The 70,022-nt window shown below is 42.5% G+C and overlaps 3 protein-coding genes across 5 annotated transcripts in view; 2 read left to right on the forward strand and 1 right to left on the reverse strand.

Annotated features, from left to right (window-relative positions):
* The window catches only part of fam171a2b (family with sequence similarity 171 member A2b), a 22,083-nt gene extending 12,297 nt beyond the window's left edge, over positions 1-9,786 (forward strand). Inside the window, exons 7-8 of the mRNA XM_014158691.3 lie at positions 2,531-2,660; positions 2,867-9,786. Of these exons, the coding sequence (XP_014014166.1) occupies positions 2,531-2,660; positions 2,867-4,340 (1,604 nt within the window). The 3' untranslated portion in view covers positions 4,341-9,786. The remainder of the gene's footprint in view (positions 1-2,530; positions 2,661-2,866) is intronic.
* An 8,831-nt stretch (positions 9,787-18,617) lies between these two features.
* Positions 18,618-29,043, forward strand: zdhhc6 (zDHHC palmitoyltransferase 6). 3 transcript variants are annotated; one of them, XM_014158485.3, is made up of 11 exons: positions 18,618-18,692; positions 19,620-20,175; positions 21,013-21,104; positions 21,934-22,093; positions 22,452-22,610; positions 23,213-23,266; positions 23,877-24,044; positions 24,806-24,847; positions 26,710-26,855; positions 27,471-27,517; positions 27,821-29,043. In XM_014158485.3, exons 2-11 carry the CDS (start codon positions 19,909-19,911, stop codon positions 27,937-27,939), a joined length of 1,254 nt encoding a protein of 417 aa, XP_014013960.1. In that variant the 5' UTR covers positions 18,618-18,692; positions 19,620-19,908; the 3' UTR covers positions 27,940-29,043. The 3 variants fall into 3 exon arrangements, with proteins under 3 accessions (XP_014013960.1, XP_014013958.1, NP_001133327.1); XM_014158483.3 differs by having other exon boundaries at positions 26,707-26,855; positions 27,821-28,526; NM_001139855.1 differs by lacking the exon at positions 18,618-18,692 and having other exon boundaries at positions 19,626-20,175.
* A 1,005-nt stretch (positions 29,044-30,048) lies between these two features.
* acsl5 (acyl-CoA synthetase long chain family member 5) lies at positions 30,049-60,477 on the reverse strand. The gene is made up of 21 exons (XM_014158690.3): positions 60,231-60,477; positions 56,925-57,088; positions 56,600-56,708; positions 56,357-56,421; positions 51,666-51,767; positions 51,359-51,458; positions 49,050-49,228; positions 46,731-46,763; positions 46,532-46,583; positions 46,375-46,448; positions 43,157-43,234; positions 42,709-42,843; positions 41,636-41,770; positions 41,313-41,408; positions 40,382-40,454; positions 40,007-40,095; positions 39,073-39,189; positions 32,272-32,415; positions 31,880-31,981; positions 31,355-31,426; positions 30,049-30,366 (listed from the first exon to the last, which is right to left on the reverse strand). Exons 2-21 carry the CDS (start codon positions 57,078-57,080, stop codon positions 30,229-30,231), a joined length of 2,049 nt encoding a protein of 682 aa, XP_014014165.2. The 5' UTR covers positions 57,081-57,088; positions 60,231-60,477; the 3' UTR covers positions 30,049-30,228.
* Between the last annotated feature and the right edge of the window lie 9,545 nt (positions 60,478-70,022).

Here is a 70,022-nt window from a genome sequence, read left to right on the forward strand (position 1 = left end):
AGACTCGAAATTGAGCTCAGGTGCATCCTGTTTCCATTGATCATCCTTGAATTGTTTCTACAACTTGATTGGAGTCCACCTGTGGAAAATTCAATTGATTGGTCATGATTTGGAAAGGCACACACCCATCTATATGAGGTCCCACAGTTGATAGTGCATGTCAGAGCAACAACCAAGCCATGAGGTCGAAGGAATTGTCCGTAGAGCACAGAGACAGGATTGTGTCAAGGCACAGATCTGGGGAAGGGTACAAAAAAAATTCTGCAGCATTGAAGGACCCCAAGAACACAGTGGCCTCCATCATTCTTAAATGGAAGAAGTTTGGAACGACCAATAATCTTCCTAGAGCTGGCCACCCGGCCAAACTGAGCAATCGGGGGAGAAGGGCCTTGGGCAGGGAGGTGACCAAGAACCTGATGATCACTCTGACAGAGCTCCAGAGTTCCTCTGGGGAGATGGGAGAACCTTCAAGAAGGACAACCATCTCTCCAGCACTCCACCAATCAGGTCTTTATGACAAAGTGGCCAGACAGTAACTCCTCATTTAAAACGCAGCCATCTTGGAGTTTGCCAAAAGGCACCTAAAGGACTCTCAGACCATGAGAAACAAGATTCTCTGGTCTGATGAAACCAAGATTGAACTCTTGGGTCTGAATGCTAAGCATCACATCTGGAGGAAACCTGGCACCATCCCTGCGGTGAAGCATGGTGGTGGCAGCATTATGCTGTGGGGATGTTTTTCAGCGGCAGGGACTGGAAGACTAGTCAGGATCGAGGGAAAGGTCAACAGAGCAAAGTACAGAAAGATTCTTGATGAAAACCTGCTCCAGAGCACCCAGGACCTCAGACTGGGGCAGAGGTTCACCTTCCGACAGGACAACGACCCTAAGCACACAGCCAAGACAACGCAGGAGTAGTTTTGGGACAGGTCTCTGAATGTCCTTGAGTGGCCCAGCCAGAGCCCGGACTTGAACCCAATCGAACATCTCTGGAGAGACTTGAAAAAAGCTGAGCAGCGAAGCTCCCCCATCCAAACTGACAGAGCTTGAGAGGATCTGCAGAGAAGATTGAGAGAAACTCCCCAAATACAGGTGTACCAAGAAGACTCGAGTCTGTAATTGCTGATAAAGGTACTTCAACAAAGTACTGAGCAAAGGGTCTGAATACTTACACTACCATTCAAAAGTTTGGGTTCACTTAGAAATTTCCTTGTTTTTGAAAGAAAAGCACATTTTTTTGTCCATTAAAATAACATCAAAATGATCAGAAATACAGTGTAGACATTGTTAATGTTGTAAATTACTATTGAGCTGGAAATGGCAGATTTTTTAAAATGGAATATCTACATAGGTGCACAGATGCCCATTATCAGCAACCATCCCTCCTGTGTTCCAATGGCACATTGTGTTAGCAAATCCAAGTTTATCATTTTAAAAGGCTAACTGATCATTAGAAAACCCTTTTGCAATTATGTTAGCACAGCTGAAAACTGATTAAAGAAGCAATAAAACTGGCCTTCATTAGACTAGTTGAGTGTCTGGGGCATCAGCATTTGTGGGTTTGATTACAGGCTCAAAATGGCCAGAAACAAAGTATTTTCTTCTGAAACTTGTCAATCTATTCTTGTTCTGAGAAATGAAGGCTATTCCATGCGAGAAATTGCCAAGGAACTGAAGAACTCGTACAACGCTGTGTACTACTCGCTTCACAGAACAGCACAAACTGTCTCTAACCAGAATAGAGAGTGGGAGGCCCCAGTGCACAACTGAGCTAGAGGACAAGTACATTATAATGTCTAGTTTGAGAAACAGACGCCTCACAAGTCCTCAACTGGCAGTTTCATTAAATAGTACCCGAAAAACACCAGTCTCAACGTCAACAGTGAAGAGGTGACTCCGGGATGCTGGCCTTTTCTTTAAAAAACAATAACATTTCTAAGTGACCCAAACTTTTGAACGGTAGTGTATGTAAATGTGATATTTCAGTTAAAAAAAATATATAAATGTGCAAACATTTCTAAAACCTGGTTTTGCTTTGTCATTATGGGGTTTTGTGTGTAGATTGATGACAGAAAAAAAACAATTTAATCAATGTTAGTATAAGGCTGTAACGTAACAGAGGGTGGAAAAAGTCAAGGGGTCTGAATACTTTCCGAATGCACTGTAATCCCTTTTGTTGTAAGTAGGCTTCTGCTTCAATCATGGTTCAAATACATTATGTAAAATACTATAGTATTACTGGTGTGCTTGATTAAGCTCGGAAATGGCACTTTTGGGACTACTCCGCTGTTTCCATTGTACCAGGCAAACTAAATCAAGAGCCGTTCCAGTATTTTAAAGTATTTGACCCAGGTCTGCTCCGCTTTATCTTCCACTCAGGCGTAGTCCTGGGTTTCAGGTGCCCTTGATTTAGCATGGAGTTTGCACTTTTGGGACTACTCTATTGGTTAAATTTGATCAGGCAAACTAAATCAAGCGCAGCTCCAGTATCTGACCCAGGTCTGCTCCTATGGGCTTTGTCTTTCATGCAGGCGTGGGTCTGGGGGGTCACTCGGGCCTGAGGGACATCACCACCTACCACACCTTGTTCCTGCTCTCCATCCTGGGCTCGCTGGCTCTGCTGGTGCTCATCCTGCTCTGTGTGCTGCTCTACTACTGCAGGTGTGGAGCACGTAGACATAGGTCTCACTTCTAATGGGCTTCTACATTATGAACATGCGTTAGAAACAAACAACAAAATAATACATTTTTTCATTTGTTTTGTCCACGTCTTTGTCCAAGTTTTTGGTTTCTTTTGACTCGGGTTTTGTTTGTTTTGTCTGAGTTTTTTAGTTTTGTCTGACTTTTTTGTTTTGCTCTTTTTCCAGACGGAAGTGTCTAAAACCACGGCGACAACAGGGCAAGCCACACATGGCTCTGAACAGCTCCAAGCGCGACCAGGGCACATCCACTTCCCGCCTCAACCTCATCTGTGGTGGCCATGTTGAATCCGGTCCATCCAATGACGCCAGCAAATCTGACCCTTCCCCCTCACGAGACTACCAGAGCTCGCGGGAGGAGTTCGCCAAGCACGTCCCCGCGCACAAGCTGCGGCATTCGAAGGCGAAAGGAGCCTCGGGACCTCAGAGGGGCGAGAGCTTCCCTATGAAGGTGACCCGCGCCACAGACACAAACAATCTCGACAACCCCCTGCTACTGCAAGAAGACTACTCACGGAACTACAGCCCCATCATGGAGGACGACAAGGACTCGGACTACCACATACGCTGCCACACCGCCAACGACAATCGCGGCTACACCTCGGATGGGGGCTCCCCTCCTCGTTTCCTGTCGGACAAGTCAGACAAGCCTCCCGAGTACTCTGCGGCCGCCGCCGACCACCTAGCCCGCCCGACGTCGCTCAACACGCAACCGGGCCAGATCATCTTCTGCCACTCCATGGACCAGATGAAGGAAAACATGTACCGAAGCATGGTTCCCACCTTGGTCATACCGGCCCACTACATGCGTATGTCCTCAGACTTCTCCGGGAAGGAGCAGCAGCAGGATAAGGAAGGGGGGATGCAGATAGGTGCTGGTCAGTCACACCATCCCCAGCAACAGAGCCAGCAGCACCAGCAGCAGGGCGGCTCCCAAGGGGATGACTCGGAGGGTCAAAACTGGAACTCGGACCCATCCCAGGGCCCTGTGCGGATCCCTGTGCTCTTTAACGACTCCACCATGGCACAGATGAATGGCGAGCTGCAGGGGCTGACTGAGAAGAAGCTCCTGGAGCTGGGCATTAAGCAGCACCCACGCGCCTGGTTCATCTCAATGGACGGCCGCGCCAACCACGTGCGCCATTCTTATATCGACGTGAGCAACGACCTCAGCAGCGGCGGAATTGGCGGGGGAGGCGGTGGCCCCAGCTGCAGCACAATCCGAGAAGCCAACCTCGAAGGACCCATGGATAGCACCCAAGACCGCAAGGCTGCGGCAATCCGTAAGGGTAAGGATGAACGGTGGGGAACTGGTGGACGGAAGGGTGGTGGCAGTAAGGGCATGTCCAAGCTGGCATACCAGGAGCACAGCGAGCCCAGCAGCAGCGAGGGCCGCCCGGTGTCGCCCGAGGAGAACTCCCTTACCCCACTACTGGACGACGGGCCCTCGTCGCGGGGCTCCACCATCCCCCGGAGGGGCCGCAGCCGCATGAACAGCGCGCGCAGCAGCAACAGCGAGAACCGTCGCGACTCCATGACTAGCCCAGAGGACGACCCGGACAGCAAGGACGAGAACAAGAAGAGCCCGTGGCAGAAGATCGAAGACCGGCCTCTCATGGTGTTTCCCCCTAAAAAGTTGTAGGCTAACATCTCAGGCCCCACTCATATGGAACATAAGAGTTGGTCCAGTAGTCAGGGCAATTATACAGCCATTTTGAGACACCTAAAGAAACAATAAAAGGAAGGTGGAGGAGTAGCATTTGACCGAAAGAAGATCCTAGAAAAGCACAAGCCTGCTTGTTAATCCGTGAAATGGTACTATTTTAATGACAGCCTCTTTCTATGGTTTTTGTGGTTCACATTTTTTCGATCACACTCCTAATTCCCATCGTTCTTCTCCTTGTCTTTTCAAATCCATTTTTGAGATCCCTCTCAGTAAATTCAACTCTGAGCCACTGACTTTGGAAATAACCATCTTAACGAAGAAAACACAATGGTTATATTTGGAGAGAACTAACCAACAGTATCTTGTTGCGACTGAAATAATTTGCCCAGTGTTGTGAATGGACTTCTACATGAGAAAGACAAGTTACTTCAAGGACAGGACTACCCTCTTCTCTCCTGGACTTGTGTACTACACATTTATGAAGGCCAGGGTCAATTCCATTTCAGTTCAGTCAATTCAGGAAGCAAACCGAAATGTGTAATTTACTTTTGCACCCTGAATTGGCTGAATTAAAATGGAATTGACCAAAACCCTGATATAGGCCCACCTTGAGTTTTAGTGGTTGTAATTCTGTCACTTTGGTCAGCCTGCTTCCTGGACCATAAGGAGATACTGTATTCTGTGAAGACATTAGCACACATTATCCAAAAGCATAAATGTGTGGAGATTATGTGGTTTCTTTCTTTATGGTTTTCTATTTGGAGGATTTTTATGGAATGATAGTTAGTGTAAAATATCTGTTGATCTCCATTTGTCGTGTGTACAATTATGTACTTTTAATGTGAAATGTGCATTACTCCTTCAGGGAAATGTATTTGCAATTCTTTGTTGTAATGATTTATTATAATACTGTAAGCCACTTATCTGAGGTGGGATCTCCTACAATTTTGCACAGATTTGTCGTCCTGTTACATACCACCGGCCATTTTATATTCCACGGGTTTTATTTAGAATTTTTTCTGTTTTTGTGTTTGGAATACCACAGTTGCTATGGGAGATCATGCTGTCTCAATGCATATGATGTAAGCATTTGTAGGCCAATTTCGAAACTGTAGAATAACTGCATTACCTACAATGCTCTACTCAACCATCGACAAACTTCTCCGTCCATTGGACAACCCCTCTCTTACAATCACCACCGACCTCTGTGACAGTTTTCTGGCCTTCAGGCTATCTACCAACAGTTGCAGCAGTCTCACCCTTCATCTGCCCCCCACCCCCCGCCAGGACTACCTGACTCACAACCTGTGAACAGACTTAATGTCCTCCCTTGTCAATGAAACCACCATTACTGAACTCTTGTCTAAATCCAAAACCAAAGCTCTCTTGACCCAATGCCCACTGCCTTAGTTAAGGCACGCCTCACTGTTCTCTGCCCCTGGTTGTCAAGATTGTAAATGCATCCCTTACATCTGGCATTGCTCCTACTCCTTTGAAAATGGTGTCTACAACTCCCATACTGAAGAAACAGGGCCTGGATCCTGACATCCTCACCAACTACAGGCCTATCTCAAACCTACCCTTCCTCGCCAAACTGCTTGAGTGGGTGGTAGCATCACCAATCCAACAACACATGGCCTCTCATGAACTTTTCAAACCCCTCCAGTCGGGCTTCTGGACTATGCATAGCACTGAAACTTCCTTGATAAAGGTAGTGAACGATCTCACCTGTGCTGCTGATGCTGGGACCATCTCCATCCTCATCCTCCTGGACCTGTTTGCAGCATTTGACACGGTCTGTCATCAGATTTTAACTGACCGCAACGCCCCTTGCCTGGTTCCACTCTTATCTAATAGACAACAGTTTGTCTCCCTTGGCAACTGGAGGTCTGCCCCAGCCCCTGTATCACAAGGTGTCCCACAAGTCTCAGTGTTCAGTGTTTGGTCCATTACTGTTATGCAGACGACACACAAATGCCATCCACACAAAATCCAACTCCGCTATGCCACCCCCCTCTGTGGTTGACTGTCTGAAAACTTGGATGAGCAATAACTTTTAAAAACTAAACGACGACAAAACAGAGATCACGCTGATGGGCCCCAACTCCGTCGTCAAGAAACTGGGTCAATTCAACATGACAATCAACGGCTGCACCATCCACTCCAACTCCACAGGCAGGATACACGGTGTTACATTTGAACCCCGCATCCTTAACATCACCAAGTCAGCCTTTTTCCACCTCAGAAACATCTCATGACTCAGACCCTCTCTCACTGACACCACAACCCTCATCCATGCCTTTGTTTTATCATGCCTGGCCTACTGCAACGCCATTCTCTACGGACTCACCAACAAAACACTGGGCAAACTTCGAAATTCAGCTGCACGGGTACTCACACACACCAGACCTTGGGACCATATCACCCCCACCCTCATCAACCTCCACTGGCTCCCAGTTCAATACAGGATCATATTGCTCATGGTCACCTACAAAGCACTCAATGGACTGGCGCCCACATACGTTACTGACCTCCTGCACCCCTACACTCCCACCTGTTCACAGCGCTCCTCTGATACTGGCCTCCTCACCATACCAGGCTCCGCTCCATGGGAGACTGGGCTTTTAGCTGTGCAGCTTCTCAAGTCTGGAACTCCCTCCCTCTCCATGTCAGAACCGGACAAGCCATACACATATTCAAGTCCACACTAAATACACACCTCTTCACACAGGCTTACCCAGATTATCTGCTGCTTTAGCTTTTAACCTCTGTCTAGTTCACTTCCCTGGTTAATCTGTCATCGTGTTTAGTGTTCTCCATGGTTAGTCTGTCTTTACGTTTAGTGTACTTTTATATACTTAATTCTTTTATGATGTGATTTTAATGCTTTTTATCCTGCTGATTCTCGTGTGTATGTAAAGTGACTTTGGGTGTTGTGAAAAGTGCTTAAAATAACATTTATTTTTATTATTATTATTATAATGCTCATTGACTGAACATTCCAAATTACTGTGGCAATTATGCATCACAATGCTACCATGGCAATTATGCGTCACAATATGAATTATATTTCTATTGTGTAGGGCATTCCAGTAACTTTTGCAACCAAATCCTTGTATTGCACCCAGTTGCATAGAGACTTTTGGTCACACAAGCTGACACCTGTGGATACAAAATTTAGTATCTTAATTATTTTACATACCCCCCCCCCCCAAAAAAAAAGAGGAGAGGGGAATTCCACATTCACATATATTTTCTAGTTTTTATTTAGACAGATTCAATTACAAGGGGATACAGAGGTAACAAGGGGAAAAGCTGGAAGGGTCAACTCGGGGATTAAACCCGGGTCTCTGACGGGGAGTCGCATATAATGTGTCACACGAAGAGTGACATTTTTTCGTGCGCAATTGGCAACATTTTAAATAAACGGGAAGTTGCAATAGCTTATTAGCAGCATGAATTTCTGCTTTGTAGGTGGGGTTATTGAGTGAACAATTCTGTGATGGTTGCAGTCCACAAAGATAAAATTGCATTGAATCAAATCTATTGATTTACCGCCTGTAGGGCGGGGGTGCAACTAGTGTATTGTATATAGCTATCAAAGATGACGATAACAATTTCAAATGTCGGTCATGATGCACAATCTTTCCTTTACTTCCAGGGTCTTCATTCGTTTGTGTAGTAGTGATAAACTTTGCCAAAATCTGAGACATTTCTGCTTTTCTCCTGTGCCATTTGGTTATTTGCTTGCTGTAAATAATATTTAGCTTTGAGAGACCTTTTGGTTGAAGGTTGCATGTATGAAATAAGCAGAAGGCACCAAAAAAAAGGCCATGCAAATCTATACCACTTTTCTCCTGTAAGTGCCTTTTACATAGGGTTAAGTGACTGGCATGGAGGGCCTTTTCAAAATGCAGTCCAAGAAGGTTTACATCACCTAAGCTAGTCTTGTCAAATGGACAGACACAAAAATGGAAGCACACTGCATTTAGTTAAGAACACACATATCTTCCTCGGGGGAGAGCATGCATGCCAAAATTGATCAATGACTCATTTTGTGTTCAATATGTCCTTGTGTTCATAGTTTCTTGTGTATATCCTTTCTCACCAAACGTGTAGACTAAGTGATTGCTATTTATTGTACAAGTTTGATAAGTGACAAATTCCCGAGAACTATATAAGATTGTGTGTGTATATGTACTGTATGTGCATGTAATATGTAGAGTAGTGTGTTTTTAATGGAACGTTTTTTGATAATATCCAGAATGTTGCTGGCACACATGAAGTATATCAAATTCTGTTGCCAAATGTACACACATTTTAGATGAATTTCGCTCTACTCTTAAAATTCACTTCCGGTCTTAAATGTTTACAAGTACAACATACTGGCCAATATGCTCTCACTGTAGATTGCATCACAATTGCCTATGACACTTAACAACTGTGAGTCATATTTCTTACAGATGTAAATGAAGAAATGCATAGCTAAAGTACAATACAGTCACAAAGAGTTGGTGCGGTAGATCTATAAATGGATATAATATCATTGAGAGATTGTAAAAATAGACAAAGTTATTAAAAATAAAAATGCGACAATGCGAGGGTAAAACAACATTATTTTGTTGCAGTACATTTTTTTTCTCTCTCTGTTATAAATGGGGAGGAATTTGTTCCGTTTATATTGACAGTAGACTTTTATGAATTTCTTGTTTTTGCTATTTTCAAAGTTGTTCTGAATAATGTTGACTTAAATGTATAGTATGGCTACCCTGACTCTGGATGAAAAATTGTATAGCTCTATTCTAATGGATTCCCAGGTCTATTCTTGCCAAATTATGTAATTTTTTCGTACAAGCTGTCAGTAACTTTTTCCAATGCAGTAAGACAATGTGATGTCGTGTTTGGTTGGTTACAAGAGGCAAAAGAAATGTTCAGAATCTCCCTACCTACTACTAGGCCGGATATGACAGCATCTTGATTTTAGTGCAATTGTGGATTTGTTTAGTTTGATCCCAGACCTTGAATTGAGCAAAATTACAAAAATAGATTCGTTCAAAATGTAGACCTCATTCAAGTATTTTTAAGTTGTGATATCACAATATTACAAAATCAAAAAACAAACGTACCTGTACACAAGTCTGAATAATGTCCTGCAAATCTTACTTGTGGTTGTGAATCAATAGATGTCTGTTGGGGTCACCTAATTTCCATCCAATACCCTGATTGCACAAAAACACATGATTGTCACTCTTGTGTATAAAGAGCAGCTGTATATTAAAAACATCTTTGGGAGTGGAAGAGGACGCAACACTTTGTACATTATTCTGTGTGAAAAAAAAACTGTCAGTTGTTTGTAAACTGTAAATCGATTCTGTACATGAGATAAGATAGAAATAAACTTGTTTGCACTGTCGAACAATTACATTGGTGATGTGATTTTGTGTACCTTTTATCTCTGTTTGTTCTCATCCATTCACTTTTGTCCTTAGCCGTTACTTCCTCTTCCAGTGGTGGTGCCTTTAGCGGGTCATTTCTGTAGATCTCACACCATCCATCCATCCATCCATCCATATCGCTCTCTCGCTCTCTCTCGCTCAATTCCGTTTCAATCGGCTTTATTGGCATGACATTTTGAAAGCACAATGTTACATTACAAAAAGAGTAATTAACAATAGAACATGAACAGGTTGGGGGGGTAAATAATGGACTAGATAAAATGATAATAGCTATAGAAAATACACAATTCGAATTTGTGGAAGTAAGATTCTTAAATTGTTGTGAATTTTGTGCATTTTATTGGGAAGTGCAGCTCTGTCTCTGTTTCTTTTATGGTGCAGTGATCACACAGCTTTTCTACTTTTGGCAGCCAGCTTTTTCTGTGTCTGCCCTTTTCTATGGCTATGGGCTGTGTTCACTGAGTCTGTACTTTCTCAAATATTTGTACAAACTTTTGTCATGATGTACTGTCAATTTAAGGACAGATAGCGCTGCATTTTGCTTTGTGCGTGTGTTTTTTACCCAATAGGTGATTTTTTTTGTTTGACTGGGTTGTGATTTGTTTTATTCTATTTGATTGGATGTTCTGGTCCTGAGGCTTCAGTGTGTGAGTAGAACAGGTTTGTGAACTCAGGCCCAGGACCAGCTGGAAGAGGAGACTCTTCTTTGCTCGGCTCTTGGCATTACAGGGCTTGGTAATGATGTGATAGGGGGTCACTGTATTTCAGTGTTTCAAGTTTTAATGTCACATGCACAGTGAAGTACAATGAATTGCATTTCTTGCCAGCTCTAACCTCAACAATGCAGTAATCAATAACAATGTAATACTAAAAATAACAAGGTAGAACAAAAACATACAATACATAAAAACAAGAAATAAGAGCATGATAAAGTAAGCATACTATATACAGCAGTGGAGGCTGGTGGGAGGCGCTATAGGAGGACACGCTCATTGTAATGGCAGAAATGGATGAAATGGAACAGAGTCAAACTAGTTGTTTCCATGTGTTTGATCTGTTGGTACCATTCCATAGATTTCATTCCAGCCGTTACAATGAGCCTGTCCTCCTACCAGCCTCCTCTGATATACAGGGTCAGTTCCAGTACCCTATTTACAATGTGCAGGGATACTGGATCGGTAGAGGTAGATATGTATAGGGATAAGCTGACTAGGCATCAGGATATATGATAAACAGAGAGGCAGCAGCGTATATGCTGATTGTATGTACAGTATGTACTGTACAGTGTATGCATTTGTGTGTGTGAGCAAATTAGTGAGTGTTTGTATGTGTGTTGGAGTGTCAGTGTGCATAAGAGTGTAGGGCCCTGTGAGTTTGCATAAAGACAATAAGAAAAAGTCTGTGTAGTCATTTTGTTTGCTATTTAGTTAGCAGTCTTATTGCATGGGGATGGAGGTGGTTTGGGAGCCTGTTGGTGTCAGACTTTATGTACCTGTACCGCTTGCCGTGCGGAAGCAAAGAGAATAGTCTATGGCTTGGGTGGTTGGTGTCTTTTTTTTGTGTTTATGTCATTGTGTGAAATCTTGTGCTGGACTTCACGCCTCGCTGCCATAAAGTGCAATTGATTTAATGACAAATTTAATTGCTTTTAGTTAAACTTTAGGTATTTCAATTAGATTTTTTTTTTTTTAATGGCATACAATTCCCAGTGTGCTTTATCTCTCAGTTCATTCACTGCCTCATCTAGGTGTCCAGTTGTGCTTATTTTTAAACCTAAGTAATTGTAATGTGTACAGTACTCTATGGGGCGGTTTCGCGGACACAGATTAAGCCTGATCCTAGACTAAATTGCTCTTTGAAACTGGACTAACTGAAACGGTATGCAGAATAATCGACAAAGTCTGCAATGCTATATGTGAATTGAAAGACAATTACTTCAAGTTATTTGATGCTACTGCCCAAGCCAACTACAAGGTAGAGTTCTATGAATATGGGAACTTCCCTGGAGTCATTGGCTGTATAGATGGATGTCATATTCCCATCAAGTATCCCTTTACAACAGATGCTGAGAAGTACAGGAATCGTAAAAACGGGTTCTCAATGAATGTACAAAGGGTGTGCACTCCCAATTTGCAGTTCTCCAACATTGTTGCACGTCGGTAAAGTGCAACTCAGGACTCAAGGATTTTCCAAAACTCCTCTTTGTATGCTCAGCTTGAAGGAGGACAACATAGTGGAATCATACTTGGTGACAGTGGGTATGCACAGACCAACTTCTTGTTCACCCTTTATCTTCCTGCAATAGGACCTAGGCAAAACAACAGTACAACCAAGCTCATTTCCACACCAGAGGTGTAGTGGAGCGCATGTTTATTGTATGGAAGAGTCGTTTCCAGTGTCTCAGAAACACATTTCAACCAAGAAGATGCTACATTGTCATAATTGCAACAGCAATGCTTCACAATTACCTCAAACAGCATGGCTGCCCAGATCTTCGCATTGAAAATGAGGATGACCCAGATGTTCCCATGGTTGAGGCAGACAATGATAGAAATGGACTAGCCTGCAGAGATGCTTTTGCTATGCAGCACTTCTCACAACAAAGATAGCTCAATTGATTGAAGCGAACAATAGCCATGGATTGGTAACAAAGAGGTTTTTAATTCACAAATGGAAATATTGTGACCCCGAACTGGTGCTGGTTTGAGAAGAACATTGGTACTGCTGCTGCTTCATGTTTCCCTCCTCCTTCATTGCCAACTCAACAGGAAGGATTTACATCCATGCTCTTCTTATAAATACATTAGTTTGCGCTCATGAAATTCCATGGCCAGTTCATCATGCATGCTCAGCATCTGTCTTTATCCTCCGGCCTGGGTTAGCGCACAATGTTCCCTCCTGGCTGCTGCAGATGTAGCAGGCGGACCTTCATCCTGTCTTATCCCCTCCAAGCTATGGTGATCCTTTGCCTTTCAAAAATTATTACATTGCTTCATTAGAGAACATTATTTCTTCAAGAGTTGAGTTTTTAAAATGGGAGTGCAAGAGATGACTGACAACATTGCATATTCCCTGCAGTCTGGGGATGGCACATGTTGACAGAATGTGTCCTACCAAATGAGGATTGGAACAGTCCCCAATCTGAACTGTGTGGTGGTTAATTTCTTTACTATCAAATGAGGAGAGAAAGACTTATCACACAAGTCAGAGCTTTACTTAAACTAAATCTTTACTAGTGAGAGCTTTGCGATGGCTGGTCGACAAATCACCCTCAGATGATTCGTTGAGAGCCCAGAGACAAAAGTACAAAGGTCTTTTATAGCTAAGATACACCCCTTTCAACCTACATGACGAACAACAGATATATAGAATGGGTCACAAGGTTAAGATTTGTATGAAAGATACCTATAATTCACAGCAGACAGTATCTGCTGTAAAAACAGTTATCTTTGTGTACAGACCAGGGTCTGGCCCTGGGGTCATCTCTCCGTGGTACCATATAGAACAGAAACGTTAACTCATGCTCTGGAATGCGATCTCTTTAGGTTTTATCACCCAAAAGACAACGTAAATCTCCTGTCAGTGTTATCTCCCAGGGGCCCATCCTCAGTAGAACACACACACAATAGTTATAAGAATACTCTATTCTGTTGCATAAAACAACCATTTGATGCAATAAAAGTATTATAACATAATCTTGCAATTTTCCACCATAACGGTCCATCATCGGGGATACCATCCAGGGGTTGCTGGCTATCAATGATCCCAGTCAACAAGTCCCCCAGCTCATCTGTCTGGTCTTACTGGGGGTCTGCCACCAGTCTTGTTCAGCAGTCTTATGGTTTGGGGGTAGAAGCTGTTAAGGAGCCTTTTGGTCCTGGACTTGGCGCTCCGGTACCGCTTGCCCTGTGGTAGCAGAGAGAACAGTCTACCACTTGGGTGGAGTCTTTGACAATTGTTTGTGCTTTCCTCTGACACCACCTCGTATATAGGTCCTGGATGGCAGGAAGCTTGGCCCCAGTGATGTACTGGGCCGTACACACTACCCTCTAGCGCCTTAGGGTCAGATGCCGAGCAGTTGCCATACCAGGCCGTGATGCAACCGGTCAGGATGCTCTCTATGGTGCAGCTGTAAAACTTTTTGAGGATCTGGGGACCCATGCCAAATCTTTTCAGTCTCCTGAGGGGGAAAAGGTGTTGTTGATCCCTCTTCATGACTGTCTTGATGTGTTTGGACCATGATAGTTTGTTGGTGATGTGGACACCAAGGTACCCACTCCACTACAGCCCCGTCGATGTGAATGGGGGGATGTTCGGCCCGCATTTTCCTGTAGTCCACATTCAGCTCCTTTGACTTGCTCACATTGAGGGAGAGGTTGTTGTCCTGGCACCACACTGCCAGGTCTCTGACCATCTCCCCGTCTCCCTTTAGGCTGTCTCATCATTGTCAGTGATCAGGCCTACCACTGTTGTGTCGTCAGCAAACTTAATGAAAGTGTTGGAGTCATGTTTGGCCATGCAGTCATGGGAGAACAGAGAGTACAAGAGGGGACTGAGCACACACCCCTGATGGGCCCCAGTGTCGAGGATAAGCGTGGCAGATGCATTGTTGCCTACCCTTACCACCTGGGACGGCCCGTCAGGAAGTCCAGGATCCAGTTGCAGAGGGATGTGTTTAGTCCTAGGGTCCTTAGCTTATTGATGAGCTTTGTGGACACTATGGTGTTCAACGCTGAGCTGTAGTCAATGAAAAGCATTCTCACACAGGTGTTCTGTTTGTCCAGGTGGGAAAGGGCAGTGTGGAGTGCGATTGAGACTGCGTCATCTGTGGATCTGTTGGTGCGGTATGCGAATTGGAGTGGGTCTAGGGTATCTGGGATGATGCTTTTGATGTGAGCCATGACCAGCCTTTCAAAGCACTTCATGGCTACCGACGTGAGTGCTACGGGGCGGTAATCATTTAGGCAGGTTACCTTTGCTTCCTTGGGCACAGGGACTATGGTGGTCTGCTTGAACCATGTAGGTATTACAGACTTGGTCAGGGAGAGGTTGAAAATGTCAGTGAAGACACTTGCCAGTTGGTCTGCGCATGCTTTGAGTACACATCCTGGTAATTCGTTTGGCCCCGCGGCTTTGTGAATGTTGACCTCTTTAAAGGTCTTGCTCACATCAGCTACCGAGAGCGTTTTCACACTGTCGTCCGGAACAGCTGGTGCTCTCAGGAAAGCTTCAGTGTTGCTTGCCTCGAAGCAAGCATAAAAGGCATTTAGCTTGTCTGGTAGGCTCGCGTCACTGGGCAGCTCGTGGCTGGGTTTCCCTTTGTAGTCCATAATAGTTTTCAAGCCCTGCCACATCCGACGAGCATCAGAGCCGGTGTAGTAGGATTCAATCTTAATCCTGTATTGACGCTTTGCCTGTTTGATGGTTCATCTGAGGGCATAGCAGGATTTTTTATAAATGTCCGGATTAGTGTCCCGCTCCTTGAAAGCGGCAGCTTTAGCCTTTAGCTCGATGCGGATGTTGCCTGTAATCCATGGCTTCTGGTTGGGATATGTACATACGGTCACTGTGGGGACGATGTCGTCGATGCACTTATTGATGAAGCCGATGACTGAGGTGATATATTCCTCAATGCCAATGGATGAATCCCGGAACATATTCCAGTCTGTGCTAGCAAAACAGTCCTGTAGCATAGCATCTGCTTCATCTGACCACTTCCGTATTGAGAGAGTCACTGGTACTGCTTGTAAGCAGGAATCAGGAGGAAAGCATTATGGTCAGATTTGCCAAATGGAGGGCGAGGGAGAGCTTTGGATGCGTCTCTGTTTGTGGAGTAAAGGTCATCTAGTGTTTTTTTCCCTCTGGTTGCATGTGAAAAATCCCGCCAGCTCTATATTATCTGTGTCGTCGTTCAACCACGACTCGGTGAAACATAAGATATTCCAGTTTTTAATGACCCGTTGGTAGGATAATCTTGATCGTAGATCATCCATTTTGTTTTCCAATGATTGCACCTTGACCAATAGAACAGATGGCAGTGGGGGTTTACTTACTCGCCTACAAATTCTCAGGTAGCCTGACCTCCACCCCCTTTTTCTCTGTCAATTCTTCATGCAAATGATGGGGATTTGGGCCCGTTCCTGAGAAAGCAGTACAGTATATCCTTCGTGTTGGACTCGTTAAAGAAAAAAATCTTTGTCCAGTTCGAAGTGAGTAATATTTTTTCTGATGTCCAGAAGTTATTTTCGGTCACAAGAGACGGTAGCAGCACCATTATGTACAAAAAAAGTAAAAAAAGAAGTTGCAAACAACGCAAAAAAACTAAAACAGTTGGTTAGGAGCACGTAAAACGGCAGCCATCCCCTCCGGCGCCATTCTGTCATGGGGCTCGTCTGGTACAAATGGTAGTCCAGGCATTATTATTCTTGTTTTCTGCTGATGAATCATGCTGTTTTTCTCAGTAATTGGGTGATTTTACACAATTCGCTTTCATATGTTTTTTTCAAAGTCACAGAAATTCTTTGAATGTTTTCCTTTACCTCTGTTCATTTTTTGGTTTAGGTGACTTGCTCCAATTCCCCACAATACTTATGTTTAAGTGTCCCATCCCTGGGTTTTGAAGCATTCTCAGGTCAGCACCTAGTGCACATCATTAATCTATTTAGGATTCACAAAGATTAACTTTACCTTAGTCTGGAGCTACCTAGTCTAGACCTAATTCATCTGAAACTAAGCAACATTTTAGAAAGTCATTTTTTAAAATCTGGGTTAATTTAAGTAGAATTAGCCTAGTCCTGATTTTAAATTGAACTCCGTATGCAAAACCACACCTATATGTTTTGTACCGGTTGAGAACTTTGGTCTAATTCCCTGAGATCTGGACCTCCCCTGAAAAAATATCAGTATTTTGCTATTTTTGGGGTTTACTACCAGGGCCCAGGTCAGGCAGTACTGCTCTAGAAGGTCCAGGCTCTGCTCTAGGCCATGTGCTGTGGGTGACAGCTGGCACAGGTCATCTGCGAAGAGAAGGAATTTAACCTCTGAATTGTGCAGACTAACACCAGTGGCTGAGGATTTTTCTAGAAAAGTGGTCAATTAGTTTATGTAAATATTGTAGAGCACAGGGCTGACTGAGATTGCAACCCTGGCGATGGACCTGCTCCTGGTTAAATAATTATGTTATTTTCTTTTTTGATGCTGCACCTATTAATGCTGCACCTATTGATTTAATTATGTAATATGTTTTACCCCCTACACCACTTTCAATAACCTCTTTCTGGGGGATTTGGTTGGAGCTAGTTTTACAGTCTTCTCTACATACCACAGTCATAAACTCAGCAAAAAAAGAAATGTCCTCTCACTGTCAACTGCGTTTATTTTCAGCAAACTTAACATGTGTAAATATTTGTATGAACATGACAAGATTCAACAACTGAGACATAAACTGACCAAGTTCCACAGACATAATAATGTGTCCCTGAACAAAGGGGGGGGGGTCAAAAGTAACAGTCAGTATCTGGTGTGGCCACCAGCTGCATTAAGTACTGCAGTGCATCTCCTCATCATAGACTGCACCAGATGTGCCAGTTCTTGCTGTTACCCCACTCTTCCACCAAGGCACTTGCAAGTTCCCGGATATTTCAGGGGGGAATGGCCCTAGCCCTCACCCTCCGATCCAACAGGTCCCAGATGTGCTCAATGGGATTGAGATTGCCTGCAATGACAACAAGCTCAGCCCGATGATGCTGTGACACACTGCCCCAGACCATGACGGACCCTCCACCTCCAAATCGATCCCGCTCCAGAGTACAGACCTCGGTGTAACGCTCATTCCTTCAACGATAAACGCGAATCCGACCATCACCCCTGGTGAGACAAAACCGTGACTCGTCAGTGAAGAGCACTTTTTGCCAGTCCTGTCTGGTTGTTGCCGGCGATGTCTGGTGATGACCTGCCTTACAACAGGCCTACAAGCCCTCAGTCCAGCCTCTCTCAGCCTATTGGGGACAGTCTGAGCACTGATGGAGGGATTGTGCGTTCCTGGTGTAACTTGGGCAGTTGTTGTTGCCATCCTGTACCTATCCCGCAGGTGTGATGTTCGGATGTACCGATCCTGTGCAGGTATTGTTACACGTGGTCTGCCACTGCGAGGACAATCAGCTGTCCGTCCTGTCTCCCTGTAGCGCTGTCTTAGGCGTCTCACAGTACGGACATTGCAATGTATTGCCCTGGCCACATCTGCAGTCCTCATGCCTCCTTGCAGCATTCCTAAGGCACGTTAACGCAGATGAGTAGGGACCCTGGGCATCTGTCTTTTGGTGTTTTTCTGAGTCAGTAGAAAGGCCTCTTTAGTGTTCTAAGTTTTCATAACTGTGACCTTAATTGCCTACCGTCTGTAAGCTGTTAGTGTCTAAATGATTGTTCCACAGGTGCATATTCATTAATTGTTTATGGTTCATTGAACAAGCATGGGAAACAGTGTTTAAACCCTTTACAATGAAGATCTGTGAAGTTCTTTTTGATTTTTACGAATTATCTTTGAAAGACAGGGTCCTGAAAAAGGGACGTTTCTTTTTTTGCTGAGTTTAGTTCTCATATAAGTTTCTCCAACTGTCCAACTAATTAATCGTTTTCTTCACAATTTGATGTACACTCTAACATGGTTTTATTTCCAATTATTGGTATTTCATTGACTTATTTTTGTTTTGTCAAAAAAGTAATAATTTGTATCAATTTCACAAGTTTCTGTTCAAAAAGTAAGTGCTCTCGACAAGACGTTTATTTTGAAATTCGTGAAAAAAAACGTTGACGCCAGGTCCCACGGTAATCTCGCGATAGACTGGAACACGGCTTAAATCAAGGAAGTAGCGAGGTGGGTAGTTTACTTCATTCATGAACATTGACATGTTGTTGGTAGTTATTAATATCACAATTATCTATAAAATAATATGTTTATTGTGTTTGAAAAATGCCTGCAATTTACATGTCATGTAAATCGCGCACAATTTGAAACATCGGGGATGGGCTAACGTTAATGCTTGGCTAGCTAGCTAGCTAGCTCGCACTGGGAAACAAAACAGTCAGGACAGGCAACGACATCGTTACTAACGTTAGCTAGGGTAGATACTAGCTAGCTAGTAATGTTCGCTAGCTAGCTTTGCCTGAATTTGCTTTGAGAACCCAGTTATTTTTACCTGTCCGTGTGGTTCTTGTTTGTCTAACTGACAGTCTTATCTTTCCTTGACACTGACACCTGGCATATTCAAAATAGTTATGTTGATTTATGAGCAGGGAGGCACTTTAACGATGTTAGCCGACTGTCTGCCCGAATTAGTCAGCTAGCTAGCTAGCTAATTACCATGAGCTAGCTAATCGGGGCCATCGTCTTGGTCTGATTTTAAGTTTACTAGCTAGCTACCTATATGTCAGTAAAGTAATGACAAAAGGCTCAGGCCATGTTCAGTGTGAGCTTTTTGCAGGTCACAGGTGCTTTGGTTAAATTGAGCAAAACCATAGGGTGCTTTATTGTAAAATACGTTGGCATAACTATAACGTTGTCACACTCAAAATAGTGTTACACATAACTTCCCCCTTGTTGACAATAAGTAGCTTTGTAGTTGGTTATTATATTGGGGAGACCTTAAACAACTTTGCTAGCTAATTTGAAGTAGCTAACTTGGTCCAGTGTTGTTCAGCCAAACAACTGTTTTAAACTTAAGTATACAGTGTCAATCTTTCAAACAGTCAATTCCCTATCAGGGTCACTCACAATGTGGTCATATTTATGTCCTTCTCTCAGATGGAGAACTTGCATCGCTCACAGGGATAGTGCAGTCTCCCGTGCTGTCAAAGGATGCCGCTCATCGCCAGGAACACAAAGAACTCTGGGACACGGACTGCCTCAGTAACTTGTAACCCAGCCGGTTGCTGGGTGTTCAGAAGACGAGAGAAAAGATGCCCGTTGTCTTCATTGTCTGTGCCAGATAGTAGAGAGAAGCAGTGCATCTAACCTCTGTGTTTGACAAACTCCCTAACCACAACGCCTTTAAAACCTAAACACAACACACACAGAAACAACCAAAAAAACAATGAATTTTCTTACAGCCCTCGTGACGTTCGAGAACCTCCATGAGGTCCGGAGGTTGTGTCACTGGGGCCCAGTGATAGCCCTGACGGTCATCGCCGTGTGCTCCTCCATGGCCATATTAGACTCCATTATCTGGTACTGGCCATTGGACACCACGGGAGGGAGCTTCAACTTCATCATGCTCATCAACTGGTCCGTGCTCATTCTCTACAACTACTTCAACGCCATGTTCGTGGGCCCTGGTTACATCCCCCTTGGCTGGAAACCAGTAAGGAGCTAAGCTGAGAAATACATCTTCATTAACCCATTATACAGAGACAAGGGAAACTGATCATTTTGCTGCTACACAACAATGTGTGAAATTGTGTTGTAGAGCAGAGTGGTCACTTAGCCTTATACACTGGTCCTCCTGGAGAGCAAATTGGGTGCAGCCAGGCGTTTGTTCCAGCCCAGCACTCGGCCTTGATTGGTTGAATCCAGAGTGTTGGTGTTGGGTTAGAAAGAAAGCCTGCTCATCCTGTGGGACCAAGGTAGGGATGGGCACGGTTAATCGAATATCCGAACGGAAATAATTATTATTATATCATTTGAGTGAGTGTTCATTTTAACAATGAAAAGCTTTGTCTAAATTAAATAATTCTTGTGACATTTTTATCTACAAGGATATACCATGACTTTTGAAATTCTTAATTTAATAAAATTACACAATTTTGAATGTAGTTTTTATAACGGTTCATTGAGTTACTGCTGCGCATTTATCCCTCCAGGCTGCCTTGACATCGGTATGATATTTCCCCCACGTTAAATAGCATTACAGGCACTCACCTAACGGACTTTCCATTATACCCAACAAAGACAACCTTTTTGTAACAGAAACAGTTCTATCATGGTGAAAATCGAACTTATTTTTCGCTGTTGCCTTTAGCTAAACTACCAGAGAAAAGCAGCATATCCCGTTTACCTCTGTCATGTGTATTTGCGCCATTCTGATTGTTCTAGAGCCAATAGCATTTAAAAAAGGAATGCAATTTGTCTATCCGGATATCCGATAAAGTATAAATTGAATGCATCAAGCCCTTGACGTGTGTTTTCTCCTCTTTAACAGGAGAAGGAAGAAGACACCAAGTACCTTCAGTTCTGCAGAATGTGCCAAGGCTACAAGGCCCCGAGATCCCACCATTGCCGCAAGTGCAACAGGTAGACTTGGCAACCCTGACTCTGTCTTGTCACTGCTACAAATGTGCTCTAGTTGTGCTTCTTTATAGCGTATGCTTACTTCTGAGTTTAGTCTCCCATTGACGTAAATTAATGATTTTACTTGAACATTTTATTTGCCCACACTTAGCTCACCTATAACTCGGTCCCAAAATGATTGAATAGCACGTTGGGCTTTAAAGCAAAAGGGTTTATTCACTTGGAAGCAAACCGGACGGAACAGGGAGGGACTAACTGGATCTTGGCCAATAAGTTGCAAAACATTTTGCTACGGTGTGCACTAATGAATAAACACCAGTATAGTTTAAGCCAATTTACTGAAATGTATGCACCCATCCATTAGTTCTTTATCTCTTAGTCGATGTCTAAGCCTGAGCTCTACTAACTCACTTAAATATGGGGTGTGCTCAGCTGGGTAAAACAAAGGAGATTGCCGTTAGAGATTAACCACATAGAATGGACACTGGTTTTTACTACTCATACTTTCTACTAATGCTACGATTCATAATAAGGAAATTGTCTGCTCTGTAACGTCACATTTCTTCCTGCCAGTGCCATCAGCATGTCAATCATTCAAGCCTGTGTTTCACAATGCTGATATTCCTCCCCTTCCTCTTTTTCCTCTGCCTTTCTCCTCTTCCTTCTCTCCTCCACCTCTTCTTTAAGATCCACAATGAAAATAAGTCTGACTTTATTGTTTTTAATCCTCAGTTACTTTTAATGTGTGTGTGTTGTTGTATTCACATGACTGAGGCAAGTTCATATGCTTTTTAAAATTGATAAATCATTTCATTAATTTATTCATCCTCAGGTGTGTGATGAAGATGGATCACCACTGCCCGTGGATCAACAACTGCTGCGGCCACCAGAACCACGCCTACTTCACCAGTTTCCTGCTGTTGGCGCCTCTCGGCTGCTCGCACGCCGCTTTCATCTTCATCATGACCATGTACACACAGCTCTACGAGAGGGTGAGGAGTCAGTGACACATTTGCATTTCACCTCTTATCGATTCATCATTGTAGGCTGGTTTCCCAGACCCATAACCTCACATTCATGCCGACCCGAACCATACTGTTTCGTTTGGATATATTACAGTACTTTTTATGCTTCCAGCAACTATGGTGGATATGTGACCAGGCCAGCACAGTACACTTTGGCTCAGTTTGACTTGACTCAGTAGTGTGAAAACGGTACCAGATTAAGCCTACTCCTGGACTGAAAAGCATGCTCAATGGAGATTCTAAATTGGTAGGGCATTTTCGTCTAGTAGTCTTTGGGTCCTAGAAAAGCTTAATATAAATGCATTCTTCTTAATTGTTATTATAGATATCCTTTGGCTGGAGTACCGTGAAGATCGACATGAGTGCCGTCAGACGGTTTCAACCCATCATGCCGTTCAGCGTACCCGCCTTCGCTGCCACTCTCTTTGCCTTAGGGCTGGCACTGGGCACCACCATAGCTGTTGGCATGTTGTTCTTCATACAGGTAACATGCACATTGGGGGTAATAGAATACTGATGGTAGTAGTGTGCCCATTGTCCATATTCAGCTATTTTCCAGGTGCAGGGTAGACCCATATGAATGTCTAGTGGATTCACCTCTAGTAGATGACACTGTACACTTGAGTGTGTATTTAATTAAATACATTCTCTGGAACTTTGGCGACTACTAAGTCTTTTTTTAAACTTTTTTAACTGTTTTTCTGGAACCTGTGCTGTGCCATTTTCCCTACATTTGCCCCCACGTGGGCCAGCCCCCTAGAAATTTCAGTTCTAGCCAATGAGCTTCAGCCCCTCGCCATATGAGTGACAGCTAGCAAGATGCTCACATAGCAGAGATGGGGAGAGAGAGAGAGCGATGACGTGGTGCACATATCTGCACATGTGAAGTAGTATTTAGTAGCAATTTTCGGGGACCACTTTTGGCTCGTGAGCGCTACTTTCAGAGCTGCTGGCTAAAAGCGATACAAAATCTCTTTAAGAGATGATGGTAGTACTTTTGATAGGTATTACACAGTAGTAACTGTGAGTTGCCCATGTTTCTCTCAAATAATTCCCACCAAACCTTTTTTATTCTCTCCACCCAAGATGAAAGTCATCCTTCGAAACAAGACCTCCATTGAGGCCTGGATCGAGGAAAAGGTGAGTGTTTGTCATGGAATAAGCAGTTTGATTAGGTTTTGTACAACCACGATACAACCTTACCTTGTTTGAAAATTACAACCTCGTCTCCTTTTTCTTCTGGACGTGTTTTTTTCACTTGCTAGGCTGTAACCTTCATGATCACTGGTGCTGGTGTGTTTGTCAACAGCCGTGCCACTGTTGTCCAAAAGGCAGGATAATCCAGTAGATCTCAGCTAATCTAATAGACTAGACATCAGTGTTATTCTAGTGGCCTCTTAGCCTGTAAAGGGCTTAGTACCGAAGAACTTAGCTAATGTGACACTAGGATTTTAAGATGGTAGGTAAACCCTAAGACAAACATTGGAGCCAGGAATAACCATGTGAACTCTTTCACTATCTGTGTGTGTGTCTCATTATCTCTTACTTTATTTAACTTACTCTTTTGCTCTCCCACACTCTTTTTCACTCTGTCTCACTCCCTTTCTCTTATCTCTTTCTCTCTCACTTTTTTATGTATCTTTCTCTCACTCTGTCATTCTCACTCACTCACTAAATGTTTCTCTCTCTCATGCTTTCTCTCGTTCCTGCCTCGTTTCTCTTTTTCCCATTCCATCTCCTCCAACCTCAGGCCAAAGACAGAATTCAGTACTACCAAACGGGGGAAGAGTTTATCTTCCCCTACGACCTGGGCCGGCGCTGGGAGAACTTCAAACAGGTGTTCACCTGGTCAGGGAGCCCGGAGGGCGACGGCATCCAGTGGCCCATCCACGCCAAGTGTCACCAGCACACCTTAACCGTAAGCGATAATAATGTTGATGTAATATTGTCAATTAGCATTAGCAGACATTTTTATCCAAAGTTGACTTATATTCAGTTATGCTATTATATGCATTTTTAAAGAGAACACTAGGTTTGTATTGTCATGTTGTTATGATGATGTAAAATGGAATCCAATGTGACTGACAGTCAAATGTGTGTGTAAATATACAGTGCCAGTCAAAAGTTTGGACACACCGACTCGTTCAAGGGTTTTTCTTTATTTTTACTATTTTCTACATTGTAAAATAATAGTGAAGACATCAAAACTATGAAATAACACATATGGAATCATGTAGTAACCAAAACAGTGTTAAGCAAATCAAAATATATGTTATATTTGAGACTCTTCATAGTAGCCACCCTTTGCCTTGATGACAGCTCTGCACACTGACTTGTTGGAAAGGTGGCATCCTATGGCAGTGCCACGTTGAAAGTCACCGAGCTCTTCAGTAATTTCATTCTACTGCCAATGTTTGTCTATGGAGATTGCATGGCAGCGTGCTCGATTTTATACACCTATCAACAATGGGTGTGGCTGAAATAAATATATATAGATATAATACATTTTGTTGTTGTAAGTATGTGTGGTCCATCTGGTAATTAAATCCACCATTCTGGTATTGCTAGCATGCTCCAACCCAGCTGAACCATCGGAACATGGGTTGTCACACTTAACAGACTTGAGATGTTTGGCATTTTCAATGATAAACCATTCTCTTGTGTTTGTTTGCTTTCTAGATTGAGCAACTGAAACAAAAAGCTGACAAGCGGGTGAGAAGTGTAAGTAGCTGACATGTTCCTGTTCAGACAGCAATATGGGTAGCATTGGTTCAAAGACACCTCGTATGTATTGATGGATTGTGAAATATTTGCAACCTCATGTACTTAGGTGAATGTTTGTTTGCAGTGTCTTCAGTATTCCAGACAATATGTTATTCTATTTTCCCATTCATTCGGAAAACATGTGTATATACAGTGCATTGTAGAGTCCTTCCTTTTTTCCACATTTTGTTACGTTACAGCCTTATTCTAAAATGGATTCAATTAATGTTTTTCCTCATCAATCTAAACACGTTACCCCATAATGACAAAGTGAAAACAGGTTTTTAGAACATTTTTCAAATGTATAAAAAAATAAACGTATTTACATAACTATTCAGACCCTTTGCTATGAGACTCAAAATTGAGTTCAGGTGCATCCTGTTTTCCATTTATCATCCCTGAGATGTTTCTACAACTTGATTGGATTCCACCTGTGGTAAATTCAATTGATTGGACATAATTTGGAAAGGCACACACCCGCCTATATAAGGTCCCACAGTTGACAGTGCATATCAGATCAAAAACCAAGCCATGAGATCGACGGAATTGTCCGTAGAGCTCCGAGACAGGATTGTGTCAAAACATTTCTACAGCATTGAAGGTCCCCAAACTGAGCAATCGGGGGAGAAGGCCCTTGGTCAGGGAGGTGACCAAGAACCCGATGGTCAATCTGACAAAGCTTCAGAGTTCCTCTGTGAGAGAAGCTTTCAGAAGTACAACTGTCTCTGCAGCACTCCACCAATCAGGTCTTTATGGCGGAGTGGCCAGACGGAAGCCACTCCTCAGTAAAAGGCGCATGACAGCCCGCTTCGAGTTGCCAAAAGGCACCTAAAGGACTCTCAGACCATGAGAAACAAGATTCTCTGTTCTGATGAAACCAAGATTGAACTCTTTGGCTTAATGCCAAGCCTCACGTCTGGAGGAAACCTGGCACCATCTCTACAGTGAAGCATGGTGGTGGCAGCATCGTGCTGTGGGGATGTCTTTCAGTGGCAGGGACTGAGACTAGTCAAGATCAAGGGAAAGATGAACGGAGCAAAGTACAGAGAGATCCTTGATGAAAACCTGCTCCAGAGCGCTCAGGACCTCAGATTAGGGCGAAGGTTCACCTTCCAACAGGACAACAACCCTAAGCACACAGTCAAGATAAGGCAGGAGTGGCTTTGGGACAAGTCTCTGAAGCTTCTAAAGCCATGACATCATTGTCTGGAATTTTCCAAGCTGTTTAAAGGCACAGTCAACTTAGTGTATGTAAACTTCTGACCCACTGGAATTGTGATACAGTGAATTATAAGTGAAATAATCTGTCTGTAAACAATTGTTTGAAAAATTACTTGTGTCATGCACAAAGTAGATGTCCTAACCGACTTGCCAAAACTATAGTTTGTTAACAAATGTGTGGAGTGGTTGAAACACTTAGGTTGAAGTCATTAAAACTAGTTTACGTAAACTTCCGACTTCAACTGTAAATGTAATATTTCAATAGATTTAAAAAATATATATAAATTGTCAAAAATGTCTAAAAACCTGTTTTTGCTTTGTCATTATGTGGTATTGTGTGTGGATTAATGAGGGATTTTTTTTTTCAATCCATTTTAGAATAAGGCAGTAACGTAACAATGTGGAAAAGGGGTCTGAATCATTTCCGAATGTACTGTACCTTCCAAACGCAGACTGCATTGGCATGCCTTTCTGAAGCCACGTCTGCATCATATTTCTTTACAAATATGTCGCTATAATCCACTTTTAAATGTTAAAGTTTCGATGTTATGGTCATTATGGTATAATAACCATATTATATCCTGTGGCTCGGCCAGCAGATTCAGTACCGGGTAGTGGAGGACTACAACGGAGCCTGCTGCCCACTGAGCAAGGGCCTCAACACCTTCTTCAGGACTCCCTGCACCGAGGAGCCCCGCATCGGCCTCCACAAGGGGGAGACCATCCTTGCCACCCGGGGGACCAAGTGAGTTTCTTTTGAGAACTAATCTGCTAGCTTTTTGGTGGGGGTCAGTCTGCAGACTTTTGGGAGGCAAACAGTCTGCAGACTTTTGGGGGGAACCAATCTTCAGGTTTAGGGCAACCAATCTGCAAGTTTATGGCTGGAAACAATCTGCAGTTTGTTTGTGGGGAATGTATTTTTAGGCTTTGGGGAACCACTAAAGTGAACTCCATGACCTCCATGGTGATAAATAAGTTTCTTCTGATTGGGGAAAACCAGTGTGATAGTTACCGTAGTCATGGTATTACTCATTGCCATAGCGATAGTACCATTTGGAAAGTCCTGAGTGCCTCAATAGAGAAGAGAAATGGCAATATTTTATGCCTTTGTGGTTATTAGCCTGTCCCTATAATTGAGTTATTATTGAAGTTGGTTCTTACAGTCTCCATTTGCTGCCAGGTATTGTGTTCGGGCTATTCCGAGCTTCTTTTTTCAGCTGAGTGCTTTCCCACATGCCTGCCAGGTTGTCAGTTGCTAAATTACTGTACCTGAATGGCCAGAGAATATCAGAGAATTAATTGATTTCTCAACATTTTCAGAGAATTTCAGAACCATTCATTATTTTGTATGTTTCTTCAGATGGTGGATGTATGGGGACAAAGTGTTGGATGACGCGCAGACTAAAGGTATGGCTGCGAACATGGAAGAATACCAGGTTTAGTCAAACCTTTCTCACCTGTGCACATTTTTCAGCCATTTTGCAGAAGAGAATAAAAACTTCCAAACAGAGCTGTTACATAGTAATCTTGATTATCACCCACTTTTTAATGTGTGTGGTTCTGTATTTGCCTTTTCTGGTTTTATCTTCCAGAGAGAGAAAAAAATAGAGCAAAGCTAGTGAATGACGTGAATCTGGCCCTCCCAACAATGCAGAATGACAATAACGTTACTGTATATTTCTAACGTGATCTTTTTGGTTCTTCCTTCAGCTGGAGTTCGCCTGCGGGGTTGGTTTCCCCGCCGGTGCGTAGAAAAGTGCCATTACGACACAGCGGTGACTAGTGCAATGACCAGTGAGACCAGCAGTGAGGAGAAGAAAGTTAAATAAGTTATGACATTAAGATTTGCCACAGAGCAGGGTGCGGTATGACGCTCAATTCCTGGAGGTCTGCAGTGTCTGTCTTTCTCCTTGGTAATATATAATACTATATTCCACTAAGCAAATTCTTTTAATTCAAGCGAAGTACAGTGAGTGATGTGTATGTGATCCCTGTGGTAAATGAACCCACTACCTTGTCGTTGCTAGCGCCATGCCCTTACCAACTGAGCCACCGAGGTCTTTGTGTGTCTTTCAATGGGTGGATCTTAATTGTATTTTTGCGCTCTGTGCTTTGAATACTATTGAGACTCACCCCCAGTCACTGATCAACTAAGGAGTTCACACACCCGGGATGTGTTTTAATAGTCAATGACTTGGCAAAGTGACTTTCACCCTTCGTCTGTACTGATCTAGAAACGTAGGATCAATGAGAGCAATATGGTGAATGCTTATGGACTTTTTCATTCACCTGTCAAAATCACATCAGTGCAGATGATGAAAAGCAGATAAGGAGAGGAAGCCACTTTAGCCTATTGAAATACGTCCCTGCTTTCCCAGGTCAAAATCAGATACTAGTTACAAGGAAACATTTATTTTATCAGACACTATAATCCAGAGCGATTTACAGGAGCAATTAGGGTCAAGTGCATTGCTCAAGGGCACCGACAATTTTCACCTAGTCAGCTCGGCGATTCAAACCAGCGACCTTTGGGTGACTGGCCCAACGCTCTGAACTGCTAGGCTACCTGCAGCCTTGCAAACCTGCATACCCCCCTTGGCCTCCAGGAGTTTAGTTTGATACCGCTGCCATAGAAAGAGACAACTATAGTCTTAAACAATAGGGATTTTATTTGTTTAGGAGTTGAGCCTTTTACTTGAATCCGCTGTTTTATAATTTTTCCTGATGTCCTTTGCCAATTATACAATTATGCAAATTCCTCTGCCCAGCTTTAACCCAGGGCTTTGTCAGGCAATTTCTTCTCTGTATTCTTTGTACAGCCAAAAGAAAATGCTAACTTTTATTTCAATTTTTGAATTGTTCTTATTATTTTTGTAAAACACTCTCACCCTCAAAGTCAATAAAAAAAATTAAACATGTCCTTCCCTATAAAAGCAGTGTCAGTTATCTTTGTATTTCACACTCCATCACGAATGACCTTTGACTTTATTGTGTGAACCTGTTATTTTTAGATACATTTACTGCTGTGTTGCTTAATGTCTTGGGCCGAAGTGACGCAAACCTTCAGGGCCCCTAATAACAAAGCGTCTCAGCACAGATGTAGTATCAGGACCCCTCTGTCCATATAATCTTATACGTTATAGTTTGAAAGACTGATCCCAGATCAAGATGTACTTTATTGTCCATTAATTTACACGTAATTGAAATGTGTCTAGGCTCACAACCTAACCCTTAGGACACACGTATACCCGAAGGTGCTGGAAGCAATGAGCCAGCCTTATTGCAGGGCCCTTGAAGCAATTCTACATCTGCATTGCTTGCTGTTTGAGGCTGGGTTTCTGCATTTAGTGACATTGCTGATGTAAAAAGGGCTTTATAAATACATTTGGGGGTTAAGTGTCTTGCTCAAGGGCACTTGTTGGTATCTAGGATGATGCCAGCTTACTCTGCACCAGATTTTCCTGTCTGAGCTGGGATTCAAACCAGTAACCCTCCAGTTGTTGGTCCGCTTCTCTAACCACAAGCCAGTGGTTGAGTTGTTGAACTGGTGACCTGGGCCCGTATTCCTAAAGTGTCTGAGTAGGAGTGCTGGAGGAGACGGCAGACTTTAGGAATACGGGCCCAGGTCACCACAGTGGCATATCCGTTATCAATTACATTTGCAGGGCTATTTATTATTGGTAAATGGCTAATTTGAGGACCCATAAAAATAGAATTCTGTTTCTAGGAATTATATTTATGGGAGTACCAGCTGCCCTTGAGGTGTATACAGTTCACAATGTTGCTTCATTCTGGAGTCAATATAAAAATCATAATTTAATTCCATGGATTCAATGTGAATGTCATTGAGAAATTCTCATTCCTAGCATATTCTTTGTAACTTTTTCCACTGTTACAGTAATTATCTGGTATTTATTAAATTATGTGCTAACAATGGGTACTCTGATAGTGGTGGTGCTTGTTTTAATGAATCCCAAAGAAGCAAAAGTAATGACACATTTCCCATGTAATTTCTAACTTCCATAAAATGTACAGTATTTATTTACTGAAAGGTCAACAGGAAGTGAAGCTGTTGCCCATCGGGCCCTACTTCATCCTCCTTCTACCCCTCAGACCAGTCACTCCATGCTAGCATAGAGGCTGTCGATCTGCGGCTGGAAGAGCTTCTTGAGGTCGGCCCTCTTGGCCTTCAGCGTAGGAGTGAGAAGGCCGTTCTCTATGGTGAACAGCTCTGGGTGCATGTACAGGTCTTTCACCTGCACAACAAAGAGAAACAGCATTAGGACACAATGGAAAACATTTTGAAATCTAGTCCCTCCCTGTTTCAAACAATTTCCCCTCCAATTGGTGCCTAATGAACATGAACCATGTTGTTGGGTCATTCTCACCAGGCAAAAATGGCTTAGTCACTGTGTAAGAACTGAAATAATCCGTGTACAGTATTTACTGCTCCAACAAGTGAATTTATTGATTACATGGAAACGTACGTTTCGCGTTACGGCCATGAGGGTTTTTCTCCTTTGTCTCTAGTCTTACCCTACTCTAGCCATAACTTTTTCTGCAATCGAGCTGGTCAACATACAATGTGGCTGTTTGCTTAAAAATGTGGAACCAAGACTTCAAACAAAAATGGGCAACAGAGTTTCATGGTTTGGCTATTCTCAAACCCAATTCACATTGACATCAATCATATTTGTCTGTCTTTGCTCAGTAGTTCACCACTGCCTTTAGCTAGTTCACGCAGCATTGACTGTTGATTTTTTGGAAATACTGAGAAAAATCAGCTCAACACACTTAGGATTAACTGCAGTAAAGAGTATACAGTATGTTTGAAGTGGTATGTCGAGTGAAAGAAAATAAAGAAGGGCAGGGAGCTTCTGAGTTAATGACAAGACTGCACTTCAGGGCCCATATTCTTAAAGTGTCTAAGAGTAGGAGTGCTGATCTAGGATCAGTGGTTCTCAAACCTCTCCTCTAGGGACCCCTACTCGTTTCACAATTTTGTTGTTGCTCTGAACTAGCTCACCTGATTCAGGTGTGCTAGCTCTGGAATAGCTCAAGTACATGGAACAGGCAGGGGGTCTCAGAGGAGAGGTCTGAGAACCACTGTTTTAGATAATAATGAAAAAGATTACATGGACAGGGGGGACTGATCTTAGATCAGCACACCTACTCTGAGCTTTATGAATACGGGCCCAGGTCTTAATGGGCATTGGTGAAAACATCTTGAAGAGACACGCTCACCTGTTCGAAAGACTTCAGCCCCGCTTGCCGGCCCAGCTTGACCAGGTCAGCGATAATGGCCTTTTTGATTGTCTGCCGCAGGAAAAAAAGGAGAGGTCAAACTCAGGCCATCATTCAGTGGTACAAAATAAATTTGCTTCAATCAGGAGTGCATTGTAAACATGGTCTTGTGAAGTACTTGGACTGTGGTAGCAGTTTTGTGTTCAGTGGTACCCAATGTATGGACAACCATTTATACAATATTTGAATGTCCTTTGTATCTGTGCAAATGTATGAAGGGTATTATGAACAATCACACTTTTGTTTGATGAATGAATCCAAAGTCATGTTCATTAGGGCACGTAACGGACAGTGTTTTAAAACATTTTGGAACAGAAAATGAAAATAAGCCTTATTGATTATTATAGATAGTCCATCTCTGTTTCAGTCCATTTTCTTCCATTTGGTGGCTAAGTAAAGAACATGATGCTGTTGTGTTCAAATACTCTAATGTTCTTAGTGGAAAGGTTCTGATACAGCACTCACTTGGTTTTTGCACAGCTCCTCATGAGAACCCTGGACTCCTAGTTTCTGGGCGAAACCTGGCAGGACCTCTGGGTCAGGAACCACAATGGCTACCAAGCTGGCCTACACACACACACACACACACACACACACACACACACACACACACACACACACACACACACACACACACACACACACACACACACACACACACACACACACACACACACACACACACACACACACACACACACACACACACACACACACACACACACACACACACACACACACACACACACACACACACACACACACTCTGTCTAAGTATTGTATGCTGCTGAAATGTGTGTGCTTGGCATGTGTGCGTAAATGTGTGTACATTGTTATGCTGTGCGTGTGTGTTGTACCTGAAGACTGTCTCCATGGACAAACACCTGGGCTACAGGTGCACTGCGGATGTACACATTCTCTATCTTCTCCGGGGCGATGTACTCTCCCTGAGCCAGCTTGAAGATATTCTTCTTGCGGTCAACGATCTTCAAGACTCCACTCTGCCATCATTTTGATCATTAGTATTTTCAACAAGCTATACATTATCCTAATTTGTCAATCGGAAATCACCAAGGAACTAGATTGTATCTTGAGTAATACAGTATGTCATCATGATTGCTCATAATATATTTTGAGCCTTATATCCTAGAGGCATATTTTGTTTATAAGTATAGAGAGAGAACGAAAAAAAGATAATTACTGAGTTACGTAAAAGTGTGTGTGTGCATATATATATATATATATATATATATATATATATATGTGTTTACCAGAGGAGGCTGGTGGGAGGAGCTATAGGAGAACGGGCTCATTGTAATGGCTGTCATGGAATATGTGCAATGGAGTCAAACAAATCAAACATGGAAACCACATGACTCCATCCCATTAATTCCACTCCAGTTATTACAATGAGACCGTTCTCCTATAGGTCCTACCACCAGCCTCCTCTGGTAAACAGACATACATATGCACACACACACACACACACACACACACACACGTGTGTAATTACTGAAACCTAAGAGCAAGCTTAGACAGGTCCCTAATGGACATGCCATCTGTCTATGTTGAGAAAGAAAGGGTCCCCTGGAGAAATTAAAAAGGGCCTACATTATGACAGAGCGAATCAATTAACTCAATTACCTTTATCTTACCCCCCCTCCCTCTCCCCCTTCTTTTCTCAGATAATGAACATCCCATGTTGAGGCTGGTGAGGCCACAGAGTGCAGAGGGAGAGATCATTAACTAGGCTAATGGCCTTAGGGGGTTAGGACAGGTCCATCATCTGACATCTGTAACATCTGTGACACAGCCCTCACAGGTGAGTGGCATGCCTGTGTGAATTCATTTAAAACTGACCCTGGGCCTGTGTCAAGTCATGCAGCATTCATGTGCTACTCAGAATTGGGAAACTCACTATCCAACTGGGAAACTGAGTCTCCTACTCTTATTTTCCACTCGGAAGCTCATTAAGACCAGTTTTTGACGTCAAAAGCTCTGAGTTATGATGTGTTTTGGCATTTTACATCAGTTTTTTAACTCCAAGTTTCAGAGTTACCAATAATTTCAGTAGCACATGAATGCATCATCATTCACTGTTCTATATAGACCAGATTCCGACTTAGGAAATTACGCCTTTCTAATGCACACCTTTCCTACAGTATGCACTTCTCAGTAGTTGGTATTCAGACTTACCTTATGAAGGTGCGAAACGGGCTTTGCAGGAGTGGTTCCCTGGCGCGCACTGAATAAATGTAATTCAACCCGCTGAAAACCCTTCTACTTGCTGGCCAACAGATTTTTCAATTCAGTACATTTATCTTAAACCGTCTCTTTAAATACGCTGTACCTTTTAGTTTGAATTCTATTGACAGACTCAATAGAATATATATAGACAACGGGTTCAGAATATTAGGGATCAATGAAAGAAAGCCATCTAAATATTTGTCTGTTTCAGCACCAATTGATAGATTTAAAAATTATATATAAAAAATATATATGGGGGATTTGAAATGATGCAGATAAGCAATAAGGCACACCACGTGTAAGGGCTGTTCTTAGGCACGACGCATCACAGAGTGCCTGGACACAGCCCTTAGCCGTGGTATATTGGCCATATACCACAAACCACTGAGGTGCCTTATTGCTATTATAAACTGGTTACCAACATAATTAGAGTACTAAAACTAAGTGTTTTGTTATACCCGCGGTATAAGGTCTGATATACCACGCCTGTCAGCATTCAGGGCTTGAACCACTCAGTTTATAATTAGGGTGAGGAAAGTATTTATGAATCATAAAAAAACAGGTTTGGGGAGCCTTTACACACGAAAGAAAGAAAACGTTGAGTTGATTAATTCAAAAAGTATCCCATGGTAATGTTGGAAGATTAGTGTACATAGAATTATAATAGGGAGAACAGTGTACAATACCAGGCTATACCCTCGTCTATTGCATGCACTAACCATGGAACTGTGTTAAGACACAGTCATGACACAGTGGCTGGTTCAAACTGTTATGGCTTGGTCTGCGCTCCGCTCCATAACAATTTAATTAGCATACATGTCTTTAAAAAAAAAAGATGATCCACTGTTACTAATGATCCTCATCAACAATCACATGGCTATTTACAGAGGAAGCAAATAAAGGTTAACAAAAACAATGTAACAATGTTAATGTACAGTAGGCTATACCACCTGAAGGGATCAAACAGTAAATTTGCAGTGCAATATGTGTTATTAGGCCTACTGACGGTCAGTACTGATAGTGGCTAATATTTAACATAATAGAAATAGGAAACGTGGTAGCTTATAATTAAGACATTCGAGAGTGCACCTCCTTGCAAGTTAAAAGGCCATACAATTTAAATTATTCATAATGTCACAGCATTTAATAAACTTTACTGTGGGAAAGTTGATATGTTTCAGTTTGCTGCCATATGACTGGATTCACATTTGTCTCCAGCGTTTATTAGGTCAAATATATCTAAAACAAGTGTGATTTCTATTTACAATTCCCTTTTCCAAATGGATGACTCATTTACCTAGCTCTTATCAATAGCCCTTATCAAGTTGTAAATGACAGTGCATGGAGAATGGTGTTATTTCTATCTGAAAAAATAAAGTTGAAGCTTTTTCCACTTGGGAATCGGTAGGTTCGCTAGACGTTATTCATGGTTTCCTTGCATGTAAAGGTGGTGGAATTATTAAGGAATTACAGTGAGTCTAAAGTACTTAGTATTTTTGGGTGGTATCTGTAGTTTACTTTACTATTTATATTTCTGACAACTTTTACTTCACTACATTCTTAAAGACAAGTATGTACTTTTTACTCCATACATTTTCCTTGACACCCAAAAGTACTCGTTACATTTGAATGCTTAGCAGGACAGGAAAAATGTCTGATTCACACACTTATCAAGAGAACATCCCTGGTCATCCCTACAATATTGTTTATGTTTTCCATGTTAGACAGTTCCTTTGGTTTGCATACTTCCATGTTCTTTGTAATTAACTCACTAACTTCACTTGTTTCCTGACTCCCTGCGTCTACATTACCTTACAGAATCTTGCCTCTCAAAATGGAAGCAGCAGCCAACCGAGACATCTCCCAGATGGTCGACGAACAGGGAGACCAACTTCGCCGGCACCACAATCAGCTAGCGCAACTAGGGAGGGTGGTGGATGAGGTCCTCCGCGTTCTTCAACGTCTAGATCTTCTCCAAGAGGCGTCACCCCCAACGAGCGGAGGATCCTCTACCATGAGTTGACCCAGCGAGCCAGCCCATTCAGCAGTCTGCTCAGGTCAGTGACGCCCGTTTTTCCCTTCATGACAAATATGATGGGATTCCATTCAAATATCGTGGCCTCCAGTGCTCCCTCTATTTTGCTCATCAAACGGGTGCCCCCACCACCGAGCTGTCCAAGGTTGCCATGGTTATTTCCTTGTTGACAGGGCATGCGTTTGGATCGAATACGGCCGTCTGGGAGAGAGGAGAAGCTGGGTTCTTATGGGAGGTTCATGGTGTTGTTCAGAGGAAGCTTCAATTATCCACCGGAGGGCAGAGAGGGGGGGGGGGGGTGAGCACCTACTCCAACTATGGCAGGAGGACCAGACCATTGCGGAGTTCGCACGTACCTTTCGTACATTGGCAGCATCCAGCAGATGGAATGAGCCGGCGCTCCACACCTTATTCAGAAGAGGATAACGTCAGGAGGTCCAGACAAAGCTGGCATGCCGAGACGACACCCTCTCATTGGATGCACTCATCACGATGACCATCCGTCTGGATGACCTCCTTCGGGAGCATTGGCACTCCATCGCCTCTCTCCCTCTTTCGTTGACGGATCTGAGTTAAAGTCTGACCCCTTGGAGGTAGGGGCTACACGCCTCCCCGCGGCTGAGTGACGCCGCCGGAGACAACTGGGGCTCTGTCCCTATTATGGCCAGGAGGGACACCAGATTCAACGGTGTCCGCTACATACTAACCCGGGAGTCACTAGAGCAGAGGGATCATCCGTCTCCTGGGGTAAGTGCGAGTATTCCATCTTCACTCTACACCAAACCCTTTTTAGTACCGATTTCACTAGCTGGCTGCCCCTCATGTGGTGTTTCCACAGCTCTAGTGCACTCCGGTGCTGCAGGACTTTTGACTAGGCCCTTGCCTCCTCCCTGAACATAACATCATACCCGCTCTCCTCTCTTTTTCCCGTTCAAGCACTGGATAACCTACCACTGGGATCTGGCACAGTCACACACACATCACCATCACCGTGGGACCCCTGCACCAAGAAAGCCTCCCCTTCCTCATCCTCCAGTCATTCCTACACAAAGGCATCCTCGGCCTCCCGTGGCTCAATGCCACAACCCCACCATCTCCTGGCCGAGGATGGAGAATACGGCCTGGGCACCCGGATGCCGGAAAACCTGCTTTCCCTTACCCTGTGGTTCCACGTCGGTTGAGAGTCTTGTGGTTGCCCTCCACGCCGACATCCTGGAGGTTTACCAGGATCTCCGGGAGGATTTCGCCAAGACTCACCCCACCTGTCTCCCTCCTCATCACCCCTGGGACTGTGCCATCAACCTGCCTACAGACTCTGCGGCTCTGAGCAGCTGCATCTAACCCCTAATGGTGGCTGAAATCAAGGAAATAGAGGAGTACATCCAGGAGGCTCTCCAACAGGATTTTATCCACCTCCCCTGTGTCGGCTGGTTTCTTCTTCGTGGCCAAGAAGGAGGGGGGTTTTCGTCCATGTATTCACTAGAGGTCTCAATGCCATCCCCACAAAGTACCGCTACCCCCTCCCGGCCGCCTTTGAATAGCTCCGTGGGGCCCAGTTTATACCAAGCTGGACCTGCGGAGTTTCTAAAATTTGATCCGCATCCAGGAAAGGGATGAATGGAAGACGGCCTTCAACACGGTGTCTGGGCACTACGAGTACTTGGTGATGCCTTAGTGTTTAGCCAATGCTCTGTCGGTGTTCCAGGCATTTGTGAACGAGGTGTTTCGGGACATGCTTGGGGGGCCTGGTGGTCTTGTATATTGACGACATCGTGATCTACTCGGCCACTTTGCACATCGCCCACGTCCGGGTAGTCCTGGGACGCCTCCTGGATAACCATCTGTACGTCAAGGCATTAGAAGTGCCAGTTCCATCAGGTTTCCGTCTTGGGATATGGGATCAGCAGGGAGTGGTTATGGAGGAAAGGAAGGTAGATGGGGTCAGGTCATGGCCAGTCCCAACCACCATAAAGGGACTACAACGGTTTTTGGGGATTGCCAACTTTTTATTACCGATTTATTCAGGAACTTCAGCTCCATCGCCTCTCAACTCTCTCCTCAAAGGTGCTCCCGGTAAGTTGGTGTGGAATCCTGCAGCCATTGCTGAAACACGAAGACCCTACGCTGCCCTTTGTGGTGGAGGTGGAAGCCGTCCTGTCACAACGTCAAGGTAATCCACAAACTGTATCCATGTGCATGCTACTCTAAACTGTGTCATCACACAGTTCCATGGTAAGTGCATGCAAGACACTGATACAGCGTACTATTGTACAAAATCTGTATTAAAAAAAGATCTACCAATTGGTGCTGAAAAGGCGACGAATATGCAGATATTTAGATGGCTTTCTTTCATTGATCCCTAATATTCTGAGTCTGTCAGCTAAAAGGTGCACCGTATTTAAAGATGGCTTAAGATAAATGTACTGAAATTAAAAATCCTTGAGAAAATCTGTTGGCCAGAACGTAGGAGTGTTGTCAGTGGTTAATTACATTTATTCAGCGCATGCAAGGGATCCACGCCTACAAAGCCCATTACGCACTTCATAAGGTAAGTCTGAATACCAACTACTGAGAAGTGCATACTGTAGGAAGGTGCAATTTCCTAAGTTGGAATCGGGACCAAAACAAATAGCAGGTGAATAGCACACTATTAGAATACTCATAGAAACGTGCATAAAAGGGAAATTACAGTATGTTCCATTTACGCGCTTCACTCCCGTCAGAATCGGCCCCATGTCAGCCTGCAAAGCCAGTTCTGCTTACAAACAATGACAGTCTTGGGGTCTCGTTTATAATTTTCTTAGACACAATTGTATGATCCAATCTGTGTATGTCCATGTTTTGGTTCATAACCATTGAACTTGACATGAAAATGTGATTTACATTTTTTTTTAAATGCATTTAAACATTTTTTTGTAACTGAAATGTTGTATTAAATGGTGTACATTTTATAAATCAAGACACTGTATGACCTTGTACAACAACTACTACAATAATATTGCCCTGCTGCTGATGTGGACCCCAGTATAGAAATAGTGAAATCTTGAATCAGGTAGTTCAATTCAGATGAATTACCGCCCATAATGGTAATCTGCACTGCCCTTTTGTCCTGCTTGTAATAATAGAATAGTTGGGTTTGGATAGTATAACGATGCTGCAGATGACACACAACCCCAGTATTTCATCCCACTGATTTCTTGTCTGGCTTTGAGTTGAATGAACAGGAGAGAGCCGGAAAGATTTTCTACTCGGTCCTGGTATTAAACTCCTCTACCACTGTCATTCAAATTGATGTCAGATTGATTGTATGCTGAGATAAATTCAGAAGGTTATTTTATTGTTCCTACAGTTCGGTTTGTATCTATGAGAATCTCACCGGTAGCCATTTGCCAATGTCTCCAGTGTGTAGCCAGCCATCTTTGTCCAGGGCCTCTGCTGTCTTCTCAGGGTCTTTCAGATATCCTATGAACACATTTTTACCTTTGATACAGACCTGAGAAAATAGAAAAGTATGCATCAGTAAGTGTTCTAAGTACGGCCGGGGAGTTTTTCCAGACCATGTGACCTGACCAGGAAAACCTCCAGCTCCTAGTTCTAAGGCAGGCAAGCCATAGCAACCAATTCAAAAGGTTAAACTAAGATATATATATTTTTTTAAGTTAAAGCCGCAAAATGCAGAAATCACTCCACCATTTACTGGATGCAATTTATTTATTTTTTTGCATAATTTCATTTGTTTGTGACTAAACAAGCAATGTGTAGAGAATCATTGTAACATCTAAACTTCTTTGAAATATATTTTCAATAACCCAAAATATCATATCAGTTGTTTGAAGCTGGTGTGCAAAACTGAAAGTAAAAAGAAGCAACATTTTAACTTAAGGACAGTAAGTAAAGACATAGCGCACAAAGAACAGACCTGCCGCTTTTCAGACTTGCTTTCAACGAGAATGATAGATCTATAACTCACGTGTATGTGAATTTGGTCGGGTCGCCCAAAAAGCAACATATTTTGCCTTTAAGCTAATTTTCTACAAATTAAGTATGGGGAAATCGGAGAAAGACCATGCCGCACCCCCCCCCCCGCCCACCCCCATGCTTTTGAATGACCCCTAACGTAAACAATCTGTTTCCACTAACATTGCTACATTCTCCAAAAATGATAGCCAGATTATTCTTGACATTACTAAATAACCAGCTTGTTTTATGGTTTGAAGAAAACAAAACCCAAGGGAAGTCGAAAAATAAGCTTTTACATTTTTTGGTTTTTCCATACATTGCAGCATGGCTAGGTAGTGACAACCACTTACCTCCCCTTCACCATTGGAAGCAAAGTAGTTCATGTCTTCAACATCAACCAGTTTCACAATGTTACAAGGTATAGGAGCTCCAACATGCCCTGAGGAAAGAAACACCTGTTTTATAATTTGGGTGATTATATAAGGTCCCTATTTTGAGAAGGAAGTAAGAAGGAAGCATGCAAGTGTTCTCAACTTAAAGGGATAGTTCAACCAAATTACATCGTGGCTGGTACAAGTGGCTACACAAACACAAAGCATGGATTGCAGTCTCTCCTTGTCCATAGACTGCTTTTAGTGTAAGGAAACAAAGAACTTGACATTTAGATGAACTATCCCTTTAATTTAGCATCCTCTGTGAGGTTGTAAATATTTGTAGTGACATACCAGAAGTGGCGTCTCCCGGCATAGTGAAGGAGCAGGCGGCAGTACACTCTGTTTGGCCGTACGCCTCAAAAATCTGGAGAACCAATCAGAACCGAGAGATCAGTAGGGTCAGTGTGATCTGGTTGTCACAGCAACACGGACAGATCAATACATTTGAGGTCATCTCTGCTCTCCAAACAAAAGCACATGGTCTCAGTGCTATTACAAGATCCATAATGGCGCAGGATTGGTTTCATTATATAATAATGACCATCTTATGGTCTTTACAGTAAATAAAATGGAAGTCGCACACTATTCTCTCCTTGCAGGGATCCTGATGAAGGTTTCCAAATTTCAAGGTGTGCAACGGTGATTTTATTTTACAAGTTCATCCTTGTTTGGTCAGGGTATGCTCTTTTTTTCATATATACTTTATAATACGGTCTTGTTATTATCCAAAGTGACCTACCTCAGCATGTTTATTCAATAGAAATGACCCATATATGTAGGAATCAAACTTGCAACTCAGGTATTGTTAACACCTTCCAGTGGCATGTGTGTGACTTTGAAGCATCTATTCAACTGCTTTCTAGGTATATTTGATATGAGTCATGACCTGTTTTGACAAGTTCTCCTTAACAGTAATATAATCATTGACGGAGGTGTCTCACTAATGAGTTTGGAGACACAAGTCCTGTTCACACTGCACTTCAATCACAATCAGAGCTCCAATGTCATCTCATTTGAATATTCTACTCCAAAAAGTGACCGTTGGGTTTCAGTTAGCCCAGGGTTAACACATGCTTGTGTAAAAGGAGCATAAGCTAGGGTAAAGGATAGCCATGGGCCAAGAACATGCAGTGTGAAAAGCCCTTTTGAATGGTAGAAAAAAATGGATGGGTAGATGGTAGGTCTATGGTAGATAATAGATGGGTAGATGGTGCTAAAGTACCTGACACCCCAGAGATGCTCGGAGGAAGTTGAGAACGGAGGGAGAGATGGGTGCTGCTCCTGTCACCATTACTCGCACACGTCCCCCCAACGACTCCTACAGAGAACCGACATGACACGTTCTAGATTGTAGAGCATTCTGTACCATAACAACCTCCCAATTCTCAGCCCCTGCAGTGTAACATTCTTTTTCTCCCCTGTTGCCTTTTTAGGCACAGGAAACGGTTTATATGTAGCCTCCAAGGATTGTTGGCACAACATTGGCAATAGCATTGTTTACTTCCTTGAACACGATGACTCACTCCTACTTGGAGAGTGCCATACCTGAACTTTGTGGAAGATGAGCATGTCCCATATACTGTTTTTTCTGATGACACCCTCCTTCACTTCGGCAAGCTTTCTGTCAATGGCAAAATTCAGGAGCCATTTTTTGAAGGGGGTTTGGGCTCCGCTTTGGACCTACAGTAGAAAGAGAAAGGATACTCATTTTGGTCTCATATTATATAGATAGTCCTCTTTGGTATTTTTACATTTTTTATTTGGATCCCCATTAGCTTATTCAAAAGCAGCAGCTAATCTTCCTGGGGTCCACACAACATGAAACATGACATAATTGTTAAGGGATTTATATGTTTGAATGTAATGATTAAATAATTCTACCCTGAAACTTAACTATTAGGGATATGGTCTATATAGCATGTAGAATGACTAACTAAAGGGGTAAGCGTAAATCTAACGAGGTTGGACTGGGAAAGAGAAAAAATGTGTGTCTCTATGTTTAAGTAAACACCAAGAACTGTTAAACTGTGGTTGACCTGACCTAGCTTGAACTCTGAGGGTTTAAGATATGAGAGGGAGTACACCTCAAGGTTTCCCTAATCTCAGAGGAATGAAACTGTCGGCTGGGTAATGATCTACAGTGTTAAGAGATCTGGGGCCTTAATGTTTGTGGGTATATGTGTGCGTAAGGAAGGAGTGAACTATAAAAATGATGTCTCTGTACAATGGACTTCAGAGTGCCCTCGTGAAAAAACATTTTTGACTATTGTGAGCTGGGACTCTGTCTGTGTTATTCAACCAGAATCTTACAAATTCAGGGTTGCAGACTGAGTATTTTAATTGAAGTTCAGTTTATGAACATTGAGAACAAAATTATCTTAACAATAATACAGAACATTAATAGACAAGAACAGCTCAAGGACAGAACTACATACATTTTGAATGGTCTACAGATGTTCAAACTATCCATTAGAACTATTAACTGTAACTCTGTAACTCTATTGACATGCAACAATTTGCTGTAGGTAAGGTTTAGGTAAAGTGCTGAGATTAGTGGTGGGGTTAGTGTACAGTATTAGTGCACACTTCAGAAGAAGGACCGCAGACTAATAACTCACTTTGTCATATACGCGGTTCAGAAGTCGCGGCACCACGGGGAAGACGGTGGGCTGCAGGTTCTTCATGTCGTCTGGCAGTAGTTTAATGTCTCCCTGAAAGAATCCGACCCTGGCCCCAGCACCATACATCACTGTCTGGGAGAGAACACAAGCACTTCTAGACTAGCACCCATCAGCCTCAATACTCAACTTAGAGAACTCAATGTCCTCTGCTCCCATTGGTGAAAAATGTAAGAGGTAAATATCACTTGTTAATAGAAAACATTTTTTTTTGTAACAAGAAAATAATTAGTTCCTCGTTGACTAGCCTGGATAAAATACTAAATAAATACATTGTAAAAAGTAACTATTTGTCATGTATTCATGCTAAAGCTGAAGGTGCTCAAAGATAAGGTTGAGTTAACGCAAAAAAATTCAAGACTAGTTTGCAGTTAGACTGTGATCTCACCTGTACAACCCTCTCAAACATGTGTGCCAGAGGCAGGAAGGAGATGGACACATCCTGAGTAGTAGGAACCACGGAAATCTGTGGGGGACACAAGTTGATTCAGAAGGTTATGATTACATGACTACAAATCTCGGCAATCCAGAACCAAATCCCGTGTGAATGCTTGCCTCTGTTTTTACCATTCACAAGAGACTACATTATTATAAGATCTCTCTCGTTCTCTTTTTCTCCCACACACATATGCAACTCCACACACACGCAAGCACACTCACAACCCCCCCCCCCCCCCCCCCACACACACACACACACACACACACACACACACACGAGGATAAGATCACAGCGATCCTATTAAATTACTACAATGAGCTCCAAAAGTATTGGGTCGGTCAGTGAATTTTATTTTTTTTGGTGCACAAATTTGTTTAAATTCCTGTTTGTGAGCATTTCTCCTTTGCCAAGATAATCCATCCACTTGACGGGTGTGGCATATCAAGAAGCTGATTAAACAGCAAGATCATTACACAGGTGGACCTTGTGCTGGTGACAATAAAAGGCCACTCTAAAATGTGCAGTTTTGTCACACAATGCCACAGATGTCTTAAGTTTGAGGGAGCATGCAATTGGCATGCTGACTGCAGGAATGTCCACCAGAGCTGTTGCCAGATAATTGAATGTTCATTTCTCTACCATAAGCTGCCTTGAATGTCATTTTAGAGAATTTGGCAGTACCTCCAACTGGCCACACAACCGCAGACCACGTCTAACCATGCCAGATCAGGACCTTCACATCCAGCTTCTTCAACTGCGTGATCGTCTAAGACCAGCCACCCTGGAACACCATCCAGTTTTGACTTCTATTTGCCTACGTTTTGTAGGGAAAAACTCATTCTGATTGGCTGAGCCCCTGCCCAGTCATGTGAAATCTATAGATTAGGGCCTAATGGATTTATTTAAATTGACTGATTTCCTTTTATGAACAGTAACTCAATAAAATTGTTGAAATTGCTGCGTTTATATTTTTGTTCAGTATAAAATATTTTTCTATATTACTTTCCACTAACCCTACCACCCCTCCTGTAATTGAAGTAAACTAATTGACAACAACATTTAGGATTCTACTTCCAGTTTATTTATACATACATACATACATGCATACATACATACATACATACATTTTACAGACACAGTATATTTTACAATAGTTATCTTGTGTTTGTTTTTCGTCCCATCCTTCACCTACCCTCAACCCCTCCCATATATCTCTGTCTATTTGCCATATATATTTTTCAACTATGCTGTTTCACAACAGTTCTGAACCTATATATATTTTGCGGACACAGTATATTTTACATGAGTTATGTTATTTTTAGTCCCACCCCTCAGCTCTGCTCAACCCCTCCCATCTATCTCGGAACACCATCCAGTTTTGACTTCTATTTGCCATACATTTGTCACTGTGCTGTGATGTTTCACAAAAGTTCTGAACCTTTCTATTCTCATAGTTTCTACAGATTGTAAATATATATATATTTTTTGTTAAGAGTATTATTATATTATTGACCAATTGACTATGACTTTTCAAATCACCCAGCAGTGCTATTAGCAGAGTTAGCTTCAGGTAAATGTTGCAATTCTTCAGCCATTCCTGAATCTGCCACCAAAAACAAGCTACATATGGACAGTACCAACTTAAATGATCAAATGATTGTCTCTTCGCAGCAAAATTTGCAGAGCTGGGATAGTTATATCCCCAATATATATATAACATTCTATTAGTTGCAAGAATTTTTGAATCCTCCGTCATTTTGTGTATCAGTTCATAAACCATGTGCCATGGAATCGGTACATCAAAAATCTCTTCAACTATTTTGCAATCTGTATGGCACAGCTGTCCATTTTTGGTCCTTAAATTAAACTGGTATACTTTTTTATTTATCACAATTTTCTTTAACCAATTGTGTTCTTTAATGCAGGGCCAACAGACAAGTTCCTTACTCCCCCCCTCCACTTGCCTCTTCAACTTTTGCGGTAATGCTGCAATTAGTTGGTTGTAATTTTGGGTAGAACATACATTTCCATATATTTTGTTAGCTGCATGTGTAACATAACTCCACCAGTCCAGTTATGATATAATTTGTAAAGATAATACTGAATTTAAAAAAAAATGTTTTATTGACGTTCTTTTCGCAATTAGTATATTTGAGTTTAACCATAATATTTGTTGTAATACTTGTTCTGTCTTTTCTGATGGATTAAACTGAAATTGCAACAAACTTTCTATGGTTTGTTTTTAAAATAGCATTATATAAATAGGCCCGTTTATCTGAATTGCCGTTCCAAATAAAATTGACTCTTTTTTGCTCAAATAATAAAAAAAACAAGCCGTTGGGTGTAGGCAAGGCCATAAGCAAATAGGTAAACTGGGATATGACTAAAGAGTTAAATCAGGGTGTTTTTTCCACAAATAGACAGGTATTTTCCTTTCCATTATAGTAAGATCCTATCTATTTTTGCTAATTTTCTATTAAAATGTATTGTATTGAGATCATTTCTCTCTTCCGAGTATGTCCACTTCACCTTCAAACCATTTTATTGGTAAACTACATGGTAATGTAAAAGTTGTATTTTTTTGTGATCCAATATGTTATATAGTACACTTATAATTTGGTTGTAATCCAGAGAGGTTAGAAAAAGTATCTAGATCCTCTATGAGGCTGTGGAGGGATCCAAATTGTGGATTTAAAAGAAAACATGAATCATCAGCGTACAATGACAGCTTTGTTTTTAAGCCCTGGATTTGTAGCCCCTTGATATTATTGCTAGATCTGATTTTAATAACCAACCTTGTTTTGAGTGAGAAAGTTAGACACACAAATATCATACACCCAAGAGATGCTAACCTCTCACCATTATAAAAAAAAAAAATCTGTTCTAAACTGTTCACTCGATATGGATGAAAATACCCTCAAATAAAGCTGACAGTCTGCATTTTAAACTCGTAGTCATTGTATAATTTCAAATCCAGTGCTGAAGTACAGGGCCAAAACAACAACAAAATGTGTCACAGTCCCAATACTTTTGGAGCTCACTGTATACGTTATTGGATTACTTTATGGGATTCTAGATGTCCTTCTATGGGTAGGATAACTTTCCTACAAGGTAAAACCTGGACCTAGGCAGTGTTTATATGTCAGTTCCTGATAGAGTATGCATACCTCAAAGGTTTTAATCACACCTGCTGCATCCGAGACCACATTTTCATGAGTCAGCATGGCTCCCTTAGGGTCACCTGAAACCAACAACTAATGTTTGGAGGGTGTTCACATTATATACGAGACACACACACACAGAGGAAAGTACAGTATGGTCAACCTGTAGTTCCACTGGTAAAACATATGATGCTGAGGTCCTCCGGCTTTGGTGGCTGTATGGGTAGCAAAAACACACATTTATTGTAGTATTTCTACATACAATGTTGGCAGAAAATAACAATTTTTAAATCAAAAGCAGGTGGCTTAAATATAGCTAAATATTTCTAAGAATTTTTTTGTAGACTGGATAATTTACTTACAACTGGCTTGTGTAGATGGTCCTTCCCCAGAGCCTAAAAAATATTTAGGATTCAATTGATTTATCTAAAACAGTTTTTCGGCAATGTTTGAAAAGAGGACAGCATTTGCTCTACATTGGGCATGGCCACTGAAATACTAGGGACTAGTACTTGCTTAACTACCCTATAGCATTGTTTACCAAACCTCTTCTTGAGTACTCCCAGACAGTTCCACAAATTGTATGCATTTCAGCATTGTCTTACATTGCACTGGTGTAAGACTATGGAATTTCAGTACAAGGACACTTGATTCAACTCGTCAACTAATAACCATGCACTTCATTAGTTGAGGTGTGCTTTAACTTCTTCGTGCTAGTGGGCAGTATTTGGAAATTTGGATGAATAAGGTGCCCAAAGTAAACTGCCCGTTACTCAGGCCCAGAAGCTATGATATGCATATAATGTGTAGATTTGGATAGAAAACTCTAAAGTTTCCAAAACTGTTTTAAATAATGTCTGTGAGTATAACAGAACTCATATGGCAGGCAAAAACCCCAAGAAAATTCCAACCAGGAAGTGGGAGATTTTGAGGGTTGTAGTTTTTAAGTGACTGCCTTTTTAATATGCTGTGTCTGTGGGGTCAAATTGAATTGCACTTCCCAATGTTTCCAGCAGATGTCAACAGTCTTTAGAAATTGTTTCAGGCTTGTAATTTGACAGGGAATCGAATAAGAGCTCTCAAAACAGGCTTCCTGAAAGACAATAGTGCACTCTCGCACGGTCACGTGAAGCACACCGTTCTTTCTTTTGTATTCAATACGCTATTGTCCGGTTGGAATATTATTGAATATTTATGACAAAAATATCCCAAATAATGATTATGGACATCATTTGACATGTTTCTAGGAACTGTAATGGAACTTTTTGGACTTTTCGTCCAGCCTTTGTGCCCGCGCATTGTGCATTTCGATTAGTGAGCTAAACTGAAGTAAACATGCAAACAAAACGGAGGTATTTGGACATAAATATGGACTTTATCGAAGAAAACAAACATTTCTTGTGGAACTGGGAGTCTTTCGAGTGCATTCCGCCGAAGATCAGCAAAGGTAAGTGAAGATTTATAATGCTGTTTCTGACTTTTGTTGACTCCACAACTTGGCGGGTAACTGTATAGCTTGTTTTGATGGCTGAGCGCTGTACTCAGAATATTGAACAATGTGCTTTCGCCTTAAAGCTGTTTTGAAATCTGACAAAGCAGTTGCATTAAGGAGAAGTTTATCTTTAATCCTATGTAAAACACTCGTATCTTTAATCAAAGTTCACGATGTGTATTTCTGTAAATTGATGTGCTCATTCACTGGAAGTTTTGGAGGCAAAACATTTCTGAACATTACGTGCCAATGTAAAATGTTTTTTTTTGGATATAAGTATGAACTTTATCGAACAAAACATACATGTGTTGTGTAACATTGAGTCCTGGGAGTGTCATCTGAAGAAGATCAAAGGTTAGTGTTTAATTTTAGCTGTATTTCTGGTTTTTGTGACGCCTCTCCTTGCTTGGAAAATGGCTGTGTGGTTTTTCTTGTCTAGGCGCTGTCCCAACATAATCTAATGGTATGCTTTCGCCGTAAAGCCTTTTTGAAATCGGACACTGTGGTTGGATTAACGAGAAGTTTCTTTAAAATGGTGTATAATACTTGTATGTATCATTTTTAAATATATAAAAAAATATATATATACACATTTGAATTATGAGATTTTTGTTGTTTTGAATTTGGCGCCCTGCTATTTCACTGGCTGTTGGCGAGGGGTTCTGCTAGCGGAATGGGGTTCCGCTAGCGGAACGTCTTTCCGCAATTAACTGGAAATAATAAGTCAAATAAGTGGAACTGAGTAGAAGGACGTGAGGAGGGATTTGCGAAACACTGCCCTAGAGAGTAGTGATTACCACTATAACTTTCTTGACCCATTACAGTTGGGACCTCATTAAGACAGCTTAAATTGACAATGTAAGTCCTGCAGTATTATCCCCCAAATGGTTGTTAGGAGTTGGGAATGTAAAGCTGATCCTATCTATGATTAAGGTCAATTTGTTCTCGGAGCATGGGTAAAATAGAGCTGGACTTATCATAGACCCTTGAGGAACCCCTCGGGAGAAACAGGCTTCGACCTGAGGAAGACCCCAAGGGTCGAAAAGCTTGGAAGCATAGATTAAAGTGTGCAATCTTTCTTTCTTTACTTAACAAATATTTTGTTCCCCAGCACCTGCTCAAAGCCATTGAAAGTGTGTAAATGCTTATTTTCTTATACATCCCTATATGCTGTCATACAGTACAGTACCTCCACTTCCTTCAGGGACAGAATGTCCACCCCACACTTTGCGCCCCGTGCGGTCAGCTTGGTGTCAAAGGCATCCATGAGGATAATGGTTTTGAGCTCAGGCATCTCTCCCTTCTCACAGTTTTCCAGCAGTGTCTCGGCTTTGTTCTGTTTGTCACACAGCACTGTGGAGATGTCCGCTGAAATCACAAACAACCAGTTGAAAATGTGGCAGCTGGAACATGTATGTACAGTGGGTATCATAAGTATTCAACCCCCTTGGATGTTTATACATTTTGTTGCGTTACAAAGTGGGATTGAAATGAATTAAATGATACTTTTTTTGTCATTGACCTACACAAAATACTATGTAATGTCAAATATTATAATAAAAATAAAACACTAATATAGCTTGATTAGTATATTCTCCCCTGAGTTAATATACTGTTGTTAGAGACACCTTTGGTAGCGATTACAGCTGTGAGTCTTTTGGGGTAAGTCTATGAGCTCTGCACACCTGGATTGTGCAATATTTGCCCAATATTTGCCCATTCTTTTCAAAATTCTTCAAGCTCTGTTAGTCTTGCCTTAGATTTTCAAGCAGATTTAAGTCAAAACTGTAACTGGGCCACTCAAGAACAGTCACTGTCTTCTTGGTAAGCAACTCCAGTGTAGATGTGGCCTTGCATTATAGGTTATTGTCCTACTCAAAGGTGAATTCCTCTCCCAGTATCTGGTGTAAAGCAGACTGAAGCAAGTTTTCCTCTAGGATTTTGCCTGTGCTTTGCTAAATCCCATTTTGTTTCATCCTGAAAAACTTCCCAGTTTTTGCCAATGTCAAGCATACCCATACCATGATGCAGCCACCACTATTCTTGAAAATATGGAGAGTGTTGTATTGGATTTGCCCAAAACATTTTATATTCAGGATAAAGTTTAGGTCCAAAAGGCTTCTTAACAGCTTCTACCCTCAAGCATAAGACTCCTGAACAGCTAATCAAATGGCTACCCGGACTTATTGCATTGTCCACCCCGCTGCTGCCACTCTCTGTTTATTATCCATGCATAGTCAATTTACCTCTACCTACATGTGCATATTACCTCAATTACCTCGACTAACCTGTGCCCCCGCAGATTGACTCTGTACCAGTACCCCCTGTAGATAGCCTCGCTACTGTTATTTATTGTTGCTCCTTAATTATTTGTTATATTTCTATTTTTCCTTCTTTTTTATTTTGTTTTATTAATCTTATTTATTTATTTTTTACTTCAGTTTATTTTTGTAAATACTTTAACACTTCTTTTTCTTAAAACTGCATTGTTGGTTAAGGGCTTGTAAGTAAGTGCAACGTGTGCGCTGAGAGTCGGGAAGCAAGTTCAGGGAGTGCCAAACATGAACAACGCACAGACATGACACTGGAACAGAAACAATAACGCCTGGGGGAGGAACCAAAGGGAGTGACATATATAGGGAAGGTAATCAGGGAGGTGATGGAGTCCAGGTGCACGTAACGATGGTGACAGGTGTGCTCCATAATGAGCAGCCTGATGACCTAGAGGCCGGAGAGGGAGCATACATAACAGTAAGCATTTCACTGTTGTATTCGGCGCATGTGACAAATAAAATTTGATATTTAATGTCTGCTTTTTATTTCATTTTTACCCATCTACCAATAGGTGCCGTTCTTTGTGAGGCTTTGGGAAAACCTCCCTGGTCTTTGTGGTTGAATCTGTGTTAGAAATTCAGTGCTCGACTGAGGGACCTTGCAGATAATTGTATGTGTGGGGCACAAAGAGGAGGTAGTCATTCACAAATCATGTTAAACACTATTATTGCCCACAGAGGGAGTCCATGAACCTTATGTGACTTGTGTAGAACATTGTTACTTATTTAGACTTGCCATAATGAAGGGGTTGAATACTTATTGAATCAAGACATTTCTGCTTTTCTATTTTTTATTAATTTGTACGCATGCATACATGTATGTATTCATACTTGGTTGTAACAGGTCCATGCATCTTGATTTTGCCAAATGTGGCACAACCCCTTTGCCACATTCTTTATAGCATTACTTTGTTTATAAATGATTTCTAAAGCATCTATGTGAGCGTTATAAAGGGTTTATGAAGGCTTGCACTATACTAGCAGTGGCATAGAGGGGAGGAGGTGGAGTTTAGAAGTGAGAGGAAAAATAAGAAGAAGATTAGTCAAGGTAAAATATAGTGGACTCGGGAACAAGCCTTGTGGAACCCCTAGGGAATGACGGGCCTAAACCTGTCCTCATTAACACTTAATAAAGTGCAGTACATGGTGGAGAAGGCCCAATTACCTTTCTTAATAATGAACTCCAGTGCCTCATGTCCCAGGGTGTCGTACAGGGGCACCGCCACCATGGAATAGGTGTAGCAGGCCAGCTCACTGATAATCCACTGGACCAAAGAACAAGCAGGGAGCAATAATAAGCCGTAAAGGATCAATGTTCAATGGATCAACACTCATGTGCACAGCGTGAGTGTTGATTCGAATACAATACCAATTCTGATTTTTCAAACAGTTCAATAACTGCAACTTCTGTATGCATCAATATGACAGTGATAGATGAAATATACTTAACCTAGAAAAAAAAAATGTCTCACCTCTGGTCTGTTCTGAGCAAAGATACCAATGAAGGTATCAGGGGTCGGCTTCAGGCCCCTGTGGATCAGCCCTGACCCAAGGTGCTCAGCCCGATTGGACACCTGCGGTGGGAGGCATTACATAAAAGGTCTAAAGTCAAGGATGTTAGGGTCTCTATTCATACAGAGCTTGATCAAATGCACGAAGAATGCCGCCTGTCCATCAAAAGTTATAATTACGGACAAGTCACTGTCATGTCTACCTCTGATAAAGCAATGACAAGCCTCCCAGTAAAGCAATAACAACAAACAACCCAGAAAAGCGCAAAAAATTAACATATGTATTATTAACATTAACATATGTAGCCTAAGAAACAAGGTTCATGAAATTGATAACTTGCTAGAAACAGAATGCATTCATATACTGGCTATCTCTGAAACTCAGTTAGATAATTATTTTGATGATACAGTGGTAGCAATATATGGTTATAACATCAACAGAAGAGACAGGGATACCAATGGGGGAGGTGTTGCTGTTTATATTCAGTCATATTCCTGTAAAGCTTAGAGAGGATCTCATGTCAAATGCTGTTGAAATAATATGGCTACAGATTCACCTGGCTCACCTAAAGCCTATACTTGTGGGAAGTTGCTATAGACCACCAAGTGCTAACAGTCAGTTTCTGGATAATATGTGTGAAATGCTTGATAATGTATGTGATGTCAACAGAGACGTGTACTTTCTGGGTGACAAATATTGACTGGCTTTCATAAAGCTGTCTACCCAAGAAAAAGCTTCAGGCTGTAACCAGTGCCTCCAACCTGGTTCAGGTTATTAATCAATCTACTAGGGTATTTACAAACAGCACAGGAATGAAATCATCCACATGTATTAATCACATCTTTACTAATGCTGCAGAAATCTGCTCTAAAGCAGTATCCACATCCTTTGGATGTAGTGATCATAATATTGTAGCCACATCTAGCCTGCAATAAAAAAAAGTTAGAAAAAATGTCCAAAGGCTGGGCCTAATATAGTGTATAAGAGATCATACAAGAGGTTTTGTAATGTTTGCTTCGTTGAAGACGCTGCACTTAACGCATTTATGAAATTTCTTATTCCAGTTACTAATAAGCATGTACCCATTAAGAAAATGTCTGTAAAAACGTTTAAATCCCGGTGGATCGATGAGGAATTAAAAAAATGTATGGTTGAGAGGGTCGAGGCCAAAGTGAATGGCAAATAAGTCTGGCTGCACAGCTGATCGTTGAACATGCTGTAAATTGCAAAATCATGTGACTAAACTAAGCAAAAAGAAGAAACAAAGAAATTATATAAAGAATGATTGTAAAACGTTTTGGAGCGCTTTAAATTAAATTGTGGCCAAGAAAGGCGACCTCAGCTCCATCCTTTATTGAATCAGATGGTTCATTCATCACAAAACCCAATGATATTGGCAACTACGTTAATGATTTTTTTCATTGGCAACATTAGCAAATTTAGGCATGACATGCCAACAACACACTCTGAACCTACACAGCCATTCATAACTGACCAAATTATGAAAGACAAGCACTGTAATTTTGAATTCAGTAAAGTGAGTGTGGAAGAGGTGAAAAAATTATATTATTGTCTATCAACAATGACAAGCCACCTGGGTCTCACAACTTGGATGGAAAAGTACTGAGGATGATAGCGGACTGTATTGCCACTCCTATCTCTTCAATCTAAGCCTATAGGAAAGTGTGTGCCCTCAGGCCTGGAGGGAAACAAAAGTAATTCCGCTACCCAAGAATACTGCCGACCAATCAGCCTGCTACCAACCTTTAGTAAACCTTTGGAAAAAATGGTGTTTGACCAGATAATGCTATTTTACAGTAAACTAATTCACAATTGACTTTCACAATGCTTATAAGGAAGGGCACTCAATATGTACGGCACTTACACAAATAACTGATGATTGGCTGAAAGAAATTGATGAGAAGAAGCTTGTGGGAGCTGTGTTGTTAGCTTTGACGTTATCGATCATAATCTGCTGCTGTAGAAACGTATTATTATGGCTTTACATCCCCTGCTGTATCGTGGATCAAGAATGACCCATCTAACAGAAAAGTTGGTGTTCTTTAATGGAAGCTTTTCCAACATAATCAAGGTAGAGTGGCATTTTCCAGGGAAGTTTTCTAGGCCGCTCACTTTTTTTCAATCTTTACTAATGGCACTGAGTAAAGGCTGTGTATATATGTATGCTGATAACACAACATTATACACATCAGCTACCACAGGAGGTGAAATCACTGCAATCCTTAACAAAGAATTGCAGTCATTTTTAAAATAGATGGCAAGTAACAAGCTAGTACTAAATATTTAAAAAACGAAAAGTATTGTATTTTGGACAGACAAGTCACTAAACTCTAACCCTCATCTAAATCTTGTAATGAATAATGTGGAAATTGAGCAAGTTGAGGAGACTAAACGGCTTGGTGTCACCCTGAATTGTAAACTGTCATTTTCAAAACATATTGATGCAATGGTAGCTAAGATGGGGAGAGGTCTGTCCACAATAAAGCGTTGCTCTGCTTTCTTGACATTGCTATCATCAAAACAAGTCCTACAGGCCCTAGTTTTGTCGCACCTGGACTACTGCTCAGTCATATGGTCAAGTGCCACAAAGAGAGACATAGGCAAACTACAGTTGGCCCAGAACAGAGCAGCAAGGCTGGCCCTTAAATGTACGCGGAGAGCTAATATCAATGCCATGCATGTCAATCTCTCCTGGCTCAAAGTAGAGGAAAGATTGACTGCATCACTACTTGTCTTTTTTGTCTCTTTTACGCTGCTGCTACTGTCTGTTATTATCTATGCATTGTCACTTTAATAACTCTACCTACATGTACATATTACCTCGACTAACCGGTGCCCCCACACATTGACTCTGTACCAGTAACCCCTGTATGTAGCCTCGTTATTGCTATTTTCACGCTGCTGTTTAATTATTTGTTACTTTTATTTCTTACTTGTTTTGGATATTTTTCTTAAAAATGCATTGTTGGTTAAGGGCTTATAAGTAAGCATTTCAATGTAAGGTCTACACCTCGGTGCATGTGACATAAAATGTGATTTTGATTTGATTTGTAAGAGGTATTGACATGTTGAAAGCACCGAGCTGTCTGTTCAAATGTCTAGCACACAGCTCAGACACCTATGCATACCCCACAAGACATGACACAAGGGGTTTCTTCAAGTCCAGAACAGACTCTGGGTAACATACAGTACAACACAGAGCCATGACTACATAGAACTCTATTCCACATCAAGTAACTCATGCATGCAGTAAAATCAGGTTTAAAAAAAACAGATAAAACTACACTTTATGGAACAAAGCAGACTGTGAAGAGACACACACAGGTTCACACGCATACGCAAACACGCTAGAACACGCTCTCTACACGCACACGTACACTACAGCTCAAAAGTTTGGGGTCGCTTAGAAATTTCTAGTCTCACCGTCGACAGTGAAGAGGCAACTCCAGGATGCTGGCCTTCAAGGCAGAGTTCCTCTGTCCAGTGTCTGTGTTATTTTGCCCATCTTAATCTTTTCTTTTTATTGGCCAATCTGAGACATGGCTTTTTCTTTGCAACTCTGCCTAGAAGGCCAGCATCCCAGAGCCGCTTCTTCACTGTTGACGTTGAGACTGGTGTTTTGCGGTACTATTTATTGAAGCTGCCAGTTGAGGACTTGTGAGGCATCTGTTTCTCAAACTAGACACTCTAATGTACTTGTCCTCTTGCTCAGTTGTGTACCGGGGCCTCCCACTCCTCTTTCTATTCTGGTTAGAGCCAGTTTGTGCTGTTCTGTGAAGAGAGTAGTACACAGCGTTGTACCAGATCTTCAGTTTCTTGGCAATTTCTCGCATGGAATAGCTTTCATTTCTTAGAACAAGAATAAACTGATGAGTTTCAGAAGAAAGTGCTTTGTTTCTAGCCATTTTGAGCCTGTAATCAAACCCACAAATGCTGATGCTCCAGATGCTCAACTAGTCTAAAGAAGGCCAGTTTTATTGCTGCTTTAATCAGCACAACAGTTTTCAGCTGTGCTAACAAAATTGCAAAAGGGTTTTCTAATGATCAACTAGCCTTTTAAAATGATTAACTTGGATTAGCTAACACAACGTGCCATTGGAGCACAGGAGTGATGGTTGCTGATAATGGGCCTATGTGCGCCTATGTAGATATTCCATAAAAAAAATCTGCCGTTTCCAGCTACAATAGTCATTTACCACATTAACAATGTCTACACTGTATTTCTGATCAATTTGTTGTTATTTTAATGGACAAAAAAATATGCTTTTCTTTCAAAAACAAGGAAATTTCTAAGTGACCCCAAACTTTGAACGGTAGTGTACATTGTAATATTGTTGTATGGTGGTATTATAAATGTTGTATTGTAGATATGAAGTGGTGTAATAATTTTATATGATGTAAGGTTTTTTGTGTGATGTAAGTGCCTTAATGTGTTAGGACAGAACCTAACACATTGGGATACCTAATAAATACACAAACAAACACAAATGAATGTCAACGCATGAACCACTTAGAAAAGCCGTTGACTCATTCCATATTTTTTTCCAAAATATTGTATACAAAATATTTTCTGAATTCAGACCCAGAGACATGCAGGCCTATGTAAGTAGTATCGGTGACAGTGTCCTACCTGTTTGTATTTCAGCCACTGGTACGGTTGCCCTGGTTTCCTGTAGCCTAGACAGGGTCCATTACCTGTAAATGAGACATGGATTTGATCTCCTCATTATGATAACCACATAATCTCACTGACCTTGCCACGCTCAGTCAGACATGAATACTACTATGTATTCTAATGTTGATTCCAAAAACCTCTCTCTTATTCTTAGTGCAGAAACAAGATATATGTGACAGAAGGAGATATGGTGGTGACCTGAGACTTGTAGTCCCCTCTGGAAAACTTCGTACAGTGTTCTGGCATCGTCATGAAAATACGACATCAGGTTGTCATCTTCCTGCAGGGCACTTTTCCTCGCTCCATCCTGGATATGAGGGAGAGCAATGACATATAAGGGAAGACACATTGAAAAGCAATGAGGAAAATTGGAATTGGAATCTGTTTATGACTTCCTGATTTGACTGAATTGAAATGGAATTGACCCTCAACCATGTGATCCAATCCTCTCAGATACAGGAGTGCCTAGGGTGTAGGTAGAGGCTAGGGGTCAATTTGCAATTCAGCCGGAGAGTGTCCTTACCTTGACTCCTACGGTCTGGCAGTTGAGGTCTGCAGGCATAGTGAGGGGTTTAGGCCTGGTGTTGAGGTAGACCAGGGCAGCCCCCATCAAGGCAAACAGGGAGACGATGGCCGAGGTGGGCAGAGGGCTAAACAGGAAGTTGAGGAGGAAGTCCATGTTCAAATCTGACGAGAGAAAGGAAGTGCTGTTACCAATACACAATATTAACACTATTACTTGTATACACTTATATTGGCGGTAGGTAGTCTAGCGGTTAAGAGCGTCGGGCCAGTAACCGAAATGTTGCAGGTTCAAATCCTGAGCCGACTAGGTGAAATATCTGTCAATGTGTCCAAATAAATGGGGATACTTAATAAATACACATACAGACACATACAAAAAGCGAAGGCACTTAACCCTAATTGCTCCTGTCTGATAAATGACTAAAATGTACACATTGTATTGTCTAGCTGAGATATGTAGTGATTTCATTGGAATATGACAATTTTCTTTTGTGCAGGGTACATGTATCACGTATGATGTTCAGTACCAGTCAAATGTTTTGAATGAGTAGGTGTGTCCAGAGTTTCTTTATTTTTACTATTTTCTACATTGTGGAATAATAGGAAACACATCAAAACTATGAAATAACAAATAGTGTATGTAGTATACATTTAGTAACCAAAAAAAGTGTTAAACAAATCAAAATATATTTTATATTTGAGATTATTCAAAGTAGCCACCCTTTGCCTTGATGACAGTTTTGCACACTCATGCCATTCTGTCAACCAGCTTCATCAGGAATGATTAGTTCCCACATATGCTGAGCACTTGTTGGCTGCTTTTCTTTCACTCTGCAGTCCAACTCATCCCAAACCATCTCAATTGGGTTGAAGTTGGGTGATCTGATGGTCATCTGATGCAGCACTCCATCACTCTCCTTCTTGGTCAAATAGCCCTTACATAGCCTAGAGATGTGTTGGGTCATTGTCCTGTTGAAAAACAAATGATAGTCCCACTAAGCGCAAACCAGATCGGATGGCATATCGCTGCAGAATGCTGTGGTAGCCATGCTGGTTAAGTATGCCTTGAATTTTAAATAAATCACAGACAGTGTCACCAGCAAAGCACCCCCACACCATCACAAAATCTTCCTCCATGCTTCACTGTGGGAACCACACATGCGGAGATCATCCGTTCACCTACTCTGCGTCTCACAAAGACACGGCGGTTGGAACCAAAAATCTCCAATTTGGACTCATCAGACCAAAGGACAGATTTCCACCAGTCTAATGTCCATTGCCCATGTTTCTTGGCCCAAGCAAGTCTCTTCTTATTATTGGTGTCCTTTAGTAGTGGTTTCTTTGCAGCAATTCAACCATGAAGGCCTGATTCACACAGTCTCCTCTGAACAGTTGATGTTGAGATGTGTCTGTTACTTGAACTCAGTGAAGCATTTATTTTGGATGCAATTTCTGAGGCTGGCATCTCTAATAAACATATATTCTGCAGCAGAGGTAACTGGGACTTCCTTTCCAATGGCGGTCCTCATGAGAGCCAGTTTCATCATAGTGCTTGATGGTTTTTGTGACTGCAATGAAGAAACTTAAAAAGTTCTTGAAATTTCCGCATTGACTGACCTTAATGTCTTAAAGTAATAATGGACTGTTGTTTCTTCTTAATTATTTGAGCTGTTCTTGACATAATATGGACTTTTACCAAATAGGGCTATCTTCTGTATACCACCCCAACCTTGTCACAACACAACTGATTGGCTCAAACGCATTAAGAAGGAAAGAAATGAAAGACATTCACTTTTAATAAGGCACACCTGTTAATTGTAATGCATTCCAGGTGACTACCTCATGAAGCTGGTTGAGAGAATGACAAGAGTGGACAAAGCTGTCATCAAGGCAAAGGGTGGCTACTTTGAAGAATCTCAAATATAAAATGTATTTTGATTTGTTTAACACTTTTTTTGGTTACTACATGATTCCATATGTGTTATTTCATAGTTTTGATGTCTTCACTATTATTCTACAATGTAGAAAATAGTACAAATAAAGAAAAACCCATGAATGAGTAGGTGTGTCCACACTTTTGACTGGATCTGCATGTGTGTGTGTTACCATTAAATGGGATCAAAGTCAGTGTATATTACTGTAGTGTTATCTGAAATGACTTTTGCCCCATGTACATTTACTGTTAGAGAAATTCTCAATGTAGTGGTCTACTTGGTACATTGTAGAATGCTGTTTACCTAGGTTTACCCATTTCCGCCATCTCCTTCAATTCAATGCTTGCCTCTAACAATTCTCAATGTCAATATTTGTCTTTGACCTAGTGTGTGGGTGTGTTTATGTGCATGCTCGTGTGTGTATTCAACGCTGACTGTATTTCAGTAAGAGGAGAAACTGAAGGAAGAATTAATCGATTTATGCTAACAGATCGGCCTTCTGAAACGCCTGCATAGGGAACAGTGAAAGACATTGATAAGACTTTATGGTCATCTACAGTCCAAAGTCAGAACTTCAAGGGCACTTGGGAGGTCAGACCCACTGGACGCATAAAGATTTGATACTGTTGATAATACCACTGACCATATTTCCAGGAGTATACTCCCCCTCTTGAGATCAAATGTAGAGGGTGTACCACAGGGATGGATTTTTGGACCTTCAAATTTATATTCATGATCTGCCAAACGCATCTAAAATGCTTTCTCAGATTCTGTTACCTGATGATACAAGTGTATTTTAATTCGATAGGGGGTAAAAAACGTTTTCACATAGCATACCATATTTGTTTGACTCTATTTCTATCTATTCTCTCTATCTATTTGGTGCTTTTACCCATACTACGACTACATAATGCATCACTCGATATCACCGTTTTTCTTAATCTGATCAATGGTCAAAATGGTGCATTGTGGTTAATACTGTCCATCTGACATTACCTTTTATGCAAATAAAGGGGCAAATACAGACTCGATTAGCCCATCAACATCACTAGTCAATAAAGTACACCCAGTTAACAGTTTTAACTGTGCAAAACCATAGTCAGGAGTACCTATCTGTATACTCAAACAGTCTAAAACATATTTAGCTAGGCTAACTCTGCTAACATGTTTTCTTTAAACTTAGTTGAAGCATGTTGCAGTTGAATTCATCATACTGATAGTGTGTCAATACTTAGTCGAACATCTTTAGATCACCTGAGAGGGGTTATGCAAATACAATCTTAACGATTTGTTTGTTTGACCAATGTCAACAGTCTAACCCCTTCACCTAACAAGCACACAAAACATGACATGAAGCACTGCCACCCTACCTGTCTTTCTCCCAGGTATCTTTCGGTTTCTCCGCCGTCCTTTCCAATTTCACCGTCTGCTCTTTGGGGGCTCCACTCACCGATGACAGGTGTGTGTCTATGCGTGTCTGTGTGTGTGTGTGTAGGACCAAGCCTCGTCCACTGGTCTGCTTGCTGACACTCGGGCGAGTGAGGAAGTCATAACCAAAGCTCCAATAAAACTGAGCTGAGAGGAAGTGACCTTTGAACCTTGGCCACTATCTTTCAAACTGATAACTGAAAATGAGCAAAGACATCAACGTAAGGCGCTACAGAGGGTAGTGCGCACGGCCCAATACATCACTGGGGCCAAGCTTCCTGTACCCCCTGTATATAGCCTCATTATTGTTATTTTATTGTGTTACTTTATTTAGATTTTTTTAACTTTAGTTTATTCAATAAATATTTTCTGAACTCTATTTTCTTAAAACTGTGGGCTTGTGAGTAAGCATTTCACTGTAAGGTCTACACCTGTTGTATTCGGCGCATGTGACAAATACAATTTGATTTGATTTGATTTGTTCATTGGGTGAAAGGTTGTCATCTTGGTGCAGCTTCTAGCCAAGATCTTATCATCCGGCTCCTCACCTTCCCACTCAATTTTTGGTACCATTGCTAATACATTTTATACAATATGTCGACATAATGTATGAAATATGCTTTCCAATAACAGATAACTTACTGGATTGGGCAATAGGTTAAAGGTTGCACAGGCTTCTAGCCAAGTTCTTATAATCTCCTCCTCTGTATACTGCTCCTCACCTAACCTTTCAATTCCAATATCTCAACTAACCCAAAATCCATACCTTACTTAATACTCTGTATAGGCAACACGTGTCCTTATCGACTTGGGAAGCAAGTTCATGTCATAGGGCGGCAGGTAGCCTAGTGGTTAGAGCGTTGGACTAGTAACCGGAAGGTTAAAAGATTGAATCCCTGAGCTGACAAGGTAAAAATCTGTCGTTCTGCCCCTGAACAAGGCAGTTAACCCACTGTTCCTAGGCTGTTATTGAAAATAAGAATTTGTTCTTAACTGACTTGCGTAGTTAAATAAAGGTAAAAAAAAAAAAATGTACATGTGTTATTGACTTGAAAAATACTTTATAAACATACGATTGAGCTAGTCTTGACACGGTACCGCACTGCCTATGGGTGTTGCGTTTTGATCTCAAAGGTCAAACTACTATAAGATTAAACTTCTACTGAAGATTCCATGATAACCTAACAACATTCATGTGATTTTAGTATAAAAAATATTTTGTATTTGGCCAAATTCTGAATAACCTTGGAAAGGGATGTATGTTTACCACAGGGTGTAAGCATTCAATACACGTACCCAGGATAATGCAAGCTACCTCTTTTGATTTAATTATTTATGCTAACCAGACAGCAATGATGCTATCAATGCATAGGTGGATCAGGGTTTCTCCAGAAGGACACTAGAATGACTGGGGTTATAGTAGCATTGTTTTGAAATGCTAGCTTATCAGAAGATTCAAGGAAATATGTTCACATATACAATGCCTTCAAAAAGTATTCACACCCCTTGACTTTTTCCACATTTTGTTGTTTTACAAAGTGGGATTAAAATGTATTTAATTGTAATTTTTGGTCAACAATCTACACAGCTGCCAAAGGGGTAAATCTCTAAGAGCTTTGCGCAACTGGATTGTACAATATTTGCCCATTATTCTTTAAAAAATGTCTTCAAGCTCTGGCAAGTTGGTTGTTGATCAAAACTAGAAAGCCATTTTCAAGCCTTGGGATCGATTTTCAAGCCGATATAAATCAGAACTTTAACCAGGCCACTCAGGAACATTCAATGTCGTCTTGGTAAGCAACTCCATTGCAGATTTAGCCTTGTGTTTTAGGTTATTGTCCTGCTGAAAGGTGAATTTGTATCCCAGTGTATGTTGGAAAGAAGACCGAACCAGGTTTTCCTCTAGGATTTTGGCTGTTCTTAGCTGTTTTCTGTTTATTTTTATCCCAAAAAACTCCCTAGTCCTTGAAGATGACAAGCATACTCATAACATGATGCAGCTACCACCATGATTGAAAATATGAAGAGTGGTACTCAGTGATGTGTTGCGTTGGATTTGCCCAGAACATAACGTTTTGTATTCAGGACAAAAAGTTAATTTCTTTGACACATTTTCTACATTATTATGTAAGTGCCTAGTTGCAAACAGGATGCATGTTTTTGAATATTTTTATTCTGGACAGGTGTAACATCCCTCTCTTCGCCCCAAACCTGGGCTCGAACCAGGGACCCTTGCACACATCAACAACTGACACCCACGAAGCATCGTTACCCATCGAGCCACAAAAGCCGCGGCCCTTGCAACGCAAGGGGAACAACCACTTCAGGTCTCAGAGCGAGTGACGTCACCGATTGAAACGCTATTAGCGCGCACCACCGCTAACTAACTAGCCATTTCACATCGGTTACACAGGCTTCTTTCTTTTCACTCTGTCATTTATGTTAGTATTGTGGAGTAACTACAATGTTTTTGATCCATCTTCAGTTTTCTCATGTCACAACCACTCAACTCTGTAACTGTTTTAAAATCACAATTGTGCTCATGGTGAAAACCCTAAGCAGTTTCCTTCTTCTTCGATAACTTGGTTAGGAAGGATCCTGTATCTTTGTAGTGACTGGGTGTACTGATACACCATCCAAAGCCTAATTAAGAACTTCACCATCCTCAAAGGGATTTTATTTTTTTACACATCTACCAATCCCTTCTTTGCGAGGCATTGAAAAACCTCCCTGGTCTTTGTAGTTGAATCTGTTTTAGATATGCATTACTCGATTGAGGGTCCTTACAGATAATTGTATGTGTGGGGTAGAGAGATGGGGTTGTCAGTCAAAAATCATGTTAAACAATTATTATGTGATTTGTTAAGCACATTCTTACTCCTGAACTTATTTAGGCTTGCCATAACAAAGGGGTTGAATACTTATTGACTCAAGACATTTCAGCTTTAAATTTTTTATTAATTTCGAACGTTTTCTACAAACAAAATTCAATTTTGACATTATGAGATATTGTGTGTAAATCAGTGACTCTAAATCTCAATGAATACATTTTAAATCCAGGCTGTAACACAACACAAAGTAAAGGGGTGTGAATACTTTCTGAAGGCAATGTATAAGCTACTTGCCAGCATCAACACTAGGAAATTCTCGATTCTAGTGTTAGTTTAACAGGATAGTGTTCATGGTGGGGCTAACGATGGGAAATCTGTGGGGATTAAGGCACACCTACTTCAATCAGCATCACCTGTATTCTGTTCTATTCACCTTTGGTCGTTAGCACATGGTTAACACATCGTTAGTGCGACACAGCATGACCCTGGAAACACAATAGTTGTCACCCTAGTCATCAGTACAGGAAGTGCCACCATGATAATTGATTCCTATTTTAATTAAAAGGCGGAGGCTGCACTACCTGATCGAGCTGTCCCATCCCACACCTCTTTCCTATAGCTAAAAATCCTTCAGATTCAGAGTGTTTAATAGTCACATGTACAGGGTTGCAGGTGTGATTTCAGGGTACAGTGGAAGTCTTTGGCGCTGAGCTCCAACATGCAGGATTAAGTGAAATAAAATAATGAAAATGGTAAAACAACAACAATATAAATATCACTATATACACTGAACAAAAATATAAGTCCATTTTCATATGCACAGAAAGCTTATTTCTCTCAAATTTAGTGCACCAATTTGTTTACATCCCTGTTAGTGAGCCAAGATAATCCATCCACCTGACAGGTGTGATTAAACAGCAGGATCCTTACACTCGTGCACCTTTTGCTGGGGACAATAAAAGGCCACTCCAAAATGTGCAGTTCTGTCACACAACACAATGCCAGAGATGTCTCAAGTTTTGAGGGAGTGTGCAATTAGCATGCTGACTGAAGGATTGTCCACCAGAGCTGTTGCTAGAGAATGAGAATGCTAATTTCTTTATCATAAACTGCCTCCAACATTGTTGAAGATAATTTGGCAGTACGTCCAACTGGCCTCACAACCGCAGGCCACATGTATAGTGTTGCGTGGGCGAGCGGTTTGATGATGTCAACGTTGTGAACAGAGTGCCCCATGGTGGAGTTATGGTATAGGCAGGCATAAACTATGGACAACGAACACAAATGCATTTTGTTGATATCAATTTGAATTCACAGAGATACCATGACGAGATCCTGAGGCCAATTGCCGTGCCATTCATCCGTCGCCATCACCTCATGTTTCAGCATGATAATGCACATATCTCAAGGATCTGTCCACAATTCTTTGAATCTGAAAATGTCCCAGTTCTTCCATGGCCTGCATACTCACCAGACATGCCACCCATTGAGCATGTTTGGGATGCTCTGGATTGACGTGTTCAACAGTTCCAGTTCTCGCCAATATCCAGTAACTTCGCACAGCCATTGAAGAGGAGTGGGACAACATTAAACTGGCCACAATCAACAGCCTGATGAACTCTATGTGAAGGAGATATGTCGCGCTGCATGAGGCAAATGGTGGTCACACCAGATACTGACTGGTATCCTGATACACACCTCTACCTTTTTTTTTTTTTTACAAATCTGTGTGACCAAAAGATGCACATCTGTATTCCAGGTCATGTGAAATCCATAGATTAGGGCCTAATGAATTTATTTCTATTGACTGATTTCCTTATATGAACTATAACTCAGTAAAATCTTTGAAATTGTTGCATGTTGTGTTCATATGTTTGTTTAGTATACATCATAACTGTACAGTGATGAATAAACAATTGTCCATTGGGGGGGAGGCTGAGTAAAGACTGTTCAGGGCAGGGCAAAGGCTATAAAGAATGGTTGGCTGATTTTGCCTTCACCGTGGACATCATGGTCTTCATGAATGAACTAAATTCCAAACTACAAGGGAAGGGCTTTTTTGCACATCAGATGTACAGCCTTGTCAAAGCCTTCTTCAATAACTTGGTTATTGAGGGTCCTTACAGATAATTGTATGTGTGGGGTAGAGAGATGGGGTTGTCAGTCAAAAATCATGTTAAACACTTATTATGTGATTTGTTAAGCACATTCTTACTCCTGAACTTATTTAGGCTTGCCAAAGCCAAGTTTCAGAAAAACTAAATCTGTTGCAGAATCTGATGTCCCTCTGGAAGGAGATCCTCGCTCTGAGTTTGTCAAGTTTTGTTAATTAATGATTGAACATTGGCGAGTAGTATGCTCGGTAATGGAGGACGGGTCGCCAGCGTCTTAATCTCACTAAGACCCTGCCACGTCTGCCTCTCTGTCGGTGTCTTCGCTTCCTACTCTCTGGAAGGACTCCCAAGTAGCTTGGCCCCTCACTGAAGAAACTATGTAGCAATGCATGAAGCAAACGGATTAAGAACATTTTAGAAAAACACTAGAAAACACGCTGAAAATTGTTGAAACCTGCAATGTTTTATCGGAGTGTGAGGTGCCCTCTGTCGGCGCCATCTTAACCATTTTACAATGTTCTGCATGATGTTACTTTACGCACACACATTTTTTTACCTAGCTGCTGCTCCCTCTCCACCTCCCTTCACGTTTATCACTTTATACTCACCCTCTTCCCACACCTTCCAATCAGCGACATATCATCGTCATGATGTACCTCTATACTTCATATTTTTTAACAGCTGAAATAAAAACCCAGCAGCGATTTGAACAAACATTTAAACACACCAAACACATGTATCATAACATAACCTAGCCTAGGTTATGTAACATGTAGCCTAGCCCTGTCTACACATTGCATTGGGGCCAACAATCTGCGTTTGAACCATAAATAATAAACAATTGTTATTTAGCTTCTACCCTAAAGCTACCCTTAAGAAACATACATTGAGTGTACAAAACATTAAAACTCTTTCCATGACATTGACTGATCAGGTGAATCCAGGTGAAAGCTCTGATTCCTTATTGATGTCTGTTACGGCTTGGTAGTCGTGGAGGAGGAATGAGGCGCAGGAAGCAGCGAACACAGGGTAGTGGTGTTTTTAATATACACTCACACAAAAACAAATGTTCCCAAACACAGGGGAGAAAACACATACGGCGTAAAACAACGCCGACACGAACATAAGCCGTCTGACAAGAAACAATCCCGCACAACACGGAAGCGGGCCAGCTAAATTAAATAGCCCCGCTAATTAACTAAACTGAACACAGGTGCCCAAAACCAAAAAAAGGGAAAACCAAAAAGGGAATTGGTGGCAGCTAATAGGCCAGTGACGACGACCGCCGAGCGCCACCCGAGCAGGAGGGGGCGCCACCGTCGGTGGGAATCGTGACAGTACCCCCCTCCTGACGCGCGGCTCCCGCAGCGCGCCGACACCGGCCTCGAGGTCGACCCGGGGGGCGAGGTGCTGGGCGATCCGGACGGAGGCGATGGAAATCCTTCAACATGGATGGGTCCAAGACGTCCTCCGCCGGCACCCAGCACCTCTCCTCCGGGCCGTACCCCTCCCAGTCCATGAGGTACTGCAGGCCCCTCGCCCGGCGTCTCGAGTCCAGAATGGCCCGTATGCTGTACGTCGGGGACCCCCCGATGTCCAGAGGGGGCGGAGGGACCTCCGGCACCTCACCTTCCTGCAGGGGACCAGCTACCACCGGCCTGAGGAGAGACACATGAAACGAGGGGTTAATACGGTAATAGGAAGGGAGTTGTAACCGATAACACACCTCGTTTATCCTCCTCAGGACTTTAAAGGGCCCCACACACTGCGGCCCCAACTTCCGGCAGGGCACGCGGAGGGTCAGGTTCCGGGTCAAGAGCCAGACCCTGTCTCCTGGTACGAACACGGGTGCTTCACTGCGGTGGCGGTCAGCACTCCTCTTCTGCCGAGCACTGGCCTCCTTCAGAGAGTCCTGGACAGCTCTCCAGGTTTCCTTGGAGTGCTGTACCCAGTCCTCCACCGCAAGAGCCTCGGTCTGGCACCGGTGCCATGGTGCCAGGACCGGCTGGTAACCCAAAACACACTGAAGGGGTGACATGTTAGTAGAGGAGTGGCGAAGTGAGTTCTGGGCTAACTCAGCCCAAGGAATGTACCTCGCCCACTCCCCTGGCCGGTCCTGGCAATACGACCTCAGAAACCTGCCCACTTCCTGGTTCACCCTCTCCGCCTGCCCATTGCTCTCGGGGTGATAACCGGAGGTCAAACTGACCGAGACCCCCAGCCGCTCCATAAACGCTTTCCAGATCCTGGATGTGAACTGGGAACCTCGATCAGAGACAATGTCCTCCGGCACCCCGTAGTGCCGGAAGACGTGTGTAAATAGGGCCTCCGCAGTCTGCAGGGCCGTAGGGAGACCGGGCAACGGGAGGAGACGGCATGACTCAGAGAACCGATCCACAACCACCAGAATCGCAGTGTTCCCCTGAGAGGGGGGAAGATCTGTCAAGAAATCGATAGACAGGTGCGACCATGGCCGTTGTGGAACGGGGAGGGGTTGTAACTTCCCTCTCGGTAGATGCCTAGGAGCCTTACTCTGAGCGTACACCGAACAGGAAGAGACATAGGACCTCACGTCCTTAGCCAAGGTGGGCCACCAGTACTTCCCCCTGAGACTCCGCACTGTCCTTGTCACACCAGGATGACCCGCAGTAGGTAGCGTGTGCGCCCACCAAATCAATCGATCACGAACACCGAGCGGCACATACATGCGCCCCACGGGCACCTGCGCAGGCGCAGGTTCCATCACTAATGCCCGCTCGATGTCTGCGTCCACCTCCCATACCACCGGTGCCACCAGCCTAGACGCTGGAATGATGGGAGTTGGATCGATGGGCCGGTCCTTCGTGTCATAGAGACGGGACAGCGCGTCGACTCTAGTGTTCAGGGAACCCGGTCTTTAGGAGATAGTGAACCTAAACCGGGCAAAGAACATGGCCCACCTTGCCTGACGTGGATTCAGTCTCCTCGCTGCCCGGATGTACTCCAGGTTTCGGTGGTCGGTCCAGATGAGAAAGGGGTGCTTAGCCCCCTCAAGCCAGTGCCGCCACACCCTCAAGGCTTTGACCACCGCTAGCAGCTCCCTGTCCCCCACATCATAGTTACGCTCCGCCGAACTGAGCTTCTTCGAAAAGAAAGTGCAGGGGCGGAGTTTCGATGGCGTACCCGAGCGCTGTGATAGCACGGCACCCACCCCATCCTCGGATGCGTCCACCTCCACTATGAATGCTAGAGACGGGTCCGGGTGCGCCAACACGGGTGCGTCGGTGAACAGCGTCTTCAACTTCTTGAAGGCTCCGTCCGCCTCCGTCGACCATCGCAAACGCACCGGCCCCCCCTTCAGCAGTGAGGTAATGGGAGCCGCTACCTGGCCAAAACCCCGGATAAACCTCCGGTAGTAATTGGCAAAGCCTAAGAACCGCTGCACTTCCTTCACCGTGGTTGGAGTCGGCCAATTACGCACGGCCTTAACGCGGTCACACTCCATCACCACCCCCGTGGTGGAAATGCGATAACCCAGAAAGGAAACGGCTCGTTTGGAAAACACACACTTCTCAGCCTTAACCTATATATCATGCTCCAACAGTCTACCAAGCACCTTGCGCACCAGGGACACATGCGCGGAGCGGGTGGCGGAATATATCAGAATGTCATCGATATAGAAAATCACGCCCTGCCTGTGCAGGTCCCTGAGAATCTCGTCAACAAAGGATTGAAAGACGGCTGGAGCATTTTTCAACCCATACAGCATGACGAGGTACTCATAATGGCCCGATGTGGTACTAAAGGCGGTTTTCCACTCATCTCCCTTCTTGATACGCACCAGGTTATACGGGCTCCTGAGATCCAGTTTTGTGAAGAACTTTGCTCCGTGAAATTATTCCACCGCCGTAGCGATGAGAGGTAGTGGGTAACTAAACCCCACCGTAATAGCATTTAGACCTCTGTAATCAATGCACGGATGCAGACCTCCCTCCTTTTTCTTCACAAAAAAGAAACTCGAGGAGGCGGGTGAGATGGAGGGCCGAATGTACCCCTGTCCCAGGGATTCCGTGACATATGTCTTCATAGCCGCCATCTCCTCCTGTGACAAGGGGTACACATGACTCTTGGGAAGCGCAGCGTTAACCTGGAGATCTATCGCACAATCCCCCTGTCGATGAGGTGGTAATTCAGTCACCCTCTTTTTACAGAAGGCGATCGCCAAATCGGCGTATTCAGGGGGAACGCGCACGGTGGACACCTGGTCTGGACTCTCCACAGACGTGGCACCTATGGAAACTCCTAGACACCTCCCTGAACACTCCTCTGACCACCCCTGGAGAACCCCCTGTTTACACGAAATACCGGGATTGTGACCAGCCAGGGAACCCCCAGCACCACCGGAAACGCAGGCGAATCAATAAGGAAAAAACTAATGCGTTCCTTATGATTCCCCTGCGTTACCATGTCCAGTGGCACCGTAGACTCCCTGACTTGCCCTGACCCTAATGGTTGGCTATCTAGGGAGTGCACGGGGAAGGGGGAATCTATCGGCATCCGCGGAATGCCCAGCTTAATGGCAAGTCCACGATCCATAAAGTTCCCAGCTGCGCCTGAATCGACTAGCGCCCTATGCTGGGAAGAGGGAAAAAATTTAGTAAACACAACAGGTAAGAACACGTGACCAACAGGGGGTTCTGGGTGAATCTGGTGCTGACTCACCTGGGGTGACCGAGAAGTGTTCTGCCTCTCGACTCCCAGACTGGCTCCTCCAGCACTGGTCGACCGTGTGTCCTCTCCGACCACAGCT

This window comes from Salmo salar, chromosome 19, assembly GCF_965601325.2.
Source record: "Salmo salar chromosome 19, fSalSal1, whole genome shotgun sequence".
NCBI classification, from domain to species: domain Eukaryota; kingdom Metazoa; phylum Chordata; class Actinopteri; order Salmoniformes; family Salmonidae; genus Salmo; species Salmo salar.

What these genes read in the sequence shown, in the direction of transcription:
- zdhhc6 (XM_014158483.3), top strand. Translation starts at nt 19,909, where the DNA reads ATGAATTTTCTTACAGCCCTCGTGACGTTCGAGAACCTCCATGAGGTC. An exon ending in CTTGCCACCCGGGGGACCAA is followed by an intron (nt 26,856 to 27,470) that starts GTGAGTTTCTTT and finishes ATGTTTCTTCAG; the next exon opens with ATGGTGGATGTATGGGGACA. An exon ending in GGATGACGCGCAGACTAAAG is followed by an intron (nt 27,518 to 27,820) that starts GTATGGCTGCGA and finishes TTCTTCCTTCAG; the next exon opens with CTGGAGTTCGCCTGCGGGGT.
- acsl5 (XM_014158690.3), bottom strand. Translation starts at nt 57,080, where the DNA reads ATGGACTTCCTCCTCAACTTCCTGTTTAGCCCTCTGCCCACCTCGGCC. An exon ending in AGGAGCTGTGCAAAAACCAA is followed by an intron (nt 31,427 to 31,879) that starts GTGAGTGCTGTA and finishes TTCCTGCGGCAG; the next exon opens with ACAATCAAAAAGGCCATTAT. An exon ending in GGCTGAAGTCTTTCGAACAG is followed by an intron (nt 30,367 to 31,354) that starts GTGAGCGTGTCT and finishes TTTGTTGTGCAG; the next exon opens with GTGAAAGACCTGTACATGCA.